Source organism: Enhydra lutris, unplaced genomic scaffold (genome assembly GCF_002288905.1).
Source record: "Enhydra lutris kenyoni isolate GAN:26980312 unplaced genomic scaffold, ASM228890v2 scaffoldscaffold93, whole genome shotgun sequence".
Lineage (NCBI taxonomy): Eukaryota > Metazoa > Chordata > Mammalia > Carnivora > Mustelidae > Enhydra > Enhydra lutris.
In genome coordinates, this window is record NW_019154177.1 from 6063871 (window position 1) to 6135959 (window position 72089).

The window sequence follows — 72089 nt, forward strand, 5'->3', positions numbered from 1 at the left end:
GCCCCAATTTACATTCCCACCAATGGTAGGCGAGAGTTCCCTTTCACCCACATCCTCCTCAACGGTTATTATTTCTTGTCTTTAATAGTAGTTATTCAAGGGTGTCTGAAGTGATACCTCATTGTGGTTTGGATTTGCATTTCCCTCATGATTAATGATGTTGAGCATCTTTTTATATAATGGTTAGCCATTAGTATGTCTTCTTTGGAAAAAAAAATGTCTATTCAGGAAAACTGCAGTATAGAAAACAGATATACAAAAATCAGTTGTGTATCTATACACCAACAATAAGTTATCAGAAAGAGAAATAAGACTATCCCATTTTCAATAGCTTCAAAATGAATAAAATACGGATAAGTTTACCGAAGAAAGTGAAAGATCTCTATACTGAAAACTAGAAGATATTGTGTAAGAAACTGAAAGAAAACACAAATAAGAGGAAAGATATTCCATGCTCATGAAGTAGAGAAAGAGTGTTAAAATATCCATACCATCCAAACTGAGCTACAGATTCAGTGCAATCCCTACTGAAATTGCAATGACATTTTACACACATTAAAAAAAAAAATCAATCCTGAAATTCATATAGAACCACAAAGACACCAAATGGCTGAAAAAAGTAATCTTTTTTAAGTTCTATTTATTTATTTGCCAGAGAGAGAGAGTGTGTACAAGCAGGGAAGGAGCAGGCAGAGGGAGAAGCAGACTCCCTGCTGAGCAAGGCACCTGATGAAGGACTCGATCCCAAGACCTTGGGACCAAGACCTGAGCCAAATGCATATGCTTAACCGACTGAGCCACGCAGGCGTTCCCTGGCCAAACTAATCTTGAGAAAGAAAAACCAAGCTGCAGGCATAATAGTTCCTGATTTCAAACTGTACCTCAAAAATACAGTAATCAAAACAGTATGATGTTGGCATTAAAAAAAGACACAGAGATCAATGGAATAAAATAGAGAACCTAGAAATAAACACACAAAATAAACAGGCAATTTATGACAAAGGAGCCAGGACTATCCAACAGGGAAAGGACAATTTCTACAATAAATGGTGTTGGGAAAACTGGACAGACACATGATAAAGAATGAAACTGAATCCCCATCAAGATAACACCTGAAACCATAACATCTCTAGAAGAAAACACAAGAGGTAATTTTCTTGACATTGGTCTTGGAGACAGTGGTCTCCTTGACATTGGTCATGGCAGATTTTTGTGGATTTGACACCAACAACAAAGGAAACAACAAAAAAAATAAGTGGGAATACACCAAACTAAAAAAGCACAACAACAAAGGAAACCAAAGGAAATCATCAACAAAATAAAGAGGCTACCAATGAAATGAGAGAAGATATTTGCAAGCCACATATACAATAAGAGGTTAATATCTACAATAATAAAGGAACCCATAATTTAGTAGCAAAAAAAATTTTTTTTTCAAATGGGCAAAAAAATTTTTTTCAAAATTTTTATCAAATTTTGGTAAATCTCCAGCTTAGACTCCAGAGGATAGGTATGGCAAGCTTTTCCTACCAGAGTAACAAAGACATTCCATGTCTCCTGGGCATTACTTTTTTTCATTTCCACCCATATGTTCAGTGACTGCAGTCCACAGTGTACATCCCGCACTCAGAAGTCATCACCCCAAAATGAACTGTAACATGGGCCCCAGATTAGCCCCAGTGGGTAATACTTATTAATGAGGAATATGAAAAGCAAGGTAATGCTTACAGTTTAGCAACCCATTGTTCTCTAAATTCTATTTCAAAACTGAATGGCAGAGTAGAAAAATTAGCTAGGGGACCTCAATAATATATGGTTAGAAAATCACGAAAAAAATGGCAGCCTTAATGAGTTATATGGTTTGGGAGAGATTTATTATTACTGTTGTATTTTTATCTCTTTTAGTTCTCTGGTCCCTCAGGTTAATGACATACTATGAAGATGAATATCAACATAGAGGAACCTGGTAATGAAATCATAGTGAAGAGAGAAAGACAAAGACAGAATATATGAGGCAGGAAGTGGGATTTCAGGAAGTCAGCAGTGGGATGCACATGAAGGATGGCTTGCCTAGAGACAAAGCAAAGTTCTCAAGGTCACTCAAGAACTGAGAACAAGCCGGAAGGAAGAAGACCCACTTAAGGTGTATGCCAGAAGAAACATGAATTTCATAAAAATATGATGAAGCAAAAAGCCAACTTTCAATCAATAAGAGAAGCTGAGTAATGTATGTGTAGATACGAAAATTTAAGAGAGAGGTAGGTCTGAGATCAAATACACAAATCAGCAACAGGAGAGCCACAACACAAAAGAGCTTGAAAAATAAATCACCACTCAGGTGTCCAACTCAGGTATCCAACAAAAGAACAAGAGAAACAATCTGGGGAGCTGAAACACAAAAGATCGTGCAAATGGCTAGAACCAGAGGACGCTTAAGCATGGGACTTGGTGGATCAGAAAATGGAAGAGACTCTAGCACCAAAAGCAAAGACTCTGAGGGAGGGTTCACGTCCGGGCACTTCTGGGAACAAGCCCAGTTGTAAAGCTTGGACACTCTAACACCTAACGGTGAATATAGGTCAAAATTAAGTTTTGCTATGACACTGAGATGAAGACAATAGTATTTGTCAGTTTATTCTTCTCATTAAACTATAAAGGTAATGTGTATTTAGCCACTGACCATTGAGATCTTCAGGTCAGAGTCCCGATTACCTATTAAGAACTTTTTTAGTCGTTTTTACATATTTGGATAGGTCATCTGGTCATAAAAGAACATCTTAACAGAACAAAATCATTCATTTGCTTGTCTACCAATGAATGACTGATCACACAAGAACTTAGGACATTCTGCTATACTTAATGCCACACATACAATCTACTTTAGATAAGCCTCAAATTGCTATATAGCAATTAAATGTATATTTATATTTATGCACAACACATGAAATATACACAGAAATACACGTACGCAAACATATCTATAATATATGAGCTATTATGCTCCTTTGCTTACCACAAAAAGCTCTTAATATGTTGAGAGATAAAATCATATACTTCTCTAACTCATTCCTGTTTTTTGAGGGCCATTTCTTTTGCTTTAATCACCTAATTATAAATAACAATTTTGTTCTTAGGGACCATGGCCATTTCAATTGACCAAGAGCAGAGAAAACCTAATAAGTGCTGATATCTTATCCTTAATTTAATTACCATTCTCCTGATAAATTGGAAAAACAATCATGTTAAGATATCATTCAGGATGATAAAATCTCTCTCATTCATCAGTCTTTGCCCAGGCTAAATTCTTTCTCACTTCAGTCTTGAATTCCACTATTTACAAAGGTCACCAGCTCATTATTCTTCTACCCTTAAATCAGGTTCTCAATATACTTTTTCCAGTTCCAGGGGCAAAAAGATATCCAAGTTTATTAAAGCTTGATGACAACATGAATGTTAGAGCAGACCTGACTGGAGCAGATTTTGTAGGCATATTTTTAAATTCCCCTCTCAGAAATATTTTTATGATGAAATATTAAAAATGAAGATACTTAAAACAAAGAAGACTACTAAAATACTTTAGATAAAAGGACATTTGGCTATCCTCTGATATCCTTTCTTATAAAAAGGAAAATAGACATTTTTAAAAATTCAATTGAAATTCTTTTACCCATGTGCAGCAACACTGCTTTATATAAAATAGATCATGATTTATCTTGTAACTATGGGAATGTTTATATTTTTCAGTGTGGAATATCAAAAGACATGTTTTGATGGATTTCAGAGGAAGATTTAATATCCTCAAATTTGCATGTACCTGAATCTCCTACTGTACTTTCTCCTTCTGCTAGTAACTATAAACTCTGGGGCAAGAAAATAGAAAGAAAGAAGAGAGAGGGAAAGAGAGAAGGAGAGGTAAGGGGGAGGAAAGAAAGGAGAGACAGAGAGCATGGAGGGAGACAGACAGACAGACAGAACATAAGCAAGTGAGAAGAGAGAAAAAGGAAGAAAAGCCAGAAAGGGAGAAGGAAGGAAGGAAGAGAGGGAGGACAGAGGAAAGGAGGGAGGAGAAAGGGAGGGAGGGAGGGGAAAAAGGGAAGGAAGCAAAAACACATTTGAACATACTAAAGAACACCAAATGCAGGACACTTCTAGAGGACAGGCAGTATTCAGAAGAAGGGAAGGACAAGGGTGATTTTCCGGTATTACATGGCTTTCAACTTGAGGAAAGACTGTAATAAAGTTCCTTTGGGCGGCTAAAACACTGTTGGAAATCTTACAACTATTCTGGGCAACTTCGCCTCTTGAAAGTGAGCAGATGATTTCAAAGACCCAGAGAAGAGGGGACCCAACTTCTGTGTACAAAGCCCATACAAATTTCTGGCTGACCTCTAGCAAACTCCACGCAACACAGGTAAGAATTAAAGAACTGAAGTAAGGTTCTTTACTACCATCCAAGAAGTGCAGATTGAAGTTTGATTTTTGTTAAATTAATTGCCAGATAAAACACACAAGCAAGCAAAATGTAATACTCTCCAACCCACTATACTGAAATCCAAACACAATATAGCAGATTTATATTATGCACAATGAATGCAATATAAAATTGACAGGAGCAAATGAAGAAATAGGAAAATGTCACTTATTTTCCAAAGAAAAGTCAATTAGCGGAGTTTACTCTTGAGGTGATTTAGGTATTTGAGCAAACAAGAATTTTAGAACAATTATTATATCTAAAATGAGTCATATGAAGCTAAATAGGACCAAAATGAATGAAAAGGAAGAATCTCAGCAGAGAAACAGAATTAACAAAAGCAAATGAAACATTCCAGAAAAGTACAATATCTTTTTTGACAGAGTCATTAAACTTGAAGGTAGAATATAAAAATTATCTAATATGAAGAACAAGGAGGGGAAAAAAAGAAAAATAAACAGAGTCTAAGGGAGCTATGGGGCAAATTTTAAAAGTCCAATTTACATTTAATTGGTGTCTCTGAGAGAGAGGAGAATATTGGGCAAAAATATTTTAATAATAAACAAAAAATTTTCAAGTTGGTGAAAATGTACAGATATAAGAATTTCAATGACACCCATATAGTGCAAATCCAAAGATTACCATGTCTCAGTGTATCATAGAGAAATCCCTGAAAGCAACAAAAAGAAACAATACATTTAACACTGGAGAACAATGATTAGTTAACATGTGACTTCTCATCTAAAATTATAGATACTACAAGACACTGGAATGCATATTTAAAGTGTTAAAAAGATGACTAAAGCTTCATATTGGACAAAGCTATTACTCAAAATAAAGGCAAAATAGGACATTTTAGATTTAAAAAAATGACAGTTTTCATAAGCAAACTTGTACTATATGAAATGCTAAAAATTTTTTTCAGTTTTACAAGAAATGATATGAAAGGCTAATCTGGATCTCTAGGAAGTGATGGAAAACACCAGAAATGGCAGATTTCTGGATAAATAGATAATACTATCTCCTCTCTTAATTTCTGCATAATACGTTTAATGCAAAAAAAATCCAACACTGTTTTGTGAGTTGTATCATGTATGGATATGTAACACATAGGATGGCAATAGCAGAAAGAATGGGGAGAGGGATAAATGTAACTTATGGATGTAATTGTATGTATGTTTGTATATATGTATGTATGTAATTGTAAGGTTTCTATATTTTACGTGGATTGAAACCCTGAGGCTAACCAGCCTGTGAAAAGTTATGAATAAATACTGTAATTGCTAGAGCAACTAGAAAAAATTTACTAGAATCTGAAGGTCATAACTTATTAGAATCTGAAGGTCATAATAATTCATTTTCAAGACAATAACTGTCACTTCAATCAAATCTAAGGAAGTAAATACATTTAGGCCCAATAGAATAATCCTTGGCGTTATAGTCCTAGTAAATACATTTTCTGTTGTTTCTTTTCAATATATTTAGTGTTTTTCATAATTGTGTTTATGCAGAAATTATAATAGCTCGAAGGGATCAGTGGAGCACTGATTTAGTCACAACAGCAACAAATTCCTCATTTCATTTGGATTATCAAGAGAATTTTCTATCAATATTTCGCATAAAGGCATGTATGCAAATAATTATCATGCAATTGTTTACAGTGAGAGGGGAAAAGATGCTATTTGGAAGAGTGGACTAATAAAATGTTAATACATTCAATGAAGCATCACAAGGCGTTAGAATTGACTACATGTACACACAGCAACCTGAACTCGTCTTAGAAATACAGCAACGAAAACAATGAGCGCGACAACGATTAGATGAAATCTCTAAGACCATAGCTCTGAGATAAATTACAAATGTATTCCCATGTGACAACAATACACATCTTACAGGAACACATACCAAGTAATTCCTACAAACAAATTAGAATATCGAGTGTGGGAAAAGGAAAGTAAAAGGAGGGCAGAAGGGAATGAGAAGAGATGATATAGATAGGTAATAAATAAAAAAATGGTGGGAGTAGGTATGCATTGAACAATAAGTAATAATGTTTGCTGAAATAAATTACCCTAAGGCCCATTCAAAACAACAACAGCAAGAAGCCAGGGGGGAAAAAAGGAACTGAATTTTCTGAACATTGCTCTTTGATCCTTTTCCTTCTTCTTTGCTTTCCAGCTCTGGGTATGTAGGATTCACTCCCACACTAGTTTTATAACTTAAATCGACAGGATTTATGAAAGGTCCATGTAACTATGGTGTGGTAACTCTCTGCAGTCAGAATTGAGGGCATTCAGCAGAACGGTTGCAGCGATCAGACCACAGAGTCAGGTTCCAACACTGACCCATTCCTAAAATCAAATGAAGTATGATTCACTGGTCTTAAACTTTTTAACTTGTACCTTTGTCTTAATGATCTAGGCCAGAAGTTAACAAACTATAGCTTGCAGGCCAAATGGAACCAACCAAGTTGCTTTTGAACATGTCATGAGCTAAGAATGTTATTTCTATTTTAAAATGGTAATGTACGTACCTATGTTATATCCTTCATTTTGGCTCTTGGCTAGCCAAGCCTAAAACATTTACTCTCTGGCTCTCACAAAAAGTTTCCTGACCCCAAATTCAGATTCTAGGGAAAAGAAAAAACAAAACAAAACAATTATTTCTAGTATGCCTTCCTTTGTAAGACTTGTGTCCCGGCTTATAAGCAGTAGTTTTAGAAGCAGTCTTTTGGACCAAAGGAGGAACCTGTCCCTGATTGACAAGCCCTGAGCTAGAATATGGAGAAATGTGTTCCTGGTTGAGTAAAAAAGACTGAAGCTAGGTAGACATCAAAGTTCATTTGCAGAAGAAGGTAAGGACTGAACATAATAGCCACACCGGAGGACAAGGATGACTGCAGCCTAAGTTTTCTAAGATGTACATAACCAAATCTTCCATGCTACACACTTTGCTTACAGTGGTATGTTGATGCCCCTCCCAATGAGAGATGTATCTGTTCTGTCCCCTCCCATATGAGCATGCCAGTGACCGTGAAGGAAACGATATGTAGCTTCCAAGGTCTGGACTGGTTGATCTTGGAATCCTGCCTCCATGCTGTGAGGAAGCCCAGATCACATGGAGAGGCCATGAGTAGGAATTCAACTAGATAACCCCCGCTGAGTTAACATCAACTACATCAATGAAATGCCAGACATCTGACTGAGGAATCCTTGGAGACACCTTTGGCCCTAGCCAACACTTGGATGCAACCTGCAAGAAAGACCCAGAGGAACAATCCTGAGACATATTAATAAATTGATTAATATTACTATTTTAAGACACTAAAATTTGGGGTATTTTTTTGCAGCGATAAATAATCAGAACAACCAGAGGATTCTTAACATTATTCAACATATAGTTAAGTAAGTACCGTACAGAGAAGCCACTAACCCACATGAGTTATTCGATGTGATTTCATGAGACCTTCGCACGATACCTTAACTAAAGTCTGGCCCTTGTTGACTTACAGAGCTTTACGAGCAGAATCAGGAACTTTCCCGAACCGTGATGTATCATACTCATCAAATTTGGTTATAAAGTCACAATCATGCAGTATAGCCCCAGCAAGCCAGAAATGATGCAATAATAATGAGACTCCTTTTTCTTACTCAATGGTTTAAGCACAAGTCTATATAACTCCCTAATAAACAATAACACACAATTTGTTCCAAGAAACAAGCATATGTCTTCATCCAAAATCCTGGAGTTTCCTCCCACATAACCCTTTCTGAAAAGAGAAGGCTTAAAGATAGAAACTTGAAATTTGAGGCTGGAACGAAAGCAGACAGCTTTAATGTCATCTTTTATGAACTGTGTGCTAAAATGTATCAGTCAGGAGGGAGAATATATACAATAAAGTCTTTCATAATACTATAAAACAACATTTTTGGTTTTATGTTTGGGATGATAAAGTTTCCTTTGCTTGGAATGACATTGAAGTAAACTACAAGAAAAGACTTTGGAGATTCTTTTTCCGACAAGGGCAAACCCACAACATTTTCACAGAGCCTTTGATCTTAACCTTGGAAATCTGTCTGCTTAGGATAAAGGCAGAGAAAATGAGCAGGAAAGCTCTAAAGGTGGGCTGCTATTATTAAATGCAAATATATTCATTAAGGAATTGGCCAAACAGGAAGGTATATTCCACTTTTAATGAATTTTTTAAACACACAAATATTCTGCAGGTGTGCGTTCATAATTTAATTAACCTTTGAAGGAAGCATTGGTTATCAGTGTAAATGGTCCAGGACGATAAAATGCTATCAGATCTAAGTTTTCACCTCTTATTTTATATATGTTATTAAAGTTTTTTAAATGCATCAAAAGCAGACTTTCTTCCACTTTCATATCTTTGACCTTCCTGCAGTCACTGGAAGCCCCAATGGCATCATTTTGATGGGATTTTTAATTTACGTCATATTGCTAGAAATAACACAGATGATAGAAGTAACACATGTAATTAAAAAAAAACATTTTCTAAAAACATTGACATGGATGAGAAATTAAGACATATTTTGCGTGTAAATGTATCTTTGTGATATATACAGTGACGCCGTGACAATTATCTAAGTAATTTAGAACAGATACACTTACATGTCTACTGCTCCCCTCCCCAGCAAAAACTGAGTAAAAGTGACTTATACAATTTTTAAGGTTAAAATACTCTAACAAAATCTACCCATCACTATACATGTTACAGGACTCTGATCCCAACGCTAAAAAATGGCTACATTCTTTTAATCATCATTGTTCAAAAAGTGAAAATTATTAATGATGTCACTAACAGTTGCTTCATCTACAAAGCTTAGCAAACAATTTGACTGATGGTTTTTTAACTAATTTGCTCACATGTAAACAAAAATTTTTAAAGTTCTCACTAAAAGAAGATACAGATCCATGCAAACTAATGCAGAGCATACTTGTTGAAATTGCTTGAAACACTAACAGGAAAGAAAATTTTGTGTCTTGACATCTGAGATTAAAGTTCTCTTTCAAATGAATGTTATCGATATCACTTCATTTTTAATACTTCATTTATGTAGACAAGAGTTTGGAGGATAGAGTTATTTCACATACTTCCCTTCAAAACATATTCCCAAATGATAAAATGTGTGTTTCTAAGTAATTGATGGGACCTTAATGGGAAAGCTTTCTGTAAACCAAAGATGGAAACATTCTCACAATTTCATATATACACATCCATGATTTTCATTTATATAAATGGAAATTATTTTCAGGCACGGCTGAAAGTAAAGTCTCTCCCCAATTCTGCAGTTATTAACAGAAACATACAGCTTATAGTCACTCTCTCTATGAAATTAATGTCCCTTTCTGGAAGAAACACTCTATTTCTCATCTACTAAGTTCATCATAGAAGGAAGGACTACAGATGGCCTGTAGAAAAGGGGATCCTCAAATGCCACATCACATACAATGGGAATAATAATATCGCTTCTCTCAAGTGGTCGACAGATAACCTTTTAATTTTTTTTAATCTACAAGAATTCTTTGACTTTCATTCTACTAATGATGTAGTAGTGACAAGTGAAAAAGTTAAATGAAGATTTTATGACACAAGCAAGACTCCTATTAGTAAAAGAATTCTTTGAGACCAAAATGGCAGATAAACCAAAGACCAATTTGAAGTAGAAATAAAATTAATGGCTCTTCATTCCTTATCTGTATAACTCATTAAGAAATATTTTAACAAATGCAGTTTTTTTTTAACGCGATTAAGAATCACGCTCAAATTCTATCTGACAGTGTCAGTGTTTCCTTAAAGGATTCAAAGTGTTTAAAACATTCCATTTCTCTCTCCTCTCTCTTTGGGAACTCAATTACCTTGGCATTTTTGCTTGAAGTAATGTGTTTCTCAGTGTGTCTTCAAGGTCACATCTGCATGTCCTCAGTAAGACTTACTATCTTCAGCTGTACAAGAAGTTCAGTGGGCAGAAGTATGAATGTGGAAGGCAAGGAGAGTGTTTTTTGTTTTTTGTTTTTTAAGATTTTATTTATTTATTTGATGGACAGAGATCACAAGTAGGTAGAGAGGCAGGCAGAGAGAGAGCGGGAAGCAGGCTCCTCACTGAACAGAGAGCCGATGTGGGGCTCTCTGTTGTGATTTGATTTGCTCATGAGATCACGACCTGAGGCGAAGGCAGAGGCTTAACCCACTGAGCCATCCAGGCGCCCCTGGAAGGCAAGGAGAACTAGAACCAGCGTGGCAAGTAGGAAACCTGGGCCAACTGTCAGTAATCAAATATGCTCAATGAATTTTTCTTTACCTGTGCAATGAGGAGTTGGGTTAGATGTACTCTCTAGTGTCTCTGATCTCTAAAACTACGGTTTCGACAGATCAGAGATTGTTCAGAAGTTGCCCTTCAGGATGACTAATCTTCCTGATGGATAAACAGATTGAGACTGAAATGGACACAGGTAGGAGCAAATGGAGAAGCTAGTGCAAGTATCCGGGTCAAGATAACCTTGGAAGAGGAGAAAAGAAAATTTTTTGTAAGTTAAGGAGGCAGAATAATTGCAAACTAGGAATGGAGGGAGTGGGAGTCAAGGGAGACAAGAGAAAAAAAGCAAATAAACACAACTCTGGGAGGTTAAGTGTGGGTGATGGGGAGGACAGTTTAAGAGAAAAGCTGAGCAGGTATGGATTACTAAAAAATTATTCAGTGTATGTTGGTTGGAGACATCTAGGTTGAAATGTGTAGCAAGTAAATGGCATCTCAGAGGAGAAGGCAGGGAAGGAAGACAGAGTTGGGATCATGTTCACGGACGTGACAGGTAGTCATGGCAGGAGGTGGGACACTCAGTGGGAAATGACAAGCTGAACGACCCAGAATTGACAATAGCTAGGGACTTGGGAGTTATTTTGATTTAGCAATGAAATAATCATTGGAGACTATTAAGAGAAAACAGAACAAAACAAAATGAACTACTTATATATTCTTGTTCCCATATATTGTATTTGGGGAGGGGTCTGAAAATTGTTACATTTTCATTATGGCCAAGAATAATGTCATTTATCAGAGAGGTTTCATAGGTGTTTAAAATATACACACGCATTTGATCTCCTACTCTTGTGTACTGGTTAATTTCCCTTCACATTTTCTTAACTCTATGCTTTACGTTTTGGATCTTATTAAATGCATAAAAACTGTTGACAGCTTCGTCTCCACGGTTGACTGCATGTAGTATCATGAAGGATGGCCTTTTAACCTTCTTGCCTTAATCTTAAACCTGCCTAGGAGTCATGTTGTCACTCCAGCAATTTTAAGTAATTTACCTGATGTGCATTCTCTGTCCTCCCCCCACTCACGTTCTCTTAGTCGCTTCGTTTTAGGTGAGGGCTTCTCAACATTGGAGCTACTGACGTTTGAGATGCTGTAGCATTTGGTTTTGGTGGCTGTGCTGAGTGTTGTACTTACTGGCATTTCTGTACTCTACCTGGTCGATGCCAGGATCGCCCCCACATCCAGTCACGACAATCAAAACTGTCTCCAGACAATGGCCAATGTGTGTCGGCTCCCACCTCCTCACCCTTCGAAAATAACCCTTTTAGGTATATCACTTGTATCCAGCATCGAACTGGCATTGCCACCTTTAAAGAAACTAAGTCATTTTTTTTCTTTTAATAATTAACCTGTCCCATATTTTTGAGATTTGATCTTATTCTAACTTTTAATTACATGTGTGTCTGCTCATGTTCTCTATGCTTCCTATCTTTTATTAAACAGAATGTCTTTTATTTTGTGTACATGTGTGTGGGCCTGCTAATACTTCCTTTCTCTGAGTTAGAAGGCTTATAATCTGTTTCCCATATTTTTAGTGGTTATAATAAATTTGTATCATCTGTTGATTCTTTTCCTTTCTTAGAATACTAGCTTGATTTTATCTATTGATTCCCCACTCTGAGCCATGAAAAAAATAACTTGCTCATCTGTCCTACCTTGGGTAGCAGGTGTAATTTTGCCAGTTTTTTTAAGCTTACTTTTTTGATCATTTTTTTAGAATTAAGAAGAGCCAGAATTCTGAGATCTCCTTATCTCAAAAGTCCTCATAATCACTGTATAACTTTACTTTGCCCTTGTAATTTAGAAGTGCATATATGCATATAAATAGACACACACTAATATCTACCTACACAGAGAATATAAACATATATAAGAAGCATAAAATACGTGTACATGTCTCTGTGTGCGTGTATGTATAGAGCATTCAGTCAACAGAACATCCCATCTAGTAATTATTATTTATATTTAAACCCCAAATGCTAAAGAGTTTTGCTAAACAAATGTCACTTTAGTTAATCCTGAGTATCAAAGCATATATTATGCTGCTAACACATTTTGCATTTAATGAATAAATTGAAGAAAAAGAGGGACGTGTCCCAGGGAAGCTATTTCAGGCAAATTCCAGGAGAAAAACATATTGTAGGATGATGGGTGTATAGACTAGAACTGAATTATATTATTTCCTATGAAGAACCTGCCCTACTTCTTAGTCTGAGTCCTTTTAATACCCTGAAAATGATGAACCAAGGAGGAAGGCAGAGATGACAGCTGTCAAGACATGCATGGCCCTATGAGCTCTGACACTATCAGAAGGTTCTCTTCGGATCAGTACAGATTGGTTGCCCTGATCTCATGCACCCTGACTCCTTTCAACTGCCCCAGTCCCTCCCCAAGGGCCCCGCCAGTCTCACCACAATTGAACAATTAAAGAATTAATGTCTGTCCGGGAGTACGGGTTCCCTCAGGGACCCTGGCCTGTTGCTATAGCATTCAGTTCTGTTTGGTCGTGACCGTGCTAATTATAAAATTTAAAATTATCCCTGGAAGTAGCGATGGCTCAGAGTCCCACTTCCTATTAGACGATGACTCCAAGAGTGTGTCCGTATCTATATATAGAGATCTATCTCCCTGAAAGCGGGCATGCTTCAGATCCACTTTCCATTTTAGAAGATCCACACACACACACGCACACATGTACAAAATATTGGAGTATGAAAAATCTTTTATAAAAAAAGTTATTGAGGGGCTCCTGGGTGGCTCAGTGGGTTAAAGCCTCTGCCTTCAGCTCAGGTCACGATCTCAGGGTCCCGGGATCAATCCTTGTGTCGGGCTCTCTGCTCAGCAGGGAACCTGCTTCCCCCTTTCTGCCGGCCTCTCTGCCTGCTTGTGATCTCAATCTCTCTGTCGAATAAATAAATAAATAAAATCATTAAAAAAGAAAAGAAAAGAAAAGTTATCGGGACACCTGGGTGTCTCAGTGGGTTAAGCCTCTGCCTTCAGCTCAGGTGATGATCCCAGGGTCCTGGGATCGAGCCACACATTGGGCTCCCTGCTTGGTGGGAAGCCTGCTTCTCCCTCTCCCATTCCCCCTACTTGTGTTCCCTCTCTCACTATGTCTCTCTCTGTCAAATAAATAAATAAAATCTTAAAAAAAAAAGCTATCATCTGCCCCACTTCGCATTAGCCCACAGCCAATATCTGATGCTTTTCCTTGAAAAAAATGTCATCTTAAAGGGTGACTCTGCAGTTTCCACATACATTCTCCTCTGATCTGGCATTGTCCTATATCACGCATTAAAATGTGTCCAAAGGGACGTGTTGATGGGAACAAACATGTGACAAGAGACTCACAGGACAAGCTAATGCTGAGAACTCAAGAGAATTAGAGCAGAGGACGTGAATATTTATCAGTGAAAATAAATTACAGGAGAAATTTCCAGAAGTTTCCATCATGGCTTTCTGATTGAAGGAGAAAATGCCCTGAAGACACTGCTAACAGATTAAGAACTTGGGTTCTGGAGTTACTTAAGGAAGCTGATGACCTGCAAAGCCCTGGCAGAGATAAGCATTAAATACAGGCACTTCAGGGAAAATATACATCGTAATATGCATGAAATTGACATACACAGAGGATGTAACAAAATCATTACTGTTGTTTGTCCTGAAAACAGTGCAGTTTAAGAAAGGGCCATCGTGATTGATTCCTTCTCCAGTGTGCCTTTCACATTTTGTTATTTTATATCGAAAACATGTAACCTCTCTGATCTTTCAGTCCAGGTTTTGCAAGACTGCTGGATGGGAATTCTTAAATCCACGAACAGTATACCTTTCATCCTTTGAAACTTTCACTTTATTAAAGGCGATTCATGACCAGTGTAAATTGAAATATGACTGTGATTCTCTTATGTGATGATTTTTAAATTTCTTAATTTCTTTTACTTTTTAATGTTCTCCATATCCTGCAGTAGACAGCTTTCAAGCTTTGTGAATTCTTTTTAATATTTTTGCATCATCAATGAGACAAGAAAAAACAGTATTATTCCAAATTTAAAAACAAACAAAAGAAAATTCAAAGAAACTGCAAGCTCCATTCCTAATTAGCAAGAAAGGAAACTCAGTGTTACTTCATGTTAAAAATCAGAATCGTTTAGAAGAGATGACAAAATTGTTCACGAGTTTCAGGTACTAAAAATTTCCTGGCAACTTCAACACCATTTTAGCAATTTATTTGGCTGCTGGACAGAAATCAATCATCAGCTCCCGGTTTATCCTAAGCCCCCACATGGCCAACAAATGAAGTTTCGTAAATAAAAACAAACAAGTCTATTCTCAGTGAGTGTCCTTATTGCTCTAAATTAAGGGCAGGGTTTGGTAAAGAGAAAGATCTTTAAAAGAGCCATGTACAAAAATTAAGGTGAAAGGTAGGTGATGTAGAGAGCAGAAAAAAATAGGACCACTATGACTTTTTGCATAAAATATGCCCTGTGCATTATTTAGGTATTGCACTATCCCATTAACAGGAAATGGGGGATGGTGAGGCAGCAAGGAAGCAAATGAGAGTTTACAGAGAAACATGCCTCTCTTTGGAGTCAAATAAATCCCTTGGCCTCCCAGAATGAACACAACTCACGTGTCCCTAGACTGCTTTTTTCCTGGCTACCTACAAAAGTCATAACATTATGAGGTCAGTTCTTATGGCGGCTTTCCCTACTCTTAAGTTTCTAAAAGAAGAGGGGAATGGAGGGCAGTATTAGTTTTTCAGCCATGGGGCACTGCTCTCTTAAAAATTAATTCAGACTTTCACTGTCCAGGGTTAAAAAATGGACACCACCTAGGGTTGATGAAATCCTGACCCACCTTCAGACTGAGAGAGCCCATATATCATCACACTTGATACATAGGGTACAAAATCTAGCATGGCTTATCCTAAGGCAATGAGGAAGATGATTTTTAAGGGATGTGACTCTTCGTTGAGATTTCTAGGGCTCCAGAAGAGCACTTGGAAAATGGCAGAGGCCCAATTGTGGCAGCAGGAACTATGGAAGAAAGTAAATGCCCTGAATTATTTAAAAAAAATGAGCTCACTTGTTGATTAACTGGGAGAGGCATATGGTGACATTGAAGCTAAAGGTCACGGCTGCTTTAGATGCAAGGACTCAAAAATTAGAGAAAGTCGTCAATAACCCAGTTCTTATTCATTAAAATCATTTCATTTAGGAAATCTCTAAGAGGCGGATGGAACTTTTGAACCCATGAAAGATGAATTTTTGTCACCTTGGCCGTGGAGGGGGGCTGGGTCAGAGAAATAAAGTGATCATAAATTAGTGAAGTCTGTCCACTCTATCCTTGAGGAGAGTGCAAATCATTGCTCAGAATTTTGTTTTTACTACATCATATTCCCAGGGTATGTGTGTGTGTGTTCATCCTTGAAAACCTCCATGTTGCTTGCCCAGAATAAAGTCTCTAAGGTCAGGGGTGATTTCTTATTTCTTGTTCATGCCCAACTGTGTTTGTTAAATGATTCATTTCCAAGCCTTGTTTATATCCCTCCTGATTCCTAATGAAGCAATAATCCTTCCAGCATCTACATTTGACTAATGACTTCAAATTCTTGACAAGGAATCTCTTTAGACCTCTGTCCTTTAATCTCTAAACTGGGGACACTAACCTAAATTTACATAAATGTTAAAGTCAAAAGAAATGAAGGCATGAAAATACCCATTTTAAAACAAAGTACCATACATATATGTCATTTTAAAAGGGGCAAAAGAGAATGTGTAAGAGCAAGAAAAAGACGACAGCGAAAATAACAAGGGCATGATGGGAGATCGAATGCCCTATTTTCTCCTTATTCTATATTTTCTGATACTTCCTGTGTCGGTTTTGAGATCTTGACTTCACCTGGCACTTCTCAACTAGGAAGAAAAGAATACCCATCGCTAATCCATGAGACACCTACGTGATATATAATGCTATATTCAAGAGCTATAAAGGTAAATTTTACATCAAATGACTGCTGTAGTGGTCCAGGTCCTTTCACCCAAAATAGTCTCCACACCTCACCTTCATCATTTCTCTCATTTCCTTTCGGTCTAATTAATCAAAATCCTTCCTCGAATGTTCATTTCTGGCCAGTATGTCTTCCTGAATATGAATAAGAAATAAAATACCATTTGATGTTTGAAATTATGGGGGTAATCTCAATGACGGAAATAGATGACTGGCAAAAGGGAAGGGAATGTCTGATTAAATATATTCATGAAGATGTCAAAGGCTTATAAAGCCAATATCTGGGAGAGAAAGCTGTTGGACTACCAGACCTTCTCTGGCGACGTGTATTCCTCGAAAGTATCCCCACCATGGACGACAAAGGGTGGTCAGTGAAAGGTACGTGCAACAACTCACGGATTTGTTGAATTACCACACTCTTGAGGGGGACAGCACTAATTTGAAACTTCAGCTAATATTCTCTGAGCAAGAGGTTTCAGGTTTACAGAGTTTAGGAGAGCTATCTAGCCACTGGTCTGGAAAGCAGTTGTACAAGAGCCCAAGAGGACGCTCATTCTCAAATGGAGATCGTCCTTCTTCCAGAGACATCGAGTGAACGTCTGAGATGTTTCGGTTGCCTTAATTCAGAATGGGCGTGCTCCTGTTATCTAGTAGGCAAAACTCAGAGATGCTGCTGAATGTACCACAGCGCACAGGGCAGCTCCGATAACAAGGAGTGATCCAGCTCAAAAACGCCCATAGTGCCAAAGTTGAGAAACCCTGGCCTGGAATAAGACGACCAATGTCTATGGGTCCGATCTATCACAACTCCAGAAGGTAGACACCAACATTTTCTGGTTCCCAGGTCTCTGACGCGAGTCAGCCTGGTGAAACTTTCAACTCTATAGTTGTAACATAGAGACAATGATAGTAGAAGTGTCTCGTATCATACTTTGTCAGCTGGGTTTCAGCCAAATGACATTTCAAAGAGAAAAACAGCTTAGTAATAATTAACTATCTTTACTTTCTTGGTTGACATTTGCAAGAAAAAGAAATTAGCAACAACCATAAAATTCATTTTACGAAAGGAAGAACAAAAACATTTATCTATTTTATCTCTTCTTAGACTGTGAGAATCCTTCAGATGATAAATGTAGTCAGAGTTAAATACTATCTATGAAGTGATGAATTTCCTAGAACTAATATTCCAATTTCTCGACCTGTAGCATACTTTTTATTTACACCTGTAGATAAAATATCCGTTCAGATAAATTACATGACTCTAAAGGCTCTAAAATAAGCTTTTTGGGCATATCATGTTTTTTGAAAAATTAGAAGTCTGTTCGACGACTCACAACATTTCTGTCTTTCCTTTTGCAGCTAAAGGTTGTGAGTTACAGTCTCTATTAACAAAAAATTTTAGATATTTGTAGGTATTTTGGTTTAGGAAGTTTTTCACACATAAATCTTCAGCACTTGCCTCGTGTCATCCTAGACATTTCTGATTACATTTACTGAGGTTTCCATCAAAGCTTGGTTTTCTGATAATACATTTCTAATTTAGATATTCTTTTGATATAATTTCATTGATGCTAATAAGTGATTTTAATAGATTGTTTCTTTCCTTTTGAAAGTATAAATTACTGAGATGGCGGAGGTCCGTATCTGCCCATCTGCTGAGCTATCACAATGATGACTAAATCATCTCTGACTCATTGTCCAAGATTTTACAATGGGGGGTTTTGTAGATGGAACAGAAGAAAGGGATCAAGCCAACTTTCTAGGGCCATTGTGAGCAGGCATTAAGGGCAAAATACCATTCTTTTCAAGGAATGGCAGTGATTCTCCAAGCCCTGAGTCCTCATGCCCACTCCTGGCGCCCTGTTGACCTGGGTGCAGTATGGGCACCCACAGGTGTGTGGGACATCACACGACACAGTGAGAGCGAAAACGCTGGTGTCCGGCCTCCTCCACCAGCTAATAATAGGACTGGAGGAAAATCACTTAACCTCTCTAAGCCTTCTGCTTCATCAGTGTAATTTGATGATAATAACGAAGGCCGCATCGCTCACAAGGTTACTAGGAAACACACATTTTAAAAAAATGCAAAGCTTTTGGCAAGGAGTCAAGAATCGCATAGGGTTATGAAGGTGAGTTAGCAGATCTAGGCCATGGCACTGCTTCCTGTTTGGTTCCCTTCGTACTCCGTATCCGCCATCGTCAATCATATTTATTCTGATCAGGCATGAAAGTAAAACAGACAGATGTACCGTGTGAGGTCTGCCATTCTGGGGTCTAAAATGGAAGTAGTCGTCAACACAGAGTTTCAAAGATGACAGACTCACAGAGAGCCCAGCGCTGCTGGAAGTCTGCAGAAACCCCCAAGATGTGCAACTCACTTAGAAGAATGACTTAAACACCCTGGCTCAGAGTTCATTTAAGCTCCGAATGTTTGCAAAGTAGGGAAGCTCTCCTGGGAGCAAGACCAAAATGCAGGGAGTAACCCGCTTCTCCAACTACGTCTCTGTGCAAATATAATTACATATTGAAATTTACACAGTGGGAGGTGTTGGCCCTTCCCTACCCCGGGCTATCACAGTCCCAAATCACATGGAGGGGGGCACAGGACTTCTGATAACCTCCGCTGAACAGACCACCTCACAGTGCTTGGTGTTTCCATCTGAGCAGGGTCTCTCCTGCCCCTGCTGCTGCTGGTGTCAGACCTGCTCCTGTGCCAGGGCGTGGCCTCCCTGCCCATCTGTCCCACCGGTGCTGTCAACTGCCAGGTGTCCCTCCGAGACCTGTTTGACCGCGCAGTCATTCTTTCCCACTACATCCATAACCTCTCCTCGGAGATGTTCAACGAATTCGTAAGTACTGCATTTGTTGCTTCTTCCTGGAAGGGGAAGCTTCCTGGGCATGAGGGGACTAGCCTACCCATGAGACAGGAAAGCTGCCAGAGCCGAATCTCAAATAACATGATTTTTAACGTAAAAAAGCCATTGGCTCCTAAAATGGGGGACAAGAAGAAAGGGACAGTTTCATGACACCTCAAAGATTCTTTAAGAGTATAATAACTCTTTAAAGTTTTCCTTTAATTCATTTTCTTTCAAAAAAACCTTTCTGATGAATGTTAAGCGCCTGCATTAGCCGGATGGGGCTGCTGTAATAGAATCCTCTAGGTTGCGTGGCTTCCACAGAAATGTACTTTGGGCACTTCTGGAGGCTGGTGCTATGAGACCAGGATGCAAATGTGGTCAGGTTGTGAAAAGGGCAAACATCTTCCCATCTTGCCTTTCCCTGGCCTCCTGGTGGTAGAAGATAGAAGGTAGAAGGTAGGGGTGAGCGATTCTCTGGTGTCTCTTCTTATAAGGACGGTAATCTTCGTGGGTCAAGGATCCAGCCTGAAGACCTCATTTCACCTTGCTGACCTCTATAAAAGGCCCATCTTCAAATATAATGGACTGGGAGTCAGGACTTCACCATTGGAATTTTGGGAAGACACAACCAATCACTCCATAACAACACCCTGGCATAAAGCGCTTCTGGGGGAGCTCGGGTAAAGGGAAGCATGTTGAGTGCTCGTCCTTGTGTGTGGGGTCTGTGTCTCCCGAGGCATTCATCACCAAGCATCCCAGATCTCTAATAAACGAGAATCGCGCTGCCTGGAATGGACTTAATCGAAGAAAGTTAAACTAAGCTGAATCCATGTCAGGAAAACAAACAATAGCAGCTCCTCTGAAACCGCAAAATGCTATAAATTATTGCTCTAAGATGTCCAGCGTACAGATTTAGAACCAGAATTGAAGGATTGGTTTAGAATAGGAAACAATATTCTCCTTCTGATTACGGTACTTTGAAGTTGTGTGTTACCATGTAGGAGAGGATCCATAAATCAGAGGGTCACCGTAAAGAATGGGGCTCGATGTTTGTAATAAACACGTATCCCATCGTTCTCTGTACTCGCCGGTTTTCCTTTCATCCTCTGCCTTTGACTGTCATTCTGGTGTCTCTCATGTCTTCCTGGCAACCTCCTTAGATTTTTCTCCGCTTTTGGTAGAGATTAGCTTTATGTCAATGCTTTGCCTAGTTAGTGTTGTGGTGGTTGTTGTTGGTGGTGGTGGTGGTGGTAGTGGTGCGTGTGTGTGTGTGTGTGTGTGTGTTTTAATTCTGAGTCCACTGATTAATATTTCCTAAAATTTTATACCCTGTTTTTTTGGACTTACCATTTTGTAACAATCAACAAAATTGTATTACACATCTATGACGAACATGGTAAAGTACAGGGGTGAATTCAGAAAAGAAAAGAACTTTATTATACTTATGAGGGGAGCATATCGGCTTGGACACCCAGTAAAGAAAATATTAAATGGCAAAATATAGGTACGTATGCACAAGGATATTGGCTCAAATACTAAAGAAAGAGGATAATTAACAAAATACTTAAGGTTTCTTTCTTTTCTTCTTCTTCTTCTTTTTTTTTTTTTTTGGTATTTTTAGGGTTTGTTTTCCAAATAGTAACTTGTGGAAAGGGTAGAATTAAACAAGGGAATCACAAAAAAGGCTAGAGGTTGGGATTTGGAAAAGTTAGATTAAAAAAAAAAAAAGAATGCATCGATAGAGAAAATCAAAATAAAAGGCCAGGGAAAAGGTGCCTTTCTCAATTCTTTAGTTTGTTTTTTATGTAGTTCTCAATTAAAAAAAAATTATACATCAAGTGTGTTAATATTCTGGTAATGGGGCTCATTTAACCAATGCTCAAACAACTGTAACTAATTAAATTTGCCTGCTCGCTTTCAGGATAGAAGGTATGCCCAGGGCCGGGGGTTCATTACCAAGGCCATCAACAGCTGTCACACTTCCTCCCTCTCCACCCCGGAAGACAAGGAGCAAGCCCAGCAGATCCACGTGAGTCTTCTCGCCGGGTTTCTCACCAATACCACTGAGGGGTCCCCATGCTATAGATTATCAGTGCTGGGCTAGCTATTGCTAATGCACATGCAGAGAAATATGGAGGAGGAGCAAGTCATCAGAGAGAGATGGCAGTCTGTAACAACGGAGCATCAGTAAAACCAAGTGAGGACTAAACACCATAGCAGCAAAATAAATCTCTAAGTTGATCATGCAACTAGCATGATTTTAATCAGTGCATTGGACCCAGGATTGCATCTATTATACCATATGAAAGCCTGAACTGAACTGGACTTCCATGTATAAAATAGAAGGTTTGCCAGATTCAGGGATGGGGAAGACATGCATACGGTTGTGTTTATCACTGGATACCCTTGGCTCCTCCACTGGCAGCATTCCACATTACGGAGCCCCAGCCTGGTGAGCCAACTCTTTCAGACTTTGCAGGCTCCCCTTCTGATGCTCCTTCTGCTTCTCGGACACCTGCTTCTCGCTTCATTCTTCCCTGACCCCTCCATCACCTATCACGTCTGAATCCTAAGTCTCTCCCCAGATCAGGTCCTGTCAAATACTATGTTTCTTTTCTCCTGGCTACAACGATTGCTTCTGTCCTGATGACCACAAAGTCTGCATAGGAAGCCCCAATCATTTATCCCCATTTTTTTAAAATCATAAGAATCTCTCCTTTCTGATTCCCAGCCACAGGCACCATCTTAACGTGACTTAAATTAAGCCTCTTCACATACATGTCCCCGTACATGCAATCACAACTTCGTTAATGGGTCCCCACATTCTTGCTGCCTGCTAAGCTCCTTAATAGCACTGACGTTGATGAGGACGATAAAATGAAGGGAAAGAATGAAGAAGGATGAGGAGGAGTTAAATGTATCGAGGGCCACTCCCTGGCCAGACACTTCACCAAGCCATGGACATGCATCACCGTAGTTAATCCTCACAAAAAAGAACCCAAGGACACTAGGCACTGCTGTTACATGTGCAGACATGAGGAAGCTGAAGCTAGCAGAGGTTGGGAAATCTGAGTCGCGACGGCGTGGTAAGCCCTAAGTCTGTGCCTCCTTGAATTCGAAGCCCTCACCCTTACTCGTTACACTCCAAGGAGCCCAACGAGACGGCCCTTCACAGCTTACACCTCCTTCACATCCCAGGACATGCTTTTGTCGCCACGTCTGTTGGGTTCCTCTCCATTCTTCACTTCCTCTACCCTAGACTAGTTCACAGACCTCAGGAAAGCAAACCTTGGAAATCAGAGACAAGCAGCTCCTAAGAGTTTCGTGTGCGATCCTGACCGTGGGAAAATCGGGGCCAGACCTCCCTTGTAAATTCCACTGATGACGTTCTCCCCAGCACGGCGCCGTTTTACTCACCTGCACAGCTGGGCGGGGGAGAGTGCTCTGGTAGCAGCACAGGGATGGGGGCTGGTACAGACTGAGGAGACTATATTGATGAGGGCCATGCCTTCTACACCGGCTCTTCATCCTAATACAAAATAAAAACTACACATCACAAGTGAATCCATTAATGACTTGACTCATTAAAATGATTGTCCTCGGATGAACGTGATGTGGCCCTTTGTCAATGGCACTCGTGGAATCTTTCTCTTTTTTTTAAGATTTTATTTATTTATTTGACAGAGAGATGACAAATAGGCAGAGAGAGAGGAAGAAGCAGGCTCCCTGCTGAGCAGAGAGCCCAATGTGGGGCTCGATCTCAGGACCCTGAGATCATGACCTGAGCCAAAGGCAGAGGCTTAACCCACTGAGCCACCCAGGTGCCCGGTAGAATTTGTCTTTCTTGAGTCAGGTACTAGAGGCACATCCCGAGAGCCAACAAAACTCTTTTTGGACAAGAAAAAAACTCGCTAACTGGGCAGATAGTAGAACTTCCGAGGAAAACAAAATTCCTCACGCTATCAACTAGAATTCTCGTTAGAGGAAGTAGTTATTCAAATAAGCCAGATATATATATTTTTTATTTTAGCAAAGTCTATGTCCATAGCTTAAACATTTTTATTTTTACAACTTTAACCACCTACAAACATTTTTCCATACATATAGGAATAACAAAGAGATCGTTTAGGTCAGCCTCTCCAAGCCAAAACACAAGCAACTAAACCCCTTGTGCTATGCTTTCTTTAAATTTGATTTATTTATTTGGGAGAGGACACGAACTAGGAGGAGGAGCAGAGGGAGACAGAGGAGTAGATTCCCCGCTGAGCCGGGAACCGGATGCAGGGCTTGATCCCAGAACTCTGGGATCGTGATCTGAGCTGAAGGCAGACGCTTACCCCACTGAGCCACCCACCCAGGCGCCCCCCGTGTTATGCTTTCTTTAATGTGATTGTTTTATATGGTCACGTAGCACGAAGACCTTCTGAACTTGATACTCAGAGTGCTGCGCTCCTGGAACGACCCCCTGTATCATCTAGTCACAGAAGTGCGGGGCATGGAAGAAGCCCCAGATTCCATTCTCTCCAGGGCCATTGAGATTGAGGAACAAAACAGAAGACTTCTAGAGGGTATGGAGAAGATAGTTGGCCAGGTGAGTATCCTCCTGTTTTGTTTTCCTCATCCATGAAAGAGGCGACCTCCATGGTGAGAAACAAGTTCCAAAATACCTCTCTTTGCAAGAACTAAATTTAGGCATTTCCCATTCTAGGCACTGCTATTAAATAAAGCAAGATTCTAGTAATCCATACCGGAGGGTTCTACTGTAAGTGACTCTTAGGGTGTGATAGATGACAGGTGCAGCCTTCCCTCCAGAACATACAAATCCACCCAAAGCTTGCCCCTTCCTGGGGACCAGGGTTTATAATATTTTCCAGGAAAAGAAAACTGGAGAGTAGAGTCTGCAGGATAAACATTTTTCTCAAAGTATCCCAGGACACCTGCTACTGAAATTCTGCTCATGTCCTTTCTCTTTTCTCCCCGCACCAAAGGATGACAGTGGGAAGGGAGAAAAGAAAAAATCAAAATCAGGCGAGATGGTATTTCTTGCCACTACCCCAGTCCCATCTCTGCTGGACTTACTTGTCAGAGAGAGAAGAGATTGTCAGAGATTGAAAAGATGAGGTCAGAGATTTCAGTGGGTCACAAAAGAAGGGAGTGTAGCTTTTCGGAAATTCTTTATTTTGTCCTTTGCAGAAAGTGGTGTCATCCCAAATTTTGTTTTCTTTTGGGGGGAGGTTTCCAAAATCAACACTCATAACATTACATCTAATCTCCCCAAATAACATCATATTTGGATTGAGTTAATAGTTATAATATTGATCTCCAATCAGATGGGATCATTTCAGCTCGAGTGAGGTGGCATCCAAACAGCTTTATGAAGTTCTCAGAAATAATTTCTCATCTAAAGAAAATGATAGTATTATAAGAGTAACAGGAGTGATTTCATTCTTCCCTAACTGCATACAAAGTACATGTTATCGTGTGTCCTGTTTATCACTTTCATGGGAGAAGACTATATCCAACACAGAAACAAAGAACATTTCCACCTCGAGACATGAAATAAACACCTAGACTTTCAAGTTATTTTGTTCATTACTGCCAGCTCACTTTCTGAGGTCACTAATTTGTTCTAGCATACTTCTTTTTTTTTTTTTTTAACCATTTGTTTCTTCTTATTCTTATCATTGTCCCTTGCACAGTAAATTTCATCTTAGGGCCCAAGCACCAAAAATAAGCATACAGCAAGGCAACAAATACACATACTACAAACACACACACTTTAAATTCCAATAGGAAATCCCAAGTTTAAAAAATATTCTCACTCTGTAGGAGACAGTTCAACAGATCAGGGTCTACATTTATCCTCCATGTGTATCCAGTGGCTCTCAAAGCCGCTGACATGCCCAATTCCCAAGCTGCCTACTGGGTCTCTCATTCCTCTGGAGATTCCCAGCTTGCAAAGCCTGGAGGAACAGAGACCCGGGTCCCCCTCCTTCACATTCCTCTGCGTCCTTTTGTTTTCACTGCCATGCTTCCCAGCCCACCACCAGCCCTCACCACTGAGGGGTCACTGCTCACACCCCCACTCTTTCTCATAGACACTATCTTCAGCATCTCCCACACCCCCAAGATCTCAAAACAAAGCACCCATTGCTCATAGACCTTTGGCGGGGGGTGGGGTTTACGAGGGGCGGGGGAGGGTAACGGTCTTGGGTAGATCGTGAAAGTCTCCTGACTCTTTCAGCAGATCTTTGTGATAGACGTCACAAATGACCTGCATCTCAAACCATCAGGGGCAATCCTCAGTGCTTCTGAGGTCTTTTGTCTACGCACCACACGGAGAAGAGAACTAGTTTGAAGCAGGGAACAGATAAATGTAATTATGCTGAACCATCAGAAGAAACACGGTACAAAGAACACATCAGAGAAAAGGTTCAGGACATGAAATAGATCCCTCGAGCGAGAGAACTGAGACTCGCTCCTGCATTGTCCCTTGGTCATATTCACATACACACACCTACGGCCCATAAACACACAGACATATGGCACAACAGTATTGCAATGGACTCTCTCTCAGTCTACAGCAAACGAGTGGTTCTCCATTTACTCCGCTGCACACACAGCTCATCACCTACACGTTAGGACACTCACACCCGGACCCTGCTTCTACTTTTTAGACTACGAATAGATTCTGGATACACTCGCTCAATAACCCATGCCTCTGTCTAGAGAGCTTTACGTTCATGCCTCTTGCCCAAATCTTAATTTGACGATCAGCAGGAACCAAGACACGCAAAAACGAGTAATACTAAGTCACTATCTTTTTGGTGATTAGGTTCATCCTGGAGTCAGAGAAAACGAGGTCTACTCTGTCTGGTCAGGACTTCCATCTCTGCAGATGGCTGATGAAGACTCGCGCCTTTTTGCTTTTTATAACCTGCTCCACTGCCTACGCAGGGATTCACACAAGATTGACAATTATCTCAAGCTCCTGAAGTGCCGAATCGTCTACGATAGCAACTGCTAAGGCCACATCCCTGCCGTCCCTTTCCGGAAGGTTCTTAATGATCCGTCCCATAGCAAGCTCCTCTTTGCTTTACAGCTTTCTCTTGCAGGCTTGGGTGTAATGAGTCTCATCTTAAAAAATAAAAACTGACTCCTTAGAGATGTCAAAATCAAAAAAAGGCGATTTGTCAAAGTTTCTCGTCTTCATTTCATAGAAAATCAAGAGAATCCATCACGACCATTGGGAAGTTCTTACTGACATTTGTCACAAAGAGCAGAAGCTAGCATTACAAACAAGACTGTGAGCAGCTTCCTTTAGAATCACTGCAAACTATTACGGGTCACGTTATTAGAACCCAAGAATTAGGTAAATATTCATCATGACGGTCACGCTCCCAGGAAGAGTGAGCTCTCAGGACGGCTAATGAGAGTCTGCCGCATGCTCTCGGCTAACTCTCACCATGTTCCAACAAATAATGGAAGCACTCGGAGGCTGTGATGTCCCCACATAGCACGAGATTTCCTGAGCCGTCTTCAACTCCGTAGGCAACCGTCTCAGTCCATTCTGGCTTCAGTAACAAACCACCACACTCACAAACAGAAATTTATTTCCACAGCATGGCCAGGTGAGGGCGCTCCCCCAGACAGGTCACAGACCTCCTGCTGCAACGCAGAAGGAACCAGGGACTGGGGGAGGGAGTGTTGGGGGTAGGAGGGTCTGTTTTACGAGTGTACTAAGCCCGTCATGAGGGCTCCACCCTCATAACAAATCACCTCCCAAATGCCCCACCTACTAATACAATTGCCTTCTAGTGTTTAGGATTTCAACATACGCAATTTGGACCAGGACAGATTCAAACCCGAAATGGCATTATCCTTCTCCAGGGGCTGTTTCCAACCATGTACCACTGAACTTGTCTTCTGGGCATCATCATGGATGCATCCCATAGATTCTAGTCACTCTGGGTCTCATAAGTCCATTCAAGTCTCAACTCCATTTCATATTCAAACTGTTTGTAATGTTATCCTCTGCCCTTTTGTGGCTCATAGGATCTACCAGGGGAAGGAGAGGTGGCTGCAAGGTTTCTTTCCCCTCCCACTTTCTGGATGGATCTCCATCTCTCTTTGCTCTACTAGAATGGGAGAGAGGATGAGAAGAGATGGGCAAGTTCTGGCTTCACTGACTTATGTGGTGCTGCCCGTGGCCTTCTCATCACCAACAGAAGCTAATCTTGAATTCCCTCAAGTGGCAAGTGTCTCTTTCATGGGGCACCCTTCTGATTTTCCAGGACATTCACAAATGGGGGCACCCCCACTGTCCAGTGTCTTTGCCAGGGGAAATACTCTGATTTGATTCTGTGTATACCCCGCCATGGAGCCCCCTGCAGTGTTCTCCTCAGCCTCTACTGCTGCTCCCCTCACCCTACCCACAACCTCCTGGAGAACACAGGCTCAGGGTCATCGATCCACCAGGGAACCCACAGCAAACTCGTGCATCACCACCACTCCAGACAATCAAGGGGCCATTACACTGCTTTGCTCTTTGTCCCATCCTGGGGTCTCCTGACAATTCCTCTTCTCTTCCTGTTCCCATAGACACAGAGCAGATCAGAAAGTTGGGTTCATGAACACACAGGAATCTGAGGGACAACATGTGGTTTTCCCCTTCATTGAGAACCAATGAATTATTATCTCAGTCAATAATTTTCTTAGAGAGTTGGCCTTGCAAACACTCCCTGCTGGGCCACTGGATCACAACACCCTCCTCACATACTTAGTCGCCTGCTGGAGAGAGGGAACTGGATTAGGGTGGCTCAGCTTGTTGACTGCTGCTAAATAACCCCGGGATTAGGGCCCATCTCCGCTAGCTTTCCGCAGAAGACTGTAGGACTGCCAGGCTGTCTCTACAGCAGCTTTAAGGATTTGGCAGGAATTCCGAGAAACAGACAATAGGAAATACTCCATCCAACATCCTGAAAGAGAGGAAATAAAAAGCTGGAGCAGGAGGAGGATAAAGAGTGAAGGGGTGAGGGGAAGAAGGGGAAGCGTGAGTAGAAGACTTGAGTTGTAAGGGATGGGATGTTTCTAGTACTGTAGTTGGTAAAGACCTAAATCTATTGCTTTGATTTTATACCCTAACAGCAAACATTATGTCACATTCTCCCCATACTCCACCTTCCCCTTCTCTCTTCCTTTTCTGTTTATTGTCCTTTGTATTATTGTCCTTACCAATAAACTCGCAATAGCTGTAGAGATGAGCAGAACTTGGCACATCTTCTGATTGGAACGAGCAGAACTTGGCACATCTTCCGATCGGAACTCAAGGCAGTTTCCCTCCACCATGTGAAGAATCCTTTCTCCCACACACAGGGACGCTACCCAACAAAACCAACCTCTTCCCTTGTGGCCAACATCATTTTTGTTTGAGTCCTGCTTCTGTCTCTCGCCGTAATGAGCTGAACCTTTCAGAACACAACAGAATACCCTGCCCTAAACCAATCGTGAACCTCCCTTTTCTCCTGCCTGCATACAAAATGTCAGCTTTCTCATCTTTCAGTTTTCTTTTGAAGGCAGGAGAACATGAGAAAAAAACCTGTAGGCCCATCCTTTCTCAGTCATTTATTGCTGAAAACATCTAATTCTATTGTTACCCACTTAACTTCCTTTCCTTCAGTTTCTTGATATTTCCAACAGAGAGGATGGTATTTATCAGTGGCGAGATTTGGCAATAAATGGACAAGGCGGTTGGAAGAAACGAAGGTCACCACCAGCCCACAGACATCTTCGTGTGTTCTTCTCTTATAAAGTTTATTCCCAGCACAGATTCAAGACCTCAGACAAATACCTGAGGTGGTGATATTAAAAGGCTTCTCCCAGCTTGACCATGACATATAAAGTGAATACTGTAGTTTCCAGACAAGATTGAGCAGAGCCATGGGTGTTCTGTAGAGTCAGCGAGGGGCAGGCAGAAAGGGGATATTTGGGAAGAATGTAACAATCACTCCCCTGCCAACCAGAGTGAGTCTATTTTTTTCTTCCTTTTACAGATATCCATGTAAGATCACATTTGAGGAAATGCGGCCTCTTATAGGAAGAACAAGACCAGTGGTTACAAAACAGAAACAAACAAACAAGTATCCTTGAAACGCACTGATCGGAGCGATGAGCCCACCACGTGTCCCGAGCCCCAAAAGGACTAAAAGAGGTTTAAAAAATCTCTATCTCCCAGAAGTTTGCACTCAAGTGGTGGAGGGAGTGACACCAACGTGCCAATCACTATACTGGATGGTAGAGAAGAGTCAGTACAGCAAGTCATGTGAACTGAAGTACTGCGGGGAATGAAAGGAGAGGGAGAAGACCTCTGGATGTGAGAACGAGAGAGTGTTCTGGACTGATGGATGCATCGCGGAGTTCTGAAGGTTGATGGGATATTGAAAGGCACAACTGGGAAGACAGGACATCTGTCAGTTCATCTGGAATCATTTCACAATGTCAGGATCTCCTGCATTCTGAGCTGTTAACACAAAAGGAACTGAGCTGTTAGTATGCAGAGCATTTAAGGTATCCGTCAATAATCAAGTTTGATCAAAACACCAGAAATGTGCACTTTTTAGCTGACATGTAATAGCTCTCGTCCTTAGGCTCACATGATATGCTGTGCACAGTACTGGGGTGGGGGGGCGGGGAGAGCAGGCAGGGATGGCTTATGCGCCGGGATGATCGTATACGTCAATCAGGAAAGTCTGCACTTATTCTACAAGGCAACAGGAAACCAGGAAATTTTTGTTCAAGAGGGCAAGATGTCCAGAATTGGAAAATAGAAACACTAATCTGGTTTGGAGGGCTGTGGGAGCATGGGGCTGGCAGAGCAAAGGAGCAGGCCCAGAAACAAGATGGAATAGTATGACGACACTCGAAAAGAAAATCAAAGACGGCTCTGCCAAGCCCAAAGAAGCAAAGTACAGTGAGAGGCGTACGCACAGAAATAGGGCCCAACGATATTGATGAAAGGAGGGAGATGTTAAGAGTCAAAAAGGCGTCCAAGCACATGAGACTGGATTTTAAATAAAGGATGGGAAAGTCAGAGAGAAGAGAGGAGATTAGTTAAGGTTTTGTCCAAATGGTTCCAAACTTAATTTTCCTGTATTTCATCTGCTTTGTACCGGAAACCATCAAAAATCGTAGGTGGCTTTAGCAAATCCCAAAAATGAGTACATACAAGAGCCATGGCTTGACTATATCAAATACCAGAACCAAAGTATTTATAGCACCCAGAAATAACAGTGCTAAGTCACTCGTCTCTCTCAGCTCTCACATCAGAGACACATACATCCACGGTAAAGCACAGTGAATTCGTAAGAATCAAATGAAAACAACCCATTTCTTTACAGAGCCAGCCCTACACGAAACCTAAACAAAAGTCATGACTGACCCCCCAAAATCTGTCCCCCCTCTCCAAAAGCTTCTCATTCTCTGCTCTTGAATCCACTTCTATTTACTATGCCTTCATTGTCTTAGGCCCAGCAGTCAGTCAGTTAATCATGAACCAAACAAATAATTAAAAAGTGTCCACTCCGAAGATAATATTCATATTTAAAGACACTTAAAACCAGAAAGCCTGTAATCCTCTGAAAATATAACTCTAAGAGTGAGTTGGCTGCTCCCCAGCATTTTTCCAAAATGCCCAGGAGTCATCCAGACCTGACTCTTCCACTCAGAAAGCCTCTGCAGTAACTGTAACCTATTTGGACAGCAAAGATAGGAAAGACAAATGGAAAAATGAATGACATTTAGAACTCAATGCATGAATAAACGGAAAAGATAACATGGGTTTTAAAAACAGGTCCACACTTCCATGCCATACAACATGACAGGAGCCAGCCTCGGTGACGGCTCTGTAGGAACTGGCTACAAGACGTCTTACTCAACTCAACTGTTCAATCACGATTCCTTGATGCTCGCACTCGGAGCCACTCATCCCACTTAAGTGCACTCACAAGAAGGGAATATGCTCATTGCATATTTGAAAGTTGCTAAGAGAGTAAATCATAAGAGTTCTCATCGCACACACAAAAATTCCTGTAACGATGCATGGTGAAGGCTGTTAACTAGACCTATTATGGTGATCACTTCATAATACATACAGACATCAAATCATTATGCTGTGCACCTGAAGCTAATGTAACTGTTACACGTCAATTACACCTCCATAAAAAATAAACAAAAATAAGTAAAACTTTTAAAGGACTAGACTTATATTTTGAATAAAGAAAGCAAATCAACCAATATTTTCTTTTTCAAAAAAGATTTTATTTATTTATTTGACACAGAGAGAGATCACAAGTAGGCAGAGAGGCAGGCAGAGAGAGAGGGGGAAGTAGGCTCCTTGTTGAGCAGAGAGCCTGATGCGGGGCTCGATCCCAGGACCCTGGGATCATGGCCTGAGCCAAAGGCAGAGGCTTTAACCCACTGAGCCACCCAGGCGCTCCGACTAATATTGTTTTCTTCTGTAAATGTTGTATTCTAGCTAGCATGTTGGGTCTCAAAACTCAATATCCAAATGTAGTTTATGTTTACACAGAGGAAAAGAAAAGTGTCCTCACCTGGTAACATTAACTGCAGAATGAGCGACAATAGCTTATAAAAACCACTAAATCCTACAAGTTGTAGGCCAGCCCTGTACTCTGCTATTGAACATTTAACAAATATTTAATTAATTCCCACGTTACCCAGGCACTGTGGTTAAGTGTCTGGTTCATATCACTGAGCAAAGCAGGCAGACCCTTTCCCTCATGGAGTGACATTCTATCTGAATAGACATGAATATGAGTGCGTTATAGTATGTTAGCAGGTGACTGATGCTATGGACAAAGACATAGCAAAGCAGGGTAAGGAACTTGGGAAATACAGGCAAAGAAAAAGAAATTATTTTTAAAGATAGGTGAGAACCACTAGGAAGAGCAAAAGCTGACTTCCCTGTGAAATCACACAAGTTCTGTCCTGTGTGCTCAGACTTCCTTCTCTCCTGCAGGACTTCAAAAATGTTTCTTTCTCTGAGGATCTAAGCCTGATGTGTATTCTTCGAACTCATGCAAACATGAGTATTTTACACATTCTGTCTTTCTTTATTCGAACTGAAAGATTTGAGGGTAAACTCCCCCAGACTGAGTATGTTTTCATGCAGGCAATTTAAAAAAAAAAATTCTGTTTCCTAAATCACTAACCTCCAAACTATTTTCACCATCCAGTCAAGCACCCTAGCAGGGCCCCAAATTATATAATTTTAAATTTTTCCTGCATCTATTGCTATTCTAACATATTATGGCATTTAAAAATAGGCATAAAATAGAAATTAAAGGACAATGAGATAAAAATAAATAGAAATGCTGATATGTCCTTCCCAAAGGGATGAGGACACTACTTTTAAGACCACTGGACTAATAGATTCTGTATGCACACATGTAATTATACTACAGTTTAACCATTGTAATAAAATAATTCTTTTACATGCAATTTAAATCAAAGCACTCAGAGTGCCACAAGGGGCTGGGAATACCATTACATGTGAATATCTCTCTTTATATGCATATATAAAATTTTGTAAGCTCAATTAAGTAATCACCATTAGCCCCTTTTATTATTCCATCAGTTCATCTGCTGCTAAATAATAGTCCAGATTGTACAATACAATTCATTTCCATAAGGATCTAAGTCTCAAGGCACGGCTAAAAGCAGAGCAATGGCCTATAAGAAGAAACAACATGGAGTATGTTTATCATTACACATATCTACCTGTATACAGAAGTAATGAAAAAATTCGAGACTTAAAATCGGATGAAACAGAAAGCTTACTCACTCGGAAATGGATGTGCAATTCATCTGGAACTTACTTACCTACTCAACTTCCCACAGCTTCCAAAGAAAGAGGGCTCTTCCATTTCCTTTTGCCTGCGATGAAGTTTTCTACTTTCTTCCATAACTGGCTTCATTAAAAAGTCTCCCCTACGACCCTATAAAACTATAAGATAGAACCTGTACTGCTGAACAAGACAAGAAAATATAGATCTATCTGTGTCCACTCTTTGCCCTAGAAATAACAAGAGGCCACTAAAAGAGATTTCTAATAGTTGGTAAGAAGATGGGGAACTGGTTTGGGATCTGAATACTGGAGGAGCAACATAGCAGCACCCAATGAAGAAGGGGACCCATGCTCCGCATTTCCTGACCCCCAACCAGCACCAGAAGACAGCTGGGGAAGGGCTATTCCTCCCACAGATGGAACCCAAATGAATACCAGGTGAAGTAAGCCAGAGCAGCGAGGGGGATAGATTGGAAAGACCACTCCAATCTGGTGTGGTGGAGACTCTGAGGCTATCACACAGCACAAGCAAGAGACACCACATAAGCAGTCTGATTCTGGAAGTTTCTTTGTCCCCAGGGTCCTGCATCTCTCCTCCAGAGGGCACCTGTAAAAGAATTCCGGCACAAGAAGCAGCCCAGCCTGGGAACACTCTCTGTCCCCCTCAGAGGAAAAGATCTTGTCAGACAAGCACCTGGCCAGAGAAGCCTCCGGAAGCCTGAAACCCTTCTTCACATTGGAGTAGGTGGGAAGGACCACCAGAAGAGACCTCAGCACGCAGGCAGCAGGGCCTGGAAAGTCTCTTTGACTCTAAAAGGCTAAATATCCCCTCCCCTATCCAGAGACATTGGAGCCTCTAGCCCTTTAGGTGGATCATGCCATAGTAAGTTCTAGCTCAGGAAGCCTTTTTATTCCCATAGGTCCTGTGGTTGCTTTGGTTGGTTCATTGGGTTTTTTCTTTGTTTGTTTGTTTGTTTTGTTTTGTTGGGTTTTTTTGGTCTTACTTCAAGACAACAAATGGTCCAGACTGGGGGAAGCCTTTTTCTTCCTCAGAGAGCACATCTGGGGCCAGCGGGAGCCCAAGATGCATCAGATAAGTCAAAATCACATGGCGAAGGCTTTGAAGTTTTAAGTCAGTGGAAACACAGCCCACAAAGTCGGCCTGAAACTGCATGCTGAATACAAACAGGTTGCCCTTCTGCTGAAACAAATGACTGAAATAAGATCTTAAAGTCCTCTAGCCTAAGATAAAAACGTCCAAGCAACAAATGAAAATGACTTGTCATGCCGAGAACCAAGACAATAAAACCTTGCATGAATAAAGACAACCAACCCATGCCAACACTGGAACTAATCAGATAGGATTATCGGACAGAGGTCTTAAATCAGCCATCCTAAAAAGATTTCAAGATAAACTACAAATTCTCTAGGAACATACGAAAAAAAAAAACTTATCAAAGAAGTCGAAGTTATAAAACAGAACCACATGGAAATTGTATACATGAAACATACAATAACAGCAACAACAAAACAGTCACAGAGTAGGAATGACAGAAGATAAGAATCAGTGAACTTAAGGACAACTCAGTGAAATTCATGCAATCTGGACAACAGAGAGAAAATTAACTAAAGCAGAAATGAACAGAGCTCCAGGGGCCTATAGGACATCCATTAGAAATCTAACATTCTTCTCAACATATTCAGAGAAAAGGTAGAAACAGAATGGAGCTGAAAGACTAATCAAAGAAATAGTGTCTGAAAGCTTCCTAAATGTGGAAAGGGAGACAAACCTGCAGATTCATAATGTGCAGCATCTCCAAAAAAGGATAAACCCAAAGAAATCCACACCAAGACACATTATAATTAAATTTTTAAAAATGCAGGACAAAGAAAAAAATCTAGACACTAATCAAGAAGAAATGATGCATTACTTATAGGGAAGCACCAAGTCATAGGTCAGTTGATTTATCTAAGAAAACTATGATGGATACGAGGAAATAAGCCATACACACGGAAAGAACTATCACAAATTCCATATGTGGCTGAACTATCCTTCAGGAATGCAGGGAAAATAAAAGCATTCACAGATGAAGAAGAAAACTAAAAGAATATGTCACTAGCAGATCTAGTCGTAAAGATTAGCTAAAGAAATTCTACAAATAGAAAGGAAGTAACAATACAATTCTGGAGCATCAGGATAAAAGAAAGAAAGATGGAAAAAATTGAGTATTTACAACAGACCAATCTCAACCTCATGAGTTTTATATATCACATTTATTGATTGAAACAAAAATGATAATACCATTTGATACTCATGAGAGTACTATTTAAAGGTGGGGAAGACTGCAAATGGAAATAAGGTTTCTATACTGGTAATACTAATAGGCTAAGATAAGTCATTCATTCATAGATAGATAGATAAATAGGCAGGCAAACAGACAGACTGACCCAGAAAACAGAGACATTCAAAAGCACTGGAAATAAATTAATATGTAATCTTCTATGTCCAAGTCAAGAAAGTCAAGCTGAGAAAGTCAAAAAAAGAGAAAGATAAACAAGAACCAGAAGAACTAAAGAAAGTAAACAATAAAATGGCAGACTTAAGAACTGACATATCGTTAATTACATGAAATACACATGGTCTAAACAGACCAATCTAGAGAAAAAGACCAGCAGAGTGAATAAAAGAAATGAGACACTTGTATGTTGATTCAAACAAACTCACTTCAAATGTAATGTCACAAATATATTGAAAATAAAAGGATAAAAAAAGATATACCATGCAAACATTAATTTAAAAAGGAAGGAATGACTATATAAATATTTGATAAAATAGACTTCTAGGTAAAGAAAATTCCTAGGGAAAAAGAAAAATACAAGGACATTATATAAGGCGAAAGGATCAATCCAGCAGGAAGACATAATCATCTCAAATATGTACACACCAAATAACAGAGTCTAAAAAATTCATGAAGCAGAAACTGGTAAAGCAGAAAGGAGAAATGAATAAATCCACAGTTATGGTTTCGACTCTATTACCTCCTTCTCAGAAACTGAATACAACTGTGGGATAGAGAATCACCAAGGACCTAAATGACACATTTAGGACACTCAGCAATAATAAAATAAATGTTTTTTTCCAAGTGCCCGTGGACCATTAAGATAGACCATATCCTGAGCCATGAAACAAAGCTCAACAAACTTAAAAATATTGAAATCATAGAATGTATTCCCTAATGAAAATGCAAACAAAACAAAACACCTCCCCAAAAAAGGAATCTACAGATTTAATGCAATCTCTATCAAAATACCAATGCCATTTTTCACAGAACTAGAACAAATAATCCTAAAATCTGTATAGAACCACAAAAGACTCCAAGTAACCAAGACAATCTTGACAAAGAACAGTGAAGCTGGAGGCATCACAACCCCAGATTTCAAGCCATACTCCAAAGCTGTAGTAATCAAAACAGTATGGCACTGGCACAAAAACAGACACACAGATCAAGAGAACAGAGAGCCAAGAAATGAACCCACACTTATATGGTCAATTAATCTACAACAATGTAGGCAAGAATATACAATGGGGAAGAAACAGTCTCTTCAACAAATGGTTCTAAAAACTGGACAGCTGCATGCTGAAGAATAAAACTGGACTGCTTTCTTATACCACACAAAAAATAAACTCAAAATGGATTAAAAAATGTAAATGTGAGAACCAAAACCATAAAACTCCTAGAAGAAACATAGGCAGTAATTTATTTGACACTGGCTGCAGAAACATTTTTCCAGATTATTTTTCCTAAGGCAAGGGAAACAAAAGCAAAATTAAACTAGGGGGGCCACACCAAAATAAAAGGCTTCTGCACAGTGAAGGGAACCAACATCAAAACAAAAGGCAACCTAACTGAATGGGATAAGATATTTGCAAAGGATGTATCCAATAAGTGGTTAATATCCACAATATATAAAGACCTTATACAACTCAACAACAACAACAACAACAACAAAACCCAAACAATCTAATTAAAAAATGGGCAGAGGACCTGAAAAGACATTTTTCCAAAGAAAACATACAAATGGCCAACAGATCCACAAATACATGCTCAGAATCACCTAATCAGCAGGGAAATGCAAATCAAAACCACAATGCCATGACCTTACACCTGTCAGAATGGCTAGAATCAAAATGTCAAGAAATAACAAGTGTTGTCAAGGATGTGGAGAAAAAGGCAAACTTGTGTACAGTTGGTGGGAATGCAAACTGAGGCAGCCATTGTGGAAAACAGTGTGGAAATGCTCCAAAAATTTAAAAATAGAATTACCGTATGATCCACTAATTCTACTTTTGGATATTTACCCAAAGGAAATGAAAACACGAATTAGAAAAGATATATACACCCCCTATGTTTATTGCAACATTATCTAGAATAGCCAAGACATGGAAGCAACACACGTGTCCATCAATAGACAAAAGGATTAAGGTGTGGTGTGTGTATGCATAATTGACTATTACTTAGCGATATAAAATGATGAGATCTTGCCATTTGCAATAATATGGATGGATGCAGCTGGTACAAAGCTAAGTGAGGTAAGTCAGAAAAAGATAAATACCATATGATTTCACTCATATGTAGAATTAAAAAAAACAAGAGCAAAGAATAAAAGAAAGAGACAACACAGACTCTTAAATATAGAGAACTGGTGGTTACCAGAAGGGAGGTGGCCGGGGGACAGGTGAAATAGGTAAAGGGGGTTAAGACCAGACTAATCATGATGGACAGTGAGCAATGTACAGGGGTACTGAATCATTGTATTGTACACCTGAGATTAACGTAACACTGTAAGCTCATTATACTTCAATTAAATATAATACATATGTTTTTAAATAAAAAGACATGAAGAGGTCCTTCCTAAATGGTTGTATATAGCATTGTGCATGGATGGGGTGATTAAATACTGAAAATGTGTCAGATCCCCAACAGTAAATTCATTTTGCTTCCAATAAAAAAAAAAATAACAGAACTTGAGGGGTCAGCAAATGGCTAAGAGAAATTTTTAAATAAAAACCAAAATGAAAAAAAAAAAAGCAAAAAAACTATTCAGATACTTTTTCTTTACTTTTTATATTATTTTGTGGGTTTTTCAACCAATAGTCTTGACATTAAAAAGGGGTTTCATGGGGCTCCTAGGTAGCTCAGTGGGTTGAAGCCTCTGCCTTCGGCTCAGGTCATGGTCTCAAGGTCCTGGGATTGAGCCCCGCATCGGACTCTCTGCTCAGCGGGGAGCCTGCTTCCTCCTCTTTCTCTGCCTGCCTCTCTGCCTACTTGTAATCTCTATCAAATAAATAAATAAAATCTTAAATAAAAAAAGGGGGGGTTTCATATCCTAATAATTACTCAGTGGGATTCACCAGATATCTAGAAAATGAAGGAATCTTGAAAATCAACCAGACAGTCCTTCCATTTTAGAGTTGTATAAATAAATCCATGAATGATTATGTCATTTATCTAAACTCATAAAATTAGATGACAAAAGCAGAAATAGAAACTAAATTTTCTAATTTCAACCCAACGGAATTTCTCATAAACCATGCTATCTCTTGAAAACTCTACTTTTCAAGGAAGCACAGTTTTGAGCACATACTGCTGTAAATCTAGCTTTTTCTCCTAAATCTCTGTGTCCTTATATATTTGTCCATGCTATAAACGTATATGGGATACACTTCAGAGGTAACATTTTGAGAGACAAATGTCATACCCTAAGCACCCTGGAAACAAGAAGTCACCTGCAGACATTGGCAAAGGTCATGGTCATGAGGGGCCCAGCAAAGAGTATTTTTTTGGAAATTACCAAAGTAAAAACTGAATAATTCAGTTATTTCTAGTAAGTCTCATTAATGTGTCAGTTACATTCCTTTGCATTGATTATCAAATAAGTTCTTCTACATGACCATTAAGTTTCCACAGTTCCCTAAATGTCTGTGTTTCTGATGACCAGACTCTTCCTGGCTTATACAATTATCATCGAAGCTCCTCCCAGGCAGGCCCATACGTCATCCACAAACTCAGCCAAATATCACATGCCATATGTCAATATCTCTGCTTATATGTCCTAACTGTATTTTTAAACAATTTTTATTTGGACGCTACTGTGACTATCAGACAACATTTAGGAAATCTCTCCTTTCCTTTGGGCTTTATGCCTGTGTTTATAGATGCCCTTCCATAACTGAACAGAGAGGGGAAAATGTACTTTTTATGGTAGTTATTTTTTTCCCTCTTCCCCCATTTATTCAGCTGCAAACAGGAAATGAAACAAATTGAGCAACGGAGTTGAACAAACGATAAACTACCTCTATTTCTGGCAGACAGCAAGCGATCTATGGTCCACACGATGGCAGGGGACATACTCGCTGGTTCCGCGGGCTTTCCGCTTAGGCTCGGAGTTCACGGAGTATATTTTTCTAACGTGACAGCAAAGTGCACAAAGATAATATAGAGAATAAAGCAGATGCCAAGAGCAGGGTGAACCCAAAATAATCGGGTAATATTGCTATAATTTTTCAGCCTTTTTTTTTTTTTTCTCTTACAGGACTAAGCTTGCTCTGAGTGAAATCTGTAGGTTTTCAAATCCTGTTGACCATCCCAAAGTGAAAAGCCAGAACATTCCATGAACATGGGGTGTGGGGTGGGGGAGGCCTGTCAGAGCCGCAGCTCTGACTGAACAGAGGGTGCTGTTAGGGAGCAAAGGGAGGCAACTCGGAAATAGGTGATGGGCCCCCAAAAAACAGGTATTTGAGTGGAAGTTAAAAGACATTTTTCTGACAGTGTGGAATACTATAGGGCATCTTGAAAACTCAAACATCCATCCTGTGCACTCAATTATCAACTCTGGTGTTATTCCATTAAGACAGAAAACAGAGAATAAGAGACATGTAACTTCTACCGGCGGGGGTGGGGGAAGTTGCGGGGGGACCATGAAGGCCTAAAAAGAAGAGTGTCTTGAGGGGTGCAGAAGCGTGCAGAAAGGAAGACAGCAGGGTGCAAAAGGTGTATTTCACCAGTTTCCAAGAGGGACTGGATCTGGTTCTGAGCCCAGAGAAAAAGAAAAATGCACCTGCTCTGTTTACTCCTAAACCAAACAGGCCGAAATTCAAGGGAACATCATTAAGTGCAACCTTTCAGCTTCAAGAACAAAGAAAGAAACTTCTATGAACCAGCATTTGAACTTAACTGCCCTGTTAAACACTGCTTTTATTGCAAAGGAGTTCAAAATGGCTTACAAATGAACTTTTGGAACAAAACCTTTCCCAGGTAAGAGATTTCCTATAAAGAGCCAAAGGGAGGGGGAAAAAAAAATAAAAGATTATCCCAGGAACCAATTTTGATAGGTTGAGAAAAACCCATAAAGTCTGTAGAAAGAGACAAGTTAAAATTTAAAATTTCCCCAAGCCACCAAATCCTACATCTTGGGTAAAATAATTTTAGTCTTAGATAGTGATGCATTAACAAAGTCTTTATGCTGTATATTAACTTAAAAGCTATTATTCAATGAATCCCATCCCTGTGGGTGACTGCATTTGAAGCTATGAAACCTGACCCTTTGTTTATCAGTAGGCAGTGAGGCCAGAGAACTGAGGTTTGAAAAATAAACTGTTTAAGTGAGTTAATCATTTCAAGTGTGATTAGCTCTTCCAATTTTAGCGATAACCTCCTTATCTATCATAATGACAATCAAATCACTGACCACCTGAGTTCCCGATTTTAAAGTATCTCTGGGACTGCCCTGAAATTGCCTTCTTTTACTTAGTTGTCAAGTGAGTTGAGGGTTTATTATCTGCTTCCCCTGACAAGAGTGTAAATTCCATGAGGGGCAGGGCCTTCCAATCATTTACCACTGGATCTCCAGTACCTATAATAGTACAAGACACAGAAGAGTTGTTGAGGGAAGGAATGAATCATATAAAAAAATGATTTTCCTATATCCATCTTATTAAAAAAATATATAAATGCTAAAGCTAGTAAGGGGATATTTGAACCTGTGGTTTATCTGTTAGGATAATCTCAATTCTAATTACTTTCAACCATCTTTCAGTTGTCAGTAAATCATTAGCCAGGCAATATACTACCAACATGGTGACCATCTCTGTCTTTACAAAAGCATTCAGGTTCAATAATGCTATTCTAAATATAATCCTAGAAGGCAAATATTAAGGAAAGTAATTCCAGGCCATTAGGTTAACTACAGGCCAACACCATCCAACAGTAGAAAGCTCTTGGCTTGAGACTTGAGAAACTAAAATTCTAGTCTAAACATTTACTTACCACTTGTGGGAACTTGTGTAGGCCATTTGACCTCTCTGAGCTAAAGCCTCCTCTGTGAAACGTCAAGATTAGATGTGATTGCCAAGACCTCTGCTAGCTCTAAAAGCCTATAAGGGTAATAAATTGAAATGATTAGCTAGAAAAAAATCTGTACCATGCACATATACACACTAGTAACAGAGAACACCCAGAGTTTTAACTGAGGGCCAGATTCTCTTCCAAGCACGTAACATCAATGGACACACAAAATATTCACAAACAAGCCTATGAGCTAGCTTTAGTCCTCTTCATTCTAAAGAAAGAGAAACTGAGGCCAAGACATGTTAGACTACTTTCTCAAGGCTCAAACTGATACACATGCACAGCCAAAGACATCAAGTGATCTGCCCTCTGTCTGCTGTCGGCCTCCCCTCTACCTCTTTTGACATCTCCGCACTCAAGCCCCCTGGACTTGTCTCTGGACCCCGAGGATAGAAACGTGTTCCTGTCTCAGATTCTTGGCACTGGTTGCTCTCTTTGCTTGGAGGGTACTTCCCGTGGCTGGTTTCCTTTCTTATCTGGGTCTTACAGCAAAGCTCGCTGGCCCACTCTGATCCCCCTAACGAAAGGCATCAGGATACATAACCATTTCTTTTTTCCCTGTATTTACAACCATCTAAAATGATCTCATTGCTTATTCATTCATTCATTGAGTATCTCCTGAAAGTAGGAGAGAAGTTCTACAAGGGCAAGGATTTTGATTTGCCAGGCCTATATCTCCAGGAGCTAGACCAGCAGTGAGGACAAAGTAGTTACGCAAATTAACTACAGGAAGAAAGGACGAGGGAATGAATGATTAGCTAATAAAAATGACTTTCCTATATTCATCCTAGTTACTTGAAAGTATATTGCTAAAGGAACTCCAGGATGCAATGAATCTTGGCGGTGCCATTTAAGTAAGATTTTCAGACAAAGGAGAATTGAGTTTACTGACAATATTTAGTACCCACGTTTCTCAGAATCCCTGCTTTACTGTCAACTCCTATCAAAATAATTATGTAAACATCTCACTTTTTTATTAAGTGAGTGTGTTCATTGCAGAGAGGAGTTCAGATCTTTCGCTAAATCACCCAAGAAACTGAGTGACAATATGAGTCATCAAAAACGTTAAGCCCACAGAATCTAACACTTCCAAGAAGTCTTAAATTTTACATTAAAATTTCTATGCTTAAAGAGTCATAGCACGAGTGACGTGAAGGTAACAGAAGCAACGACAACCAGGTTTTCATGTCCTCTCTGGGGAAGGTGGTAAAATATCATTTTATCACTACAGAAAAAGGGGACGGTGAGCAAGTCTTGAGCACAGTCAGCTTTTGGAGGTGACTTAAAGAACACAGGGAGAGTGGACCTGGGTGGCTCAGTAGGTTAAGCATCTGCCTTTGGCTCAGGTCATGACTCCGGGGTCCTGGGATGGAGGTGAGCCCTGCATCTGGATCCTTGCTCAGTGGGGAGACTGCTTCTCCCCCCGCCTCTCCCCTGCTCATGCTTTCTCTTTCTCTATCAAATGAATAAATCTTTAAAATCTTTAAAAAAGAAAACAAAACAAAGAACACGGGGCGCCCTAGACCGGAAGGGCCTGCGACAGGGAAAGGTCAAGTCCTCAATTCTCATGCTTACTCTCATGACTCTCAATGGTCCTCAAATTCTCATGCTTACTTCCATCAATTATTTAAGGTAGCTTTAAAAATCCATACGAAATACGAAGAAAAGATAAAAACAAAGAGGATAAAAAAATGGCATCAAGGGAAAATGACAACCCAAGAGATTCACTGAGGCCAGGACTGAAGTGAATACACAAGCAGCCTTCAGAGCTTGGACCCCTAGACCCTTGCTAGATCCCATACTGACCCTACCTTTTCCAGCATCCAGTGGGAAGAGGGCCTGGGGAGACAGAACCAGGAAGTCCGGAATTCAGATGAAGCCCAGTCAGGTGTATCATTCATAGCATGGATGGGCAGTGTGGCCCAAGACAGGCAATGCTTTCAAATCTAAGAGAATGTTCCTCCTGTGGGTCCCCATAAAAAGGACACTGAGCGGTGAAAAAAATCCAGCAGCATCCTTACACAAAGTGCATCAACATGTTTTGTAAGCCTGTTCCATATAAAATCACTCACTGGAGACTGGGGCATTGTACTAAGGAAGCAATTCGATCAAAACAACGATTTGGGGGGCCAACAGCAGTGAGGGGTCAATTAATGTCGTTCCGGCCAGACCACAGATACTTCTGCTGGGGTGTGTGTCTGTGCATGAGGGGGTGTGTGAGGGCATTCACGTGTTTATAAATATCTTTTGCTCAAGGGAGCTTTCCACAGAACGGGAGCGGCAGGGTCCCTAAGGCAGCATTCCCTGAGAGTTTCGGGGAGCGCGGCTATTCTGCGTTGTGCATCGGCTCGGAACAATAGGTCTAAATTGGGATGGGCTCTCGTTCTTATAGGAAAGTTGAGGTGTCCGCCCAACACGCCATACAGTGAATATCTCAGTTCCTAAGGGAAAAAGCAAGAAGCTGCCCCAGGATGCAGTTGTGGAAATACAGATGAAAGGACCAACAGCTCCCCAAATTTCACCAGCAGGAGGTACATGGTTGAAACAAATTAACCTGAAAATTATACATGCAGGCAAACCTCAATTATGCATGTCTTTTAGCCTTTTTTCTTCTTTTAAATCTCAGGAGAGCACCTCACAAATGGTTCGTCTTGAATAACAGGCCATTCTCTGTATAGTACAGGAGTTACCTGGAAAATATTTACCCAGAGAACTAAATAAATTCATGTACTGCATAAGCTCAAAAATTATAAGGGGCATGTGGCTGGGTCACTCGGTAGAGCGTTCAACTCCTGTTCTCGGGGTTTTCCGTTTGAGCACTGTGTTTGGTGTAGAGACAAATTAAAAATAAAATCTTTACAAAAATGTAAGTTGGGGCGCCTGGGTGGCTCAGTGGGTTGGGCCTCTGCCTTCGGCTCAGGTTATGATCCCAGGGATCTGGGATCGAGCCCCGCATCAGGCTCTCTGCTCAGCAGGGAGCCTGCTTCCTCCTCTCTCTCTGCCTGTCTCTCAGCCTACTTGTGATCTCTGTCAAATAAATAAATAAAATCTTTAAAAAAAAATGTAAGCCAGTTGTTTGATTTGGATAGTTTCTTTCTAATAAGATATTTTATTTATTTATAAAATAAATAGTTTTTTAAAAAATGATGGATAGCTTTTAAAAAAATGATGAGTTTTGTTTTAGAGTGGGTACACATGAGCCCCTCTGCTTAGCAAGAAATGAGGTGGGCAGGGGTACCTGGGTGGCTCAGTCAGTTAAGCATCTGCCTTCCACTCAGGTCATGAGCTCTGCCATCAGGCCCCCCATTCAGTGGGAAGTCTGCTTCTCCCTCTGTCCCTCCCCTGCTCATGCTCCTGCATTCTTTCTCTCAAATAAATAAACAAAATCTCAAAAAAAAATAAATAAATAAAATGATGAGGCCAGATGTGTATTCAAGACATTGCTGGCTCATGATTCTTAGACCACACACTTCCGAAGAAAGTAAGTGTACCTCTCTATTCTCTGCTTTGTTGTAAGACTCTAGGAAAACAATATGTCATTTAATATTTAATATTGATGTTTAATTTCTGTGCTCATATATAAATCCACATACAATATATATAGTAATTCTTAAATATTTCATATATACTTTTTCGAAACAGACCCCCTACACTCTTCTGTAGGAATTTCACGGAGGACACTGTTATTTACCTTATTCTCTTAATGAGGAACCTTGCAAAAAAATTCCTTCCTGGGATTAGTACACAAAGTAACTGACCTCATGAACAACTGGTCTATTTCTAACCTAAACTCCGTGAGCTATGGAATTGTACATGTTACAATTTTTCAGTTCATTGTTAAAAAGTTTAGTGCTGACTTTTTGGTCTATTGGTAGCAAGTGTGTAGGTCTGTACAATATGCATTTAGTATTTTTGTCAGTTTATCTTTTAAAGTTTAAATTGTTTTTAATTTAATTTACTTTTAGTGATATTTTGCTATATTTTCTTGGTGTGTTTTAAGTCTGCTTTAAATCTACAATAGAGGGATGGACTTGTTAGTCTGTTTTCTCTTTATATACAATATGGGATTAAGTAGTCTGCTTTATCAAAAAAAAAAAAAAGAAAGAAAGAAAGAAAGAAAGAAAAGAAAAACAATAAGGGGAGCCTAGCTGGCTTGGAGATCATGTAACTCTTGATCTTGGGGTCATGAGTTCAAGGCCCATATTGGATATAGAGATGACTTAAATAAAACTTAAAAAAAAAAAACAAACAAACACAAAATCTGGTGTACTTTTTAAATCAGATAACTGATAATCTAATAAGTGGATATCTGGAGGGCAAGAAAATAAATACATTGTGGATTTACATTTTTATTACTTTGAAACAGAACTGAAGACAGCATACCTCCCAAATATCCATAAATTTGAAAAATTAATTTAAATTGATTTCCTTTAATGTGCTGGCTTTTTGGGTATGTGTTAGGGATGGAATTGTTTATTGTTGTTTTACCTAAAACTATCAGGGAAAGTCTTAATTGTGAAATAAAACTGGATTCAAAATTTTTATACGCATGAAACACAACTATTCATTTGTTATAGAATTTGAATCCTTTGTGAAAGTATTAGTCTTAATATCTTAATTTTTTGTCTTACATCACACAGAAATCATTTTCTCCAACTACTACATCCCCAAATTACCCTCAATAAATTTATCATAATATTACTATATGTTTTGGCAGCCACTAGAATATAGAATACACTTAACAGTGATATGAATATGGTGATATTTTTTAAGTCTTCCTATATTTGGTAACTCAGTTCTCCAATGTACTCACACTTGGAATATAAGTATTTAAATAAGCTTAAAAGGAATAGGTCGAATAAAAATATTCAAGCAACTTCTTTAAAGTTCCATCTCAAAATTTCTAATATGGCAATTTTTTCAAAGTGTTTACTATAACATAAATTTTCTAGTTTAATGCTTTTATAACATAGAGTTCACACCATTCATGATTTTTTCTAGTTAGACAGTACCCTCAATATCACTTTACGATATTTCTAACTTCCACCTAAAGTTTTTCTTTGCCATCGAATACAGTTTCCATACATGGTAAGGCCATATGTAGATACATAGACATTTCCAGTTCAGAAAATGACTTAAGAAAGAAAATCTTTTTTTGTGGAACTGTTCTTCAAATTCAAAAAGCAGAAGACTTCCCAAAGAAGGAGGAAAAGAGCAGATGTTCTGGAAATAGGAATAACAGAATGTGTACATTTAGAAAGGTGGGGAGAAAAATAGCAAGATAAGGAACAATCCAGATAAGAGACAACTGTCCAGAATCAAGGCCACAAGAGTGAACTGTTTTGAGAGGCAGGGAATGGTCAAAAATGTTGACATCAGGGGCACCTGGGTGGCTCAGTGGGTTAAAAGCCTCTGCCTTCGGCTCAGGCCATGATCTCAGGGTCCTGGGATCAAGCCCCACATCGGGCTCTCTGCTCAGCAGGGAGCCTGCTTCCCCCTCTCCCTCTGCCTGCCTCTCTGCGTACTTGTGATCTCTCTCTCTCTCTGTGTGTGTCAAATAAATAAATAAAATCTTTTAAAAAAATGTTGACATCAACAGAGGTGCTATGAAGAATGGACACTGAGCAAAGGTCACTGTATACGATATATTAATAATACTCTAGAACAGTCTCAGTGAAAACATACAGAATGAGTTCAGATCATAAGGATGTAAAGTAGACACGTAGACGTAAGATGTTCACTATTCATCCTAGAATTGTGGTAGTAAAGCAAGGACAGTCGTCCCCCCACCCCCATATGTTCCAAGATCCCCAGTGGATGCCTGAAACCGCAGAAAGTACTGAACCCTACAGACACTGTTTTTCCCATACATACATACCTATGATAGAATTTCATTTATAAATTAGGCCAAGAAATAGTGATAACTAATAAAATAGAACAATGATAACAGTATGCTGTAATAAAGCTAAGTGAATGGGATCTCTCTCTCAGAATAGCGTACAGTATGGTACTCTCTCCTTGGGATGATGGGAGATGATAAAATGCCTACATGAGGAGATAAAATGAGGTGGATGATGTAGGCACCGTGAACTAGCGTTAGGTTGTTATCAACCTTCGGACAGGAAGTCAGGAGGAGGCTCATCTGCTTCCGGATCATGGCTGACCACCAGTAACTGAAATGGCAGAAAGCAAATTGGCACATAATGGGGGACTAGTGCAAAATGCTAAGGCAGAAGTTACACTCCGATGAAAACAGGTCACCATGAGACATGATTCATAACCCTCCTCAGTTTGGGGCACATTTCTCTCTGCCCTAGGTTAATCGGCTATTTATTTATTCAGTGACTTTTAATTTCATGACTATTCTAAATATAACAATCTGTGTTATTTAAAAATATGCACTGGGACTTATTCACCTAGAAATAGTATGAAGTACCAGATAGTGACACATTTTGAAAGAGCCCTTGAGCTATACTTATTTAAAGGCAATTCAATAACTGTGGATCTCAAGTAGAAAATACATAGCACAGGTACACACTAGTTCAATACTCATCACAATTACACAATGCTTTATGAACTACTGCACTGTTTTTAAAATTTCACTCAAGAGTTGCATATCATTCTACTGGATTGCCATAATAAATTCAAAAAGAAATTGAAAAAAAAATCACTACAAATAAAATCCAAACGATATTAAAATTCTATTTAAATGGCACTGTGCAGGGTGCCTGGGTGGCTCAGTGGGTTAAAGCCTCTGCCTCCGGCTCAGGTCATGATCTCAGGGTCCTGGGATCGAGCCCCGCATCGGGCTCTCTGCTCGGCGGGGAGCCTGCTTCCTCCCCTCTCTCTCTGCCTCCCTCTCTATTTGTATCTCTGTCTGTCAAATAAATAAATAAATAAATAATCTTTTTTAAAAAATATAATATAAAACGCACTGTGCAACACCATAACTCCTATCCCTTTCTCCTGCTCTCGGAAATAAAATTAATGTGGAGCGCCTGGGTGGTTCAGTCAGTTGAGCATCTGCCTTCAGCTCAGGTTGTGATCCCAGGGTCCTGGGATCGAGCCCGCAGAGGGCTCCCTGCTCAGTGAACAGCCTGCTTCTCCCTCTCCCTCTGCCTCCTACCACCCTCATCTCTGTCTTTCTCTCTCTCAAATAAATCAATAAATCTTAAAAAAAAAAAAAGAAAGAAAGAAAATTAATGAAAAAGAGTCCCCAAATATCTCTACCAACGCCTTCTGTGTGCCTATTATGTAAACCCACAGCTTCTCATTTCTCCTTGTAGGAATTTTAACTATACAAGAGCCTAAAATTTGGGTGAGTGACTTCTAAAAAAATTCAGTCACATGATTGCTATAATAAGTGTACATCAATATATAATACCATAAGACAAATATATTGTATTTTATATTTTACTGTTATGGGGATGGGGGGAGGAGAGTGACATGGTGTCTAGGTAGAAGGAGGCACTGAGGAAGGTAAACTATCAGTTGTTACAGGGAAAGGTAAATTATAGTTGCCCATGACATTTGCCGCTAATTATAACAATCATCCTCCTAGACAACAGGAGGATAATGATACTCAATCAAGAGTAAGTACTCACAATTTCCTCCCCAGGCTCCACAGCCCCATTGGTTTCAGCTCCTCTGTCCTCCTCTAAGCGGGAACAGGATCATTCTGTCCTGAATTCTTTCTCAACCATCCTTTAACCCTTTTTTCTAGCCCATGATCAAAGAGCTCTTTGTCTTGGCATTGAGCAATCCAACCGAAAAACCTGACAGAGGAAGAAATAAGGAATCTATTCAAACTAGGAAGATAGACTTGGAGAATAAAAGCAAAATACAGACATCTGAAAACAATACATTGCCATAAATAAAATATGATGAAAGCACACATATGAGTTGACTTACACTGTGTTGAATGATTCTCAAGGCATAATATACAAGAGAATTTCTAACCTTTGTCTCGAGCCTAAAATAGGTCTGAAGCTACGCATTTCAATGTTTACACTTAAATGAAAAAACGCACCTGAAAACATAATTATTGAGGACTAGACAAATACTACTCTGAATAACAGTGTCCCCAATTTTCCACTATAATTTTCATGTACTTTCATATGTGTCTGAAGTATGTACTCAAAATACGTACTCAACTCTCACGCACTTTCTATAATAAGGGCAATTTTTGAAGTATACAAGCAAACATAAATTAACCAGATACTTTTATAAAGCTTGAAATACCATACTGTATAATACCCTATATGTATAAACCAGGGAAAAGCTGTGTGTTCTGATTTGGGGTTGATAAAATATAGTTATCATGGACCTCGACCACATCAGGAAATATACAGTAAATGCTGACCAGAGGTTCTTATTGTGCAGTGAGGAGAGATCAAGGGAAAGTAAGTTTAAATTGCACTAGGTGCAATTTTGAGCAAACAAGAAGCAATTTTTGATATGTCAGAAAAATCTACCAAGGGTGGTAATGGATTTAGCTTGATCTGTGAATGAAAAAAACAGTCACTCATTACTGTCACTGCTGTCATATTCACCATGGCCAGCCCTGGCACCATCAACTTCGTCAGTATTTATATTCAAAATCCCTTGGTAGTCCCTACTATCATAAATAATTATCATACCCTGGGTAAGTCACCTGCTAGGACATGTTCAAGTAAAACAATGTTTGAGGCAGGGACAGATACAGTTCGCGTGGGACTTGAAGCTGATACATTCTAGGGGCCCCACTTCAAGAGAAACACACAAAATTGTGGATGCAAAACTTACGCATAAACATAAATATTTGGAATGAACGAAAATCAACTGCATCAGGTTTCAAAATGTTAAGGCTGACGAATACATTATAAACTCAAGGAAAACAAACATTTTCATGAATAACCTATCAAACCACCACTGCGGTAAGTTTTACCTACATAGTTTTGGCCTCAACTTCTACAATTCCCTCTGTTGTAGAATCACTAGACAGCTAATTTAGTCTTTTTTTAAAGATTTTATTTATTTATTTGACAGACAGAGAGCACAAGTAGGCAGAGAGAGAGGAGGAAGCAGGCTCCCTGCTGAGCAGAAAGCCCCATGTGGGGCTCGATCCCAGGACCCTGAGATCATGACCTGAGCTGAAGGCAGAGGCTTTAACCCACTGAGCCACCCCGGCGTCCCAATTTAGTCTTTACTTGAACATGGTTAATAACATTTTATTTTCTTTTTATTAATAGTTTAGAAATGACTCTTTGCTTTTTGATGCATTATTGGTAATTTACTTCTTTAATTTTTGCATTATCAGGAATGGAAAGGTTTGTTGGTAACTTGGGAAAACTTTTGTCACGTCTTTATGTACATGAGCATAGAATTTAGAACACTTTTGTGCAGACAAGGTCCTGGGTCTATATAAAAAAGCTTTATATATTGTAAACCATAGTTCTCCTCCAATAGCTACACAAGTCCACTCTCAATGCCACAGCATATGTCCTCATGGCTTTGGTATTTCCCATCAAGAAGCAGGTGACAACAGTAGGCAGCAGAAGTAATCCCAGAAGTCATTCCTAAACAAGATGACGATCACTGATTTAATGATACTTGAAAGCAACTATGAATCACATAAACAGATACTAATGAACTCTAAACATATCCCTGACTCAGCTTCTCTTTATGTGATCCCTAAAAAATATCATTTGACATTAATGTTTGGAGCTAATAAATACATTTATCATCTTGATTGTATGTTAGGAGCATATATATGCATATGTCAAAATGTATTAAATTATATACTTAAAGTAGTCTCACCTTATTGTATGTTGTTTATAAATTTGGTTTTCTTGTTAAGATTGTATTTACTTATTTCAGAGAGAGAGCGTGCAAGCATGAATGGGAGGAGGGACAGAGGGAGAAGCAGTCTCCCCGCTGAGCAGGGAGCCCGGTGCCGGGCTGGATCCCAGGTCCCTGGGATCATGATCTGAGCCCAAGGCAGATGCTTCACCAACTGAGCCCCCCAGGTGCCCCCAATTTGTTTTTATAAGCAATGTATCACTCCAAATCTAATCAGGGTTCAGAAAACACTCAGTCACTTGAACAGAAAAGTTTTGATATAAAGAAAAATTAAGTGTCGTGAGCTCTTCCCCCGGTAAGCCCACAGGGTTCCTGGATTCTAGATGAATGCATGGCATGGTATGACTAATCCAGGAGTCTTTCTTAAATAAAGTTGGCATAACTCTGAAAAAAGAATAATTAACTATAATGACGGGAAATGATAAAGATGTAAGGAAAATTTTTAAAAAAGAGAAAGTTTGAGGGAGAATATTTAAAGAGGATCAAACTTGGAAGTGGTGCCCTCTTCAAGGCTGAATGGAGACCAGACTGGAAAAAGTCTGTTTTATCGCCCACGGCATGGCAGCGAAGTTAGCTGCATTGCCTAAAGCAGAGATGGTCCACGAGTGATAAACAGTAGGAATGGATGAATGAAAGAATGAATGAATGACAATCATCCTCTCCCAGTTGCAGGTGAAACAATGCTGGTGAATGAGAGCATGAAAGGAGTCATGGATTGAAAGGGGAACCCTATTCCACTGTTGGTGGGGACGCAAGCTCGTGCAGCCGCTCTGGAAAACAGCATGGAGGTTCCTCAAGATGTTAAAAATAGAGCTACCCTATGACCCAGAAATTGCACTACTAGGTAATTACCCCAATGATACAGATGTAGTGAAAAGAAGGGGCACAAACACCCTAATGTTCATAGCAACACTGTCCATGATAGCCAAACTATGGAAGGAGCCGAGATCCCCTTAAACAAAGAAGATGTGGTTTGTACGTACAATGGAACATTACTCAGCCATCAGAAAGGATGAATACCCACCATTTGCACTGACACGGATGGGAATGGAGGGCATTACACTGAGAGAAATAAGTCAGTCAGAGAAAGACAATTATCATATGGCTTCCCTCATTCTGGAACACAAGGAATAGCATGGAGGACCGAGGGGAAGGAAGGGAAAACGGAGTGGGAAGAAATCAGAGGGGGAGACAAACCATGAGACTCTGGACTCCAGGAATCAAACGAGGGTTACAGAAGGGAGGGGGTTGGGGGGATGGGGTAATGGGGTGATGGGCATTAAGGAGGGCACACGTGGTGACGAGCACTGGGTGTTATATGCAAGTAATGAATCATTGAACAGTACATCAAAAACTAATGATGGCTAATTGGACGTGATAAAAAAAAAAATAAATTAAATAACTAAATAAAGGAGTTGGGATGGAGCTCCGGCAGGCGCACAGCACTTATACAGAAGAAGTTGGGGGCACACTCCCCAAGGGGGCGCTGTGCAGCAGGTGGTATGCCGTGTCTTGTCAGGAGGGCTGTGGAGAATGACCCCACGGGGTACCAAGGGAAGAGGCTGGTGGGGTGCTGTGCAGTGGAGGTTGGCATTTTGGAACCCTATGTCCCAAAAGGCCTCAGCAACCCCTGGAGAACATGGTGTCCACGTCAGCAGGGCCAGAGTGAGGGTGGTAGCCGGGGCAGGGAGCTTTTGGAGGAACTGAGTCCTCCGTGTATGCTGCCGTGGCCGTGAGATGCTGACAGCCATGTAGCAGGAGCAAAGGGACAGCACAGCAGCAGACTGGACTGTTGAGTCTGTAACTGTGAAAGCGCGGACACATTACCAGATCTGCAGGCTAGCGAGTCAGCCTACCGTGGGGGTCTGTGTGTGTGCATGTGTCCAGATTCAGAAATATGTGGGGCTGTGCATGTGAGCGCGTGGGATCTCTTGTTCGGGGAATAGACCTTTTATATCCAGAGCAGTGGGTGTCCCTTCCTCATGATTCAATTCTTCCATATGGCGACCTGGTGGGGCATCACATGCTCTATTTCCACATGTGGAAATTGTTCCAAATGAAAATGCGGGACGATGCAGGGTGGCCCATGTACCCCATGCATAAAAATGAGCTTTGCACTGCGGGAGAGGAACTCTGAAATTGTGAAACGCAAAGCATATACGGGGCTGCTGGCACCCCAGCCGTCCTCCCTGTTAGAGAGACCTTTGCTCCAGAATATAAACAAATCCTCTCTGGAAATCCCCAACTCTCCCCTCTATATAACCACTAGAATATAAACAAATGTAAACAAAATGGCTCTGGGGAGATAAATCGTTCTCTCTCCCCGGATATCTCTATCTTTATAGTTCTATTCAATCATCCTTTAGCTCAGGTACCAGAATTCTTTGCTCAAAAGCCCTCACTGCAAAAATGTGAAAATAGACACAGAGCATTGACTCCCAATAGGAACCAGGAAGAAAATTCACTCCTCTATAGTGTCCTCCGGTGCCTGCCTTTGACAAAGCTTATTATCACACCTGCTGCAAAGGAGAAATGTTTAAAGCTCCATTCTCACAGAACAGGCAAAGAGTTGATTTTGAGCTGAGAGGTAATAAATTGGTCACTGGAACACCCAATAAAAATATATAAACTTTATACCTGTGAGCTTGAGAACAAGAGGAGATGGACAAATTCCTTAAAAGACACAAACTACTAAAGGTCACACAAGAGGTAACCGTCTGTAGAGCACTGTATTAATTAAGAAATTTAATTTGTAATTTAAAATCTTTCCACAAAGAAAATTCCATATCTAATGGCTTTATTGGCCAGTTCTTGCCGACACTAAAGGGAGAAATAAATACTTCCCAACTCATTCTGTGATAATAGCATTATACGGAATCCAAAATCAAATACATTACAGGAAAAGATAACTACAGAGCAGTATGTCCCACGAACATAGATGCAACAAGTTTTTAACACTGTAGTAAATCAAATCCAACTGTGTGTGTGTATAGATAGATTGATCAATTGATAGATAGATAGACATAAACATATTTTAAATATAATGCATCGTAACTAGAGTCTATCCCAGAATACCAGTCTGGATTAACATGAAAAATCAAGTCCATTCACTGTATTAACTGATAAAAACACATACATTCAATTTCAAGAGATGCAGAAAAAATCATTTTGCAAAACCTAAATCCATTCCTGGTTTAAACAAAAAACAAACAAACATAAAAAACCCATAAAACCTTCAGGAAAGTGACACCAGAAGGAAACTTCTTCAACATGATAATTGACAGCTACAAAAAATGTACAGCTCACATACTGAATACTAAATACTGAGTGCTCTTCTCCCAAAATCTGAACAAAGAAATCGCATCTGCTTCCACCACATCAACTCATCATTTTACTGGAGTTTAAGCCAGTGGAATAAGATAGGAAAAAATAAATAAAAGTCATCCAGATTGAAAAGGAAGACATTAAACTACCATTAATCCCAAATGACAAGATCATCTCTGTAGAAAATCCTGTGAAATTTACCCCCAGACACGCAGAACTAAAAATTGGGCTTACCAAGTTCATGAGATCCGAGATCAACTAAAAATAACAGCAACAACAAACCACAAAAAAAAAAAAAAAATACTATAATTTTATGGGCTGATGATAAATATTCAAGAGTTAGAATCGAAAGAAGCAATGCCATTTAGACAAGTGTCAAAAACAGGAAATACGTAAATATCAATATGACAAAGATATGCAAGACCTCTACACTGAGAAATACGGAAGTTTGCAGAAAGAAAGTGAAGAACACCTAAAAAATGCAAAGATGCAATGAGCTCACAGATCAGAAAACTCAGTATCATCGGGTTACCAGATCTCCGCAAACTGATTTAGAGATTCAGTGCACTCCCCACAAAAATCTCAGCAGGATTTCTTGTAGAAACTGACAAACGGACTCTAAAATTTCTATGAAAATTCAGAGCATCTAAAATATGCAAAACTACTTTGGAAAAAATAAAAGAACAAATTCGGAGGATTTATACTGCCTAACTTCAACACTTATTATAAAACTACAGGAATCGAGACAATGTGGAATCCGCATAGAGAGAGAGAACCACGTCAATGACGCAGAGTAGGTTAATTCAGAAGGAAACCTACACACGTGGTCAAATGCTTTTTAACAAAGTTTTAAGGGAGAGAAAGGACAATATTTTGACAAATAAGTACTGGAATGATCAGATATTCACACTGCAAAGAATAAAAAATAACTTTGAGCCACTCGTAATAGCACATTCAAGTTTGCAGAGGAATTACCATGGGAAACAACCCAATATTTTGGGGTGGTGTTATGGTTATTAATTTGGTTTTGGTGAGGGATTATGTGTATATCTATATACCAAAACATAGCAAATCATATACTTAAAATATGTGCAGTTTATTGAAATTAATTATACTGCATTCAATAAAGCTGCTTTAAAAGCTAATACATTTATCTATGCTTAATAATTAAATGTCTTTTTAACACATGCATTCACATATAGGAGTGCCTATCAGATATGTTTAACAGACACTTGTCTTCATAAAACAGAACTGCTACTGTCACCATTCATGGCTTCTCATCCCATGTTTATACTAAACTTTATGAAAGATGAAATACTTCCACACGTGCAAATAGCATTCCTAGTGGAAAAGCGCTGTTTGGTGGAAATCAAGAAGGGATTTTGTGTGCTTGGATCTACTTTCCATGTCGCTTGGCTTCATTTAGTTGGAAAGAATAACAGAGCTGATGAGCCACCAAAGAAATCTCTCATCCCCATGAAGCCTCCACAGTTGTTCTCACTGAGGACCAGCTAGGACCTCGACTCCAGCTGCAGGTAAGTAAACTCCCATAATTTGATCTGTACTATGAGAACTCACGAAATAATAGACTATATCAGACTCTCAACCGTAAGGGATTTTATGTATTTTTTTAAAGATTTTATTTATTTATTTGAGAGAGAACAAGTGAGAGAAAGAGAATGAGCAGGGGGAGGGAGAGGGAGAAGCAGGCTCCCCGCTGAGCAGAGAGCCCGATGTGTAACTCGATTCCAGGATCCTGGGATCATGACCTGAGCCAAAAGCAGATGCTTAACCACTCAGCCACCCAGGTGCTCCAACTGTAAGAGATTTTAGATAGCATCTAATCAAACCCTTTAAACTCTAAATGAAGACTCTGACATCCAGAGAGATCAAATGACCCGTCCCAAGTCTCGGTAATGGCAGAGTCAAATCTAGGATCCCAGGATTCTTGTGACCAAATTCTGTGCCTTTTCCTTACCACCCCAGCATCATCCTTTGAGAATTTCCCCCCCAAAATACCCATTAATCATATCCATATAGAAAAGGACCTTCTTACATTGCGCTTTATTTAAGTACATTTTTGTTTAATCATAATGAAAAATATCCCTGCAATCTTTTCTATTGTCAAACCCATCTGCAGACTCCCGATTTGACCTTTTGGAAAATTAGCTATTTAATTTATACACACTCGGGACAATGTCCCCTGATTTGGTTCCTATCTCCTTCTAACTCATTTTTCATTATCCATGGCAAGGACAATAGTCTCTGTTCTTCATCTAAAATAACTGTTTTGAAACCCTCTTTTAAAACAAAAGCACCAGGTTAAGAGTAGTTTCTACAATGGACTCTTTAAATATGAGAAAAATATGCAAAAATCCCAAGGACCTCTTAATCATATTAGTGCAATCCAGGTAGAATTAAATTAATTTTATACTTAAATATTCATTTTTTTTCTGATTTCAAAAGCATTTTATGCTCACTAAAGAAACTATAGAAAACAGAGAAAAGCTTTAGAAAGCTAAAAACTATCCATAAACTGATAAACTAGCTATAGCCATTTTTAATATTTGGCATTTACTCAATTGTCTAAGTAGATAGATACACATGTATAACCAAAGGTATTTAATTAAAAAGCTATAGATATAGGTCCTATCACATATAAATCTTGTATCTTTTTTCAATTAACATATAATCCTTTTCCCACCACTAAAATTATTTGTAATATCATTAAGAAACATACATTGTTCAACCATATTGCTGTATTTATTATTTAATCTTTCATAGGTGGACAAAAATGTACTTTTTAAGCTTTTAAGTGAGGCCAATTACGTGCATGTCACTCTTTATTCACATTTCTGGGTTTTTTTCTTAGGCTATATTTCCAGACGGCATTTTTTAAAGGTTCAAAATTTACCAATAATACATGATCACAGGAGCTAATTCAAGCCCACATAAAGTTCTTCTTTAAAAGGAATGTGTGCCAAGTGCACTTGGAAAGTAAGAATGGAATGCATATAAAATGTCTTTTCTATGCATAAGTAGCTAGCAGGAATAGCAGCTAATTTTAAACATTTTGCTTTATTTCCTTTATAGTAATAGTGGAATAATATTTGCACACAAATTCCCAGTATCTGGACATTATGGTGGATTTGAAACTGAAAAACTGTCATTGCCTAAAAGACTAGTTCCTAGAAGATCTATTTAAGATAAATTTTTAATAAAGGCATAAGCCCATGGTGTCACCATGGTGATAAAAGGAAGCTGGGATACTGTCGGATGGAATAGAGGTTGAATAAAAAATAGGTTGGAGATACAGTAGGAGAAGCTCCGCTGAAGAAAGGATCAGAAGTGCAGAGGGTGTCTCTAATGAAGGAAAAAAATGAGGCATCACAGAGGTATTAGTTTCCAATTAAATCATGTAAACGCCACATTTAGTTTTCCCTCGCAGTTTGCGTCTGCTCATTAAACCTCAGGCTAGCTAAGCAATCCGTCTTCCACCTTCCCAGCCATCGGTGGGCACATCTCAAACACAAGAGAAGAACGGTCTTTCCCAAGGATGCTCCTTGCAACGTACCGGGTGGCTTTGTTGTTGCCGAGCGCTAATTCCGGCAGGACCCAGGGACGGACATGGGTGAGCCGACTTCTTCACCCGGAGCTGTTGGCTACATTCAGACATTCTCAAGGTATAATGAGACCACTGCCTAAGAAGGTAGAACAAAAGAGGGCTTTAAAGGAAAAAATAATGATTCTTTCCCCCTGCTCATTCCTGGGGCTGAGAATCTGTGGGGATGTTGTTGGTGCATAATTAGCTGGAGAAAATGTTCATTGTGGGTTTTTTTTTTTCCCTCCCCTTCGAAGGAGAGTCAGGATGGGAAGAGAGCAAGAACGTGGGCCTGACTGCTGTGTCTCTCACTTTATAGAAACCTGTGATCGGGACAAAGGTGCTTACAATTTCGCAAAGTCTCAGCTTCTTCATCTGTCAAATGAGGTTAATACCTCACAGAGTTGTCTTCAAGATTAAGGCTCCTACTAGAACACTTAGTGCATAATGAACTTGAGAAATTAGAGCGTGCCATATTATTAGTGTTCCATATGGGCCAGCCTGGGAGATATGAAAATATTTCCAAAGTATCATTAGTTCATAATCATATGGTACAAAGTGGATCGAGATCTAAGACGGTATGGTAGTAACTCGGGAGAAAAATTCTTAGTCAACGTTCTTTTATTTTTCTTAAATATTTCAGTGGTGCTTGCTTGAAATACACTTACCGATACATACAGCAACATGCAGACAGAGGATTCTGCTACTGGTACTTCTCAACCCTTGGAACTGCACTCCCTCCTCCTGAGAAGGAAACATGCCCAAATTTGTGTTTAAGATGACGCACTCAAGTCGGTACTTCCCACCCATTCATGTCCGTATGAAGTCATCTGGGGATCTTGCCAAAACACAGATTTGGATTCCGTGGGTCCGGGGTGGGTCTCGAGACCTTGCGTCTCTAACAAGTTTATGGGCGATGCTGATGGGCTGTCCTACACACCACACAGCAGGGCAAGGGACTAATCCAGTGGCTCTCAACTGGGAGTGATTTGGGGCCCCCAGAGGCCATTTGGCAATGCCCGGAGACGTTTCTGGTTGTCACACCTGGGGGAAGGTGCTGCTGGCATCTCATGGGCAGAGGCAAGAAGGCTGCTGGATATTCTACAAGGCCCAGGACAGTCCCAGCCACAAAGAATTATTATTGCTTAAAATGTCAATAATGGCCAAAACACCAGCAGTGCCAAGGTTGAAAAACTCTGGACGAAACAAATCTATGGATCTTCTCCACTTAATGTAAACATATTTTCTTGAGGAATAAAATATATTGTGTTTTATTCATACCTAAGTTCAGAAGTCAGAGGAAGAAGAGGGGAAGGGTAGAAGGGAGGGAGGGAGGGAAGGGAGGGAGGAAGGGAAGGAAGGTAGGGAGGGAGGGAAGGGAGGGAGAAAGGGAAGGAAGGTAGGGAGGGAGGAAGGAAAGAAGGAAGAGGAAAGGAAGGGAGAGAGGGAGGGAGGGAGGAAGGGAGAGAGGAAGAAAAAATGGTGGAGGTGGGGGGGTAGGACTGGAAACATTAAAAATATTTGTTCAAACCTAAATAATGAACCACAGTGGGAGCTACAGAGTCCCCCATGGGTCATCCCAACCTGACAGTCCCCTCAGGACTGGGGCTATAGTTCTGGCGTATGGATGGTTTGGAGGCACAGATCCTGGGCATAAATAAGGAGCAGGCAGGCATGAGGCCCACAGCGCTGTCTGCCCCGAGCAGACAGGCACCGACAGCTGCCTGGCTAGAATAGGACCCCAGTGCCTGCGGATCACAGATGTGGGGCCTAGGTTCCCCCCACCTGCAGAGACATAGGACAAGCCCTGTGAAAATGACTCCCCAATCTAGGCAGAAGCACACTCTCTCACACTCTCTCAAATTGCCATTTCCTAACTGACATTCTCCTCCACTGGCATTTGACAAATTATCATTTCACAAACCAAGTTTTGATTGATAGAATGAAATCTACCAACATGTTTGCCAATAAATTTTTTTCCTCGGAATTTTCTTTTAGATTCATCAAGGAGTTTATTTTTATAAGTTGCCTTGAAGATTCCACAAAGATATTTTCATTAGCAAAATTGTAATCAACACCAGCTGTATTAAGAATTTAATTGACCCACTTGGGCAATCATTCACGTAACAAAATAATTTATCTTAGGGCAAGAGAAAGATAAAAGACAGAGGTTGGAGTTTAAACAGGAGACAAATCAAAATTACAGAGAGGGTTCATCCCTTCTAAATGGTATGGGTAACATTTCTTGAAAGAGAAAATGAGCTAGTATTCTAAACGCAGAACTGCTCTCAGGGCCACCTTACACACGGGGCCATTTATCTGATATCACGGGACTTCTGGTCGACGGCCATACCACCCTGAATGTGCCCGCTCTTTTCTGATATCGTGGAACTTGCAAGGCATCCAAACACTTCAGCCTAAAATCTCGATAACAAGATCTGTGTCTCAGTTGCTCCGTCAGAAATATAAGGTACATCTCCTGTGTTTGATGTTCAGTGTCACCACAGGGATAAAAATGAACTTGTCCACCTCTATCCTGGTGGATCACAGACACGATCAAATCTTGAATTTGTAGGAAGCTATACTTTTTGGTTTTTCACATAAGATCAAAATATTTTTAGAACGGCCTCAGACAAAAAGGAGAATATCAACGGAATTCAGAAATCAGGACAGTAATAACATTGTGTGTGTGCACATGGGCGTGTAATCCCGAGTCTGAAGATTGTATCGATATAGATTAACTTCAGTAAGGTCTGGAAAACACGAAAATGTTATCTCCTTTCTATACTCTGACCTTTCTCCAATTTCCAAGCCAGTTAATCAGTATTATTAAGCACATATTATGTTGCATAATAGGACCAGGTCTACGACCACATGCTATGATGGAAAAAGGCCTAAATTCCTTTAAAATGACACAGAATGAAGGTCCTGAGAGTGAATCATCTGTGATGATTTTTTTTTTCTTTTAGACTAATCTACTGAGAGAAAGGGAGTGAAAAGACCTCAGAGAAGCTGTGCCTTCTTCTCTTCCTCTTACGTTGCATAATGGGAGTGTAGAAATAGCCTCATTTTAAAATGCTTTATGAGCTCACCCCCATTGGTTAATAACAGTTGTGGGCAGTCTCTGAAATTCATCCAAACTTCCTAACTGAGGAAGGGAACAGAGCTCTACGCTAATTAAAGAGAAATGGGCCTCGCTTGTCCCATCACACAGATTTTTTCCTTGAAATGATCAACTTCAAGTCCCAGGAAGCCCCCAACAGGAACAGAAACACTGCCTTAAAGAGGGAGACGCTTCTGCCCTAGTAAATCTGTCTTTATACCCACCCGTCCACACCTAGCTCTCCTATAATTAAATCAAGAGACTTAGGAGTCGCTCTAACTGCTATCTCCAAATCCTAAATGAATTCTGTAAGTGGTCTTCGTACGCATTTTTAAAAGGAACGCCCTTTATTGACAAGCCGGGCGCAAAAGCGAGGTCAGAGCTGTGTGTCAACACTGACCATTGTTCGTATTAGGGTACAATTCTGATGATATTTTTTAAGAATGTAAAATAAAGTGAGCTGGAACATGCAATTCTAATTCCTTTCGGGGCTTATCACTCTTCAAACATTCAATAGCTACCCTTAATACCATTACCTCTGGGACAACACTGGGGCAGGGGCCCCACAGCCTAACAACAAGGGACTGGGAGAGCAGGACTGTGGTTTAAAAGCCTGGTTAAAGATTAACACAAACAGTAATAAGAAGGTTCTTTAGGAAAGAATCAGGACAGCTGCTGCTGAATCCCAGCTACCTGCTGAGGGTTGCTAGGCAACACGGGCCCACCACTGCCCCAAGGGTGTTTTACTTTACAATTAGGATTTTTGAAGGGGAAGAGGGGGAAGGGGGGGGGCGGCGATTCCTAGGGAAACTGATGTAGCACCACATGTATAGATATGCGTTGTTGTGTTATATTTTGTTTAATGGGAAAATGGTGTCACTCCGTTCGTCCAAAGGGAGAATACTTACGATAAAAGCGGATTTCTTTTTTTTGTGTGTAACTGACAAAAATCTAGCAATAACATGGAGTTTTAAAAGTGACATTTTGACTCTAAGGGAGGAATTATTTGCAATTTGTTTTGAACAGAAGCTTAGTTCATGTCAGATGTGAACCTCCAGACAATCATTAGTTTAAACTGCCTGCTATGTGTCTAAAAATTTCAGTCAATTTAGAGCTGATCTGAATTGCAAATGTGATGATAATAAGCCATTAGGGAACTGCCTATCTTTTTTTTTCCCCCTTGCACTTACAACCCTCCGCTTTAAGGAGCTCCAACTACACTGAAATATGAAAATATCACTTTAATCATGTGCACTGTCGATAAACAGAGAGAGGGCAGAGACTCAGAAGTGGGAAAGGGGCATTCCGAGGCTGGAAACAAGAAACTGGACAAGAAAGAGGAAACAGATAGAACCCTTACTTCAAATCCTATACAGTAGTAAGATTTTCCCAAAAAAAACAAATATTCCGTTTTGTTGGGACTGCAACACGCATCCCGGAGCCCAACATCTGGATAAAATTTATTTTCTTTGGATTTTGGAATTAGAGAATGTCAGCTCAAGCCTTTTATGAGGTCGCTTGGGAAATCAAGAGAAGAGCTTCTACGGTCCGATTTCAGTTTGCAGTACAAATAATGAGTTTTTAAGGGGGCTTATCAATAAAAATTCTTCTTTAAACAGCCTATTTGGGTTTTCTAAAACACGATGGCTTTCAGTAGTCTCAAAATCATCCATGTCGAGAGGTATTTTATTCTCCCAAAGATGTTCCGGTTCAGAGGCTCACACACTGGCACAAAAATTAGATAATGAAAAATTTCAGTCAATCCTTGGGCCTACCCATTGGCAGCCATACAGTTCATTGCTCAGAGGAGCATGGGATTGGGTGAGGGAGGGGGAGAGAAAGAGGTGAGCTCCCCATATTTTTAGTGCATACGGCACATTTTCTTCATTCTTAGAGGCCTGTTTATTAAGTCATCTGATTTCCAAGCTAAGAAGAACATTGCGAAGGAAAGGCTGATAACTGATCAACCAGCCATATGAAATCACTTAGTACATAACTTTATCAGCCGCTATACAACACCCACTTCTACCCCTTTGAATTCACTAAAATTTGGCACTTGGCTTTGTCTCAACTGTATGAATAGGACCCCAGAAGTTTCATCTCCACCACTTGCCAAAATCTTTGGGAAATATGGAAACGTATGAGTAATGCATTCATGACATGTTTTCTCTCAACAAGTTAAATATTTGCTATGATAAAGATAAAATGTAACATCATTGGTAAATATGGTGCAAAACGATAGAATTTGAGACTCGGGGGAAGATCTTGGTTAGAATTTAACCACAGTGGGCCTTCATCACCCAGGAGGTCAGGGCTCTGGCCAATCCCAATGTTTGTTTATATCCTGGAGAATGAAAGATAAGAGCGGGAACTCTGGGAGGTCAGGTATATTGGGGAAAGGGGAACCTTCTAAGGGTCAGCTTTTAGGCCCCGTCTGGAGTCCACAAAAATAAGAACTTTCAAAAAAAGAAAAAAATTCTCAAAAGTAACAGCCTTTCTTTTCCATAGAGCGTCACTTCACTTGATTGTAATTGCTGCCTCTCTGAATCATCTCATGGGGAGGGGCTTCCCCTTGGTCTCGGGCAAGAAATGTCAAGGAGAAATAAAGCCAATCTTGCATATGAATGAGGAAGGTGAACCCAAGTCCCAGAAGGGATTTATTCAGTCCCCCACTCCCTCACTCAACAAATATTTACTGATTGTGCTCCCCATGACAGGGATACAAGGATGAATTAGATGATGGGTCCTGCCCACCTGGAATTTGCCAACAGAAACAAAGCCTTCACACGAATAAACGTGATAAAAGATGGAGGTGAAAAATCTCAAAAGTGAGGTGCTGGGAGGCAGGCATTGGTGGCCAATTTCCGGGCAGCCTTCATAACCATGGCTGCGGAATCAGAAAGACTCAAGGTGCGAGGAATCAGAAAGACTCCGCTTTGGACAGAGATGGAGCAACCTTCAGTCTCCTATGCAAAGCTGTTTTAAATCTCAACTCTCTTGAAACCTCTAACTCTCCATGCTTCTCCTCGCTTGCAGTAAATGACCTCAATTCCCATCCTGCAGAGAAAATGGAATCCATCAGCTGGAAACCCACTCAGCTTCCTGCCACCAGCCTACACACCCAACGCCAGCCAAACCCATCACACTCTCTCTTCCCTCCCACAGCCTCTCACGTCCCTTGCTTCTGAAAGGCCGTTGCAACCATCTCTGCTTTAGATCCCATCAACTTGCCACCTTCTCCTCAGAGCCTTTATCGATTCCTTCCCGGATACTCTGCTGCAACTTCAAAGGCTCCCCTTGCTGCCTAATACCCACTGGCATTTATTTTATTTTATTTTTTTTTAAGATTTTATTTATTTGACAGACAGAGATCCCAAGTAGGCAGAGAGGCAGGCAGAGAGAGAGCCCACTGGCATTTAAAAGCATGCAAGTGTCTACCAGCTCAACAACAACACAACTCCCCACCCCCCAAATCTCTTTCTCTTTCTACAGATTCTGTACTCTTTGCTTTGTCTTCTCTGTTACCCTCTTCTCACATGTACTTACTTCAATTAAGTCAATTACAATTAAATAAAATCTAAAACTCCATTTCTCAGGGGCACAGACCACAACTCCAGTGACTCAGGATGACCAGAGAAGAGTGCACTCTTAGAACCTCTCCCTCATCGTGTAAGTTCTATTGCCAGATTTTGCCTTCTTTCCATTCCTCCTCTCTCTTTAGCCAAATGACACTGGCAATTTCTTCTGTGCTGACATTACCCTCTCACCCCCCGCCACACCTCAACTCACAGCATTCTGACTCATCCCCACTCCTGCACCAAAGCTGTCCCCACCAACGTCATCAACCCCACGTGCAACTCAAGAGCAGACATGTGTCCTGAATCTTCACTGTCTTGACTAGTCTGTAGCAATCAGGTACCAAGGACAACTATTAAAAACAGTCTCGTTCATTTCTTATCAGAGCCCATACTTGGGCTTTTTCCTGACCTCTGACTGCCCTGCCCTTGGGTCTCCTTCATAGACTTTGCTCGCTCTGCCCACCATATAAACGCCTTTGTTCCTCAGTCCTGTCTCAAGGGCTCTACTCCCTTGCCCTTCAAGTTTTTCCCCGGATGACCTCACCCCTCCCATGTCCTTTAGTGACCATCTACACTCCCATTACTCCCACACGTAGACCTCTCCACTGAGTCACACATTATATACACATGAACAGTGGGACACTTGAACCTCCTAATCAGTAGGGTCCCAAATTAAGCTTATTTCCCATGTGCCACTCCAGAAATCTGTTCCTTTTCCTTTGAAGCCTACAGCATCAAGTGGTATCACTTTATGCAAGGTACAATCCAGAACTTCATTCTTGAACACGATTCCAGTGGTTTTTTCCTTTTGTTTGTCTATGCATCCCTCCTCACCCCTAATTCATCCCACCCTCCCCTCTCACCCAAATTACTACTACAGTCTCCCTGTGTGACACTCTTTTCCATATCATCTTTCTCCAAACTGCATTTCCCACTGGGGTCAAAATTATGTTTAAAACAAAACAAACAAAAAGAAAATAAGCAAGTTGGCTTGACTCTAGCTTCCCTACAAGCCATCAATGGTTTCTAATTACCCTTAGGATAATGTCCAAGTGCTTTACATAGTCAGGAAATCCCTGCCACCCTCTTTCCTGAATAGCACACAGAGTTCAAACTATACCCAACCACCCCTAAATGTTCCATGGGCTGCCTGCCAAGGACACGCCCCCTCACTTTCGGTCTTTGACTGGAGTACCACTACCACACCCAACCCCTTAACTTTACTTATCCTCAAGGTCGCATTTTTGATGTTATTTCTCAGAGGAAGCCTCTAGGAGAGGGGTACTACCATTCTGATATCTTTCACTGAACAATAAAACACCTCAAATATAATGCCTTATGCCCCCAATTTATTTGGCCCAGGAGTTCAAGAAGGGTTCAGCTGGGTAGTGCTGCCTCAGGAACCTTCCCACAGTTGGTCAGAAGGTGGCTACTGCTAGAAAAGCAGCAGGGACACAACCATTAGGGACTGGCCAGACATCTCTGAAGCTATCCATAAAGTCATGAGAGCTCTCAGTCTGGTCTCTCGACTTGAGCTAGTTTGAGCTTCCTCACAGCCTCTGAGCCTTGGGACAGATGGGCCTTTTCCACAGCAGCTGAAGACTTCAAGGGGAGAAGTTCCAGCGAGCAAGGCAAAAGCCATGATGCCCCTCCCCAGCCTCGCCTCAAGACTCACACCACCACCAGTCACAAGCCAATCCAGCCTCCAGTGGGGGAGAAGCACAGATGTCAGCCTTTTAAAGCAAGGTCACACTGGCATCAAGGTATCAAGGTCACACCGTAGATGAGCAACCACGATAGATGACATTATTGCCCTTTCTTTAGAAAATGTAGTCGGCCACACTTGCCTCCAATTTATCTACAACACTCAGTATTCTTAACGTAGTACTAAACACATGTGGCTATCATTGTATCTGTGGCCTTTAGTCAGTGCTGTTAGGTCCCCTCCTTTTATAGCTGAGGACTGAGGGTCAGAAAGGGGAGGTAATGTGACAGAGATCACCTATCCAATAAATGAAGTCATGGAGTCTGGATTGGGGACCAAGAGTTCTGGAGCATTCTATCCGAATCACCTTGTTCTCTGAAGAGCTTAATCCACTCCTCAACCTTTGGAATGTAACACCTATGTTCACACTTTACCCCTAATACAATCAGGCGATCATTAAATTTGAGGAGCACAGTTTTAATGAGCCTTGTACCCAGAAGCTCCCTGCTGTTTGCATCGACATAGAATGTGGTCACAGAAAATCAAAGGCAAGGCTGATCTGCCACATTTGGTGCTACAACACTCCCAAAACATCAGCTTCTGGATGAATCCACATGCATGGTGCCTTAATAGACCTCACTATTTTGCACATATTCCCCTAGCTTCCATTCTACTGCCAGATCACATTTCAAGTGCTTAGAGTCCGCGAGATCTCTGAGCCTCTACTTGCCCAGGGTACCACTGAGAGCATCCTGTCCTTTTTCTAGTGCACACCCCAATACAATTTAGGATTCCTGGGGTTACAGAAACAGGTCCCCTTGGAGACTTCCTTGTTGCCTTGCCCAGGGTGGGTAAAAGCTCAGAGGCACTTCTCAACCCCACCTGAGAAACCATGGACTTCCAGAAAGCAGGCTCGCTGCCTTGGCTATCTCCAGCAAGGTCTCACTGCAACTCGTGAAGCAACCTCTTTGTCATGGCCACTCTCTCACCCTCTACTGGTGGGGCCCCTCAGATGCTCATCTCCAAAACTCAAAGTGCCACAACCTACAACCAAAAAAATCTTAAGTACATTAAGATGTGGAGTTTTATCCAGCTTGGGCTAGTATGGCCAGGAGAAGATCATTTATCTCCTCCTGAAGAGATGCATTTCCTCCTTCTTCATCTTCCCCATGCCTTGGAGTTTTAGATTCTTTTTTTTAAACTCCTTATTAGAATATAGTTGATACGGAATGTTACAGGAGTTTCCAGGCTACAACACAGCGATGGGACGAGTCTCACCGTTTAGCATGGTAAGTGTAGTCACCACACAATGTTATTACAATGTCACTACATTCCCTATGATGTACTTTTCATCTCCATGACCTATTGGTATTACAACCAGAAGTTTCCACCTCTTAATCCCCTTCACCTACTTCACCCAGCCTCCCCCACCCACCTCCCCTCTGGCAACCAGCAGTTTGCTCTCTGTATGTGAAAGTCTGGTTTTTTAATTTTTAAAATTCCACACACAAATGAAGTCATACATTTGTCTTTCTCTGACTTGTTTCACGTACCCCATGCTTGAGAATTCTTAGCCTCCTCCTTTCCAGGCACATAATTGTTGTTGGAGAAGCTCCTTTCCCTAGTCCATGCCTAACTTAGCTACTGTCCCAAGATTAATCGCCGGCCGGATTGTGGACAGTGGGAATCATACACCATAGTCCAGAGAGACCATGAGACCCACAATAATATGAACCTGGTATTAAAAAAAAATAGATTTACCCACGTCTCTCCCATGATGTTGGCTACTGTAAAACAAAACAGAAAAGTAGGAAGCACTGATGAGAACGGGGAGCCCTGGGAACCCTTGTGCACCGCTGGTGCTCCCATGAAATGGCGTGGCCACTACAGCAAACAAAGCATGGTAGTGCCTCCAATATTTAAAGACAGAATGAGCACAGGATCCAGTGATTCTACTTCTGAATATAGGCTCCCAATGGATGGAAGACTGAATGTACTCCGTCCACACCACAGGAACAGGTCCTGAAGATGTTATGGACATGGATGGTGGTGGTAGTTACGAAACCCCAAACACCATCAATGTATATAATGCCACTGAATTTGCACTTGAAAATAGTCAAGAAGGAAAAAAAGATGTAAAGACAGTAAATGTTATGTTGTGTGCACTTTGCCACAATTCTCACACGCGTGCGTGCGCACACACACAGAGGGGTGGGGGGAGGTACAGAGTTCTGGGCTTAGCACTTGGTAAGCATTTTGCTTGAGTTTCTGCACAGAATCCTCACAACAACCCTGAGAGACACTATTATTATCAGCATTTCATAGATGTGGAAATGGAAGCTTTAAGTGATTAACTGATTTACTCAAGGTTATGCAAATAGGAAGCAGACGCCCCAGGGTGCAAACCCAGGTCCCCTAGCACCTAGCTCCCAATATTCACCATTAGAGTCTACCACTTTGTGACCTGGACTGCTCGGTGTTATCTAATGTCATCTCTCTCTTTTTTTTTTTTTTTAAGATTTTATTTATTTATTTGACAGGCAGAAATTACAAGTAGGCAGAGAGGCAGGCAGAGAGAGAGAGAGGAGGAAGCAGGCTCCCTGCCGAGCAGAGAGCCTGATGTGGGGCTTGATCTCAGGACCCTGGGATCATGACCCGAGCCGAAGGCAGAGGTTTTAACCCACTGAGCCACCCAGGCACCCCTAATGTCATCTCGTTACACCGAGCAAACCAAGACCCATTCAAATTTGCTATGGTCACTCTGTAACCTTGGACTAGTGGTAGGGCATTTAGAATTATCTACCCTTTCTGTCTCTCAAAGAGTACAGTTTTTGTGAATCACGATGCTTCCGACCCACAATATATTTTTGGTTATTAGGACTATTCATAGTATTTATTGAGGACATGCTGCATTTTAGGTTTGCTTTAAATTTTTGCATATATATTATAATACTTACAACATTCCTGCATGGTAATATCCTTATTTTCATTTATAAGATAATGGGACTGCAGGGCTTTGTACAGCTAAGTACAAAGTCATGTGTACAGGTCACATGACTAGTAAAAACAAAAGTCGATTTATATATATATATATATATATATATATATATATATATATATATTTTTTTTTTAATACAAAATGTTTTCCACTCACTCATACTTTCCTCTATTGTCTAACATTCAACGGACACCTAGCACCATAGATCCCTATTCTTAAATTTGGCTTTGGCCTCACGTAACCTTTCATATATTAATACTTATATAATACTTCATATCTTACAACTCATAAATTAATAGTCTTGTTATCCTTAATGCAATACATATGTTTTGAACATCACCTTCCAAGGAAAATATTTTTATCTGTTATCTCACCAGTGGAATTAGCAAGCCGGATGAATGAACTCTTGGTTTTAACATTTCCTCAGTCTCTAATTCTATTCTACAAACGTATCAGGATTAGGAGTTTCATCAGAAAGACTGAGGAAGAGACTAGACATAATTAAGAGTCTAGTTCCGAGAGGCAGTAAGTTTCCTTATAACCTCGATGTCCCCCTACAGCCTCACAGGTCTTGCCTCAGAAATTCAGCCTCTTAAATACTACTTTTCACATAACATACTCATGACAGCATTTATTATTCATGATCATCTGTGAGTTGTGAAGGATGAAGTCATGTGAATGGAATCCAAACGTCAAACAACAGCCTCTCAGAAGCAACTGAACCTCGTCCAACTGTAGCATAACTCTGGGAATGAGCTAACAAGTAAGCTGAGGAAAATGCTCTGGTTGAGCTAGGGATTCAATCTTGAAGAGTCGTCACAAAAATGTAAATGGAGGAGAGAAGGCAAAAATGGTCACGGTATTAAAAAGTCACCACAGTCCATCTCACAATAGGTCACCTGTGTGTATAACCCCGAGCTTTCAGTCAGACGCACTCTGTAGGCTTGGAGGCAGACAGATTTCTTCACGTAACATTTCCTGGCTCCTTGGTGTTGGCAAACTCAGTCAGGTTTGTGAGGGGTCAAAATGTGTTGAACTCCTGTCAGACTTTCTGAGGTGGGTAAAAGTCAATAATTTTAATCTTAATGCTGAGGCCAGAGTGCGTTCAAGTTGGAAATCCACTCCATATGTTCATGATATTACGTCACAGGAGTCCTTAAAAGGTTTCTCTGTGGGAGCTCTGTCAGATTTCCCAAATGGCCTAGGCCTTTGGGGTTTAACCGTTATGGTTATAAACAAGAATATCGTTGGTGACAAATAAGCCAACAGTGACCCTTATTGAGAATCTAGGATATGCCAGGCATTTGCACATGCAGTATCTCATTTAAATCCTCACGACCAGCCAGCACATTGGATGGCACTGCCCCATTTTTCAGACACTGAGGTACAGATGGAAAAAGGTCTTCGTCAAATGGGTCCAGCTGGAATGTGGCCTCAGTTGAATTATCCGACTCCAAAACTCATAACCTTTTACTACATCACCTGGTCTCTTTTTAGGTGTATGAAATGATAGGTCTTCCATTCAAAATATGGAAAATGCCCTTGTTTAGAAAGAAATGAAGCCTAGCAACATGTTTTCTGTTACCTAGCCAACGTCCCAGCTGCCCTTGCCAGCTGTGGTGATATCATAATGTTAGTGTCCCCTATAGAAAGAGCTCTTTATGTGGGTCCTTTAAAACTGGAATCTAGTCATTCTGAAAATATCAAGCAGCCTGAATTTATGCCCATAAAGGTTGTTTATTGTTTGACGCCCATTACTTATGTCCTTTTCTCTTTATTTTTTTTTTTAAGATTTTATTTATTTATTTGACAGACAGGGATCACAAGTAGGCAGAGAGGCAGGCAGAGAGAGAGAGAAGCAGGCTCCTTGCTGAGCAGAGAGCCCGATGCGGGGCTCTATCCCAGGACCCTGAGATCATGACCTGAGCCAAAGGCAGAGGCTTAACCCACTGAGCCACCCAGGCGCCCCAGTCCTTTTCTCTTTAA

The 72089-nt window shown here is 40.3% G+C and overlaps 1 protein-coding gene across 2 annotated transcripts; it reads left to right on the forward strand.

The window, feature by feature from the left end:
- Positions 1-17135: 17135 nt before the first annotated feature.
- LOC111138630 (prolactin) lies at positions 17136-26860 on the forward strand. Of its 2 annotated transcripts, none has more exons than XM_022490661.1 (5): positions 17136-17202; positions 19492-19673; positions 21604-21711; positions 24094-24273; positions 26518-26860. In XM_022490661.1, exons 1-5 carry the CDS (start codon positions 17175-17177, stop codon positions 26707-26709), a joined length of 690 nt encoding a protein of 229 aa, XP_022346369.1. In that variant the 5' UTR covers positions 17136-17174; the 3' UTR covers positions 26710-26860. The 2 variants fall into 2 exon arrangements, with proteins under 2 accessions (XP_022346369.1, XP_022346368.1); XM_022490660.1 differs by having other exon boundaries at positions 17175-17202; positions 19489-19673; positions 26518-26858.
- Positions 26861-72089: the final 45229 nt, after the last annotated feature.

Bases quoted from the DNA above. Each gene is read 5' to 3' on its own strand.
- LOC111138630 (XM_022490660.1), top strand. From the start codon at position 17,175: ATGGACGACAAAGGGTGGTCAGTGAAAG. The intron at 21,712-24,093 runs GTGAGTCTTCTC...ATGGTCACGTAG, and splicing joins AGCAAGCCCAGCAGATCCAC to CACGAAGACCTTCTGAACTT. The intron at 24,274-26,517 runs GTGAGTATCCTC...TTTGGTGATTAG, and splicing joins TGGAGAAGATAGTTGGCCAG to GTTCATCCTGGAGTCAGAGA.